The following is a 72,089-nucleotide window of genomic DNA, read 5'->3' as shown; positions in this document are numbered from 1 at the left end:
ACACAGACAACAAGAGCACAATATACAAACAAAAGACAAGGCAGTATATAGGAGGTCATATGAAAGAGCATAACAGATTGAGGGCAGGTTATATGGAATAATGTATAAGGCTGGAATAAGTGTATACTTAAGTGTCAAACTAGTAAAATGTCTTAATGGTGAACATATTTTTGGGGTTTTTTTTTTTACCCGATTTTCTCCCTAATTTAGTCGTTTCCAATTCCACCCGCTACTTAGAACTCCCCCAATCACACAATACTACCAATGCTAGGAGGGTGAAGTCTAGCACAGACTTCCCCCGAGAACCTGTGAAACCAGCCACCACTTCTTTTCGAACTGCCGCTCACGTGACGTCACGGGACAGCCGAATGCGCTCGGAGGAAAGCGCCAACCTCCAGATCTGTTATGTCAGCTAACAGACGCTTGCGCTGACTAGTATCACGCTGAGTGATGGGGGGGAGATGGGAGGCCATCCTACCCACCCAGAGAGAGCAAGGCCGATTGTGCTCTCTTGGTCTCCCGGCTACAGATGACTGTAGCATCGCCAGGGATAGAACTCATGATCTCATGACAGGGCCAACACTTAGACAGTTGCACCACTCAGGAGTGGTGTGTATAGCTTAACACAGATGTTAAGCCAATGGCTTTGACAAGATTATTAACCATGTCTGAATACCAAAACAGCAAAAAAAGAAGAGAATCTTTAAAGTGGGTGTGCCATAAATATTTTCATAGCAGGAATGCAGGTTTTATAAAATAATAAATCAACTGCTGTGACTGCACATTCTCTACATCCCCAGGTCCCAAGTGGACATTTCCCCTGCCTGCTTCAAGGGTTCAGGTTTCAAATCTGTTTCATCATCTGCAGCTGTACAAACTTTAGATTATAAATTTACTGGGCATGCTGCATGTTTTGTTAGCTAGTTACTTTAACAATGTTATATCTATACATTTAGCATGATTCACAAGTGAATTACTTAATTCATAAAAACACTGGCATAATTTGCTCATTCAGGTAACCTTGAATGCTTCAAACAGAAACAGCATGTCTGTCTATTATCTGCAAAGAAACGTGTAGCTGAATGCTAAACCAGTGTTCTCTGCTGATTTTATGCTAATGTGTGAAAGTAGCAGGATCCTGCTTTAGCCTGCTGCTTTCATTGTTGCATGCACTGTGGCACTGTGTTTTCTAAAGCATTGACATAAAAAGCATATACAATTTTTTTTTTATTTTTTATACACAATTGCTTTATCGCAATGGTAAGTGGTAAAACACTAGTGATAGAAGTCATACAAAATCTTTGCTGGCTTTGACAGATGATTTAAGGAGAGGCAGATGGCATATGTAATTGATTCCAGAGCAGTCAAGGGGTTTACAGTAAGACTGCAGTGTGTATTATATTTGTATCTTTATTGTACTATGACTGTATGACTATAAACACTTTGCAGAGGGCAATGATAGCTGTGATTGGAAATTGTTGTAGGACCACAAGGTAGGACCACAGAGAGTTAGAGAGCTGCAATGAAAATAAATGCAGATGAACAGCTGAACAAAGACATGATTAATGACTAGCCTTCAAAAAGAGGCTTCAAAATAAGTATGGATTTGGTAACAAAAAGGGGAGGTACATTTGTCATAGTGGTTGGGTAGCATAGTGAATACTACCATAGCGCAAGGATGATCTTGGGTGCAATTCTCTCTCATGGCATGTTTAGCTAGAGTCCTAATGCCTAGTACAAAACTTGCCTTTGTAAGTCTTTTGTGGATAATATGTGCTAATAAATATGTAAATGTGAAAATATTTTGGCAGTGTTTTGGCTTAAATGAAATGCGTACCAATGTGTTGTACCAATGTGCGGAGCAATAGTGGCTATGGGACTCGGCAAACCTGTATCCTTATCTATATCTTTATTCTTTGTTGAACATCCTCAGTTACTTGCTGCATTTCATTGATTAAACTGTAGAGCATGTGGCATTTTTCTGCAAGCTGTACATTTTCTGTATACACCGATCAGACAGTATGACCACCACCTTGTTTCTACACTCACTGTCCAATTTATCAGCTCCACTTACTGTATAGGTGCACTTTGTAGTTCTACAGTTACAGACTGTAGTCCATCTGTTTCTCTGATACTTTTACCCTGTTCTTCAGTTGTCAGGACCCCCATGGACCCTCACAGAGCAGGTACTATTTGGGTGGGGGGTCATTCTCAGCACTGCAGTAACACTGACTTGGTGGTGGTGTGTTAGTGTGTGTTGCGCTGTTCTGAGTGGATCAGACACAGTAGTGTCCACCCTATTAGACACTCCTACCTTGTCGGTCCACCTTGTAGATGTAAAGTCAGAGACGACAGCTCATCTGCTGCTGCGCAGTTTGTGTTGGTCATCCTCTAGTCCTTCATCAGTGGTCCCAAGACGCTGCCCACAGGACACTGTTGGCTGGATATTTTTGGTTGGTGGACTGTTCTCAGTCCTGCAGTGACATTGAGATGTTTAAAAACTCCAACAGTACTGCTGTGTCTGATCCACTCAAACCAGCACAACACACACTAACACAACACCACCACCACATCAGTGTTAGTGCAGTGCTAAGAATAATCCACCACCCAAATAGTACCTGCTCTGTGTTTTTTATATTGTAGGCCCAATGGCAAATTATATTTTGGTCCGTTTAATAGATGAATAAATGAAGTTTCCAAATAACTGTTTTGTCAGAAATTTATTGAGTCTCTTTTTAGGATAGGCAGTAATCAGGTTTTAAAATTATGATAGATGATATTATCAGTACTATTTGAAAATAAGCAACGAAGTGTAAGGACTTGTAAGAAAGAACCGTTTGCTGTTTTGCTTGCTTATGCTGTTTGTTTTGTCGTGGATGGTTGCTAGGTGAACTGGAGCTGCTGGTGTACTTCTGCAGTTTTAGTCTTGTCCTACTACAACACTAATGAATCACAAAGAGAATGAATAATAGGTAGATATCCGTTGCTGGCCATATAAAGTTTAGAGTGAGTTAGACAGATATAGAGGAGACCCCTCAGTGTCTTATTTAGTCCTCAGCCAATCTCCTAACAAACCCTTTACAACTATGCCAAATGTCCTTTATATATTTGTTCACCAAACAGTGTTCTGCTTGCAAGAAGATGTGCACACAAAGGGCACAAACAAACTATTATTAAGCTTTTGCCCATCCATTGATTTTGACACCATGGCTATGATGCTGACTACATGTAAAGGTCCACACTGTGCCTGGTATTTTGGTTTCTTGTCAAAAGAAGCAAATACAGAATGACAGCAGTGCTGTTTGTTCTGTGGCTCTCTTGATCCAAAGGGGTGTTGACACCTTAGTCAGGGAAACTCACTGTGTTACTGCTCTGGTTTGAGATTACCCAGCAATGAACTCTCTTCTGCAGCTAAAAAAAAACACCTGCAGAAAACTGTCAGTTTCTCTGCTTTAGTCATTATCCACTGCCCTGCATTATAGAAAATCAGGAAATGTTCGTGCTTTAAGAATGTGCTGGCAAGAATAAAAGTGTGAGAGAGACAAATGGGAAGATAGGATTAAAGAGGACTAAAATGAAGAAACATGCAGAAAATATATCAAATAAATGTTTTAAAAATGCTGCTGAAATTAAAGGGCAAAAGTGAAGTCAGCGCCGTGAATATTACATGCTTTGTTGTTTTTGCTGTGTTGGGGAGTTTTTACTTGCTGGTATCTGCACTGTGCTGCTCATTACAGACCGCAAAATTCCATGAAACAGCTTTGTGACATTTCTATTGTAAAAACTGTTATACAGATAAAACTGGGATGTGGTGGGCGTTTGTTGTGTCCATCAACCCAATACAGTCTGAACTGCTGCTTACACAACATGGACTGTTGGTCTTTATTACATCTTTCATTCATTACAATGAGCATTCAGAGCATTCTTTTTCCCCCAACCTCGTAAAACAAGTTATTTGCCAAGATATTTGGTGACAGTTTACATTTTTCATTTTGTACAACCCCATTTTCAAAAAAGTTGAGACGCACTGCAAAATGTAAAAATAGAATGCAATGATATGCAAATCATGATAAATACATAGTAGAAAGACAACATATAAAATGTTAAAACTGAGAATATTGTTTTTTGAAAAATAAATGCTCATTTTGAAATTAATACCAGCAACATGTTCCAAAAAAGTTGGCACAGGAGCGTGTGCACTGCTGTGTTACATCACCCCTTCTTTTAACAATATTCTGTAAGCTTTTGGAAACTAAGAAGACCAGTTGCTGTTAGTTTTGAAACCAAATGTATTTTCTGTTCTGGTTTGATGTAGGATTTTGGCTGCTGATGTAGGTTTAGCATGTGGACTCTTATACTATAAGGCCATCCATCATCCATCCATCATCGTTGACCGCTAGTCCAGACAGGGTCACGGTAGCAGTTGGAAGAGCAGAGAATCCCAGATGACCCTGTCCCCCGCAGCTTCCTCCAGCTCATTCCCAGGGACCCCAAGCCGCTCCCAGGCCAACTTGGAGACATAATCTCTCCAGCGGGTCCTAGGACGACCCCGGGGTCTTGTCCCGGTAGGCTGTGTCTGGAACACCCCCACCGGGAGGCGTCCAGGGGGCATCTGGATCAGATGCCCGAACCCCCTCAGCTGGCTCCTCTCAAGGCAGAGGAGTAGCGGCTCTACTCTGAGCTCCTCCCAGATGACCGAGCTCTTCACTCTATCGCATAGCATGTAGCCCACCACCCAACGAAGAAAGCTCATTTCCGCCGCTTGTATTCGCAATCTCGTTCTTTCGGTCATTACCCACAGCTCATGACCATAGGTGAGGGTTGGGATGTATATCGACCGGTAAACAGAGAGCTTCGCCTTTTGGCTCAACTACCTCTTCACCACTACAGTCCGGTACAGTGACCGCATTACTGCTGCCGCCTGTCCCAGCCTACAGCCGATCTCACGATCCCTCTTCCCGTCACTCGTGAACAAGACCCCAAGATACTTAAACTCCTCCACCTGGGGCAGGTCCTTTCCCCTTACCTGGAGTGGGCATGCCATCCTTTTCTGGGCCAAGACCATGGACTCAGATTTGGAGGTCCTGATCTGCATACCAACCGCTTCACACTCAGCTGCAAACCATCCAGCGAGCGCTGGAGGCATCCATGTGATTCCGCCAAAAGAACAACATCATCTGCAAATAGCAGAGATGCCACCCTCTGGCCTCCACACATAAAGCCCTCTTGACCCCGGCTACGCCCTGACACTCTGTCCATGAATATCACGAACAAGAGTGGAGACAGAGCACAACCCTGGTGGAGTCCAACGCTAACACTGAAAGAGTTTTACTTAATGCCGAGTATACGGACACAGCTCTCACTCTGGGAGACATTGGATAGCCCGGAGTAGTAGTAGTAGTAGCCCGGAGGACCTCCCACAAGATATCTCAAGGAACACAGTCATAAGCCTTCTCCAAGTCCACAAAACACATGTAGACTGGGTTGGCAAACTCCCATGCCCCCTCAACAATTTGTGAGAGGGTGAAAAGCTGATCCATTGTTCCACGGCCGGGACGGAATCCACATTGTTCCTCCTCAATCTGAGGTTCAACTATCAGTCAGAGTCTCCTTTTCAGCACCTTTGCATAGACTTTCCCAGGGAGGCTGAGCAATGTGATACCCTGATAATTGGCACACACCCTCCGGTCCCCCTTTTTAAAAATAGGGACCACCACCCCGGTCTGTCAGTCCAAGGGTACTGTTCCCGATGTCCATGCAATATTGCAGAGGCATGTTAGCCATGACAGCCCCACAATATACAGAGCCTTAAGCATTTCTGGATGAATCTCATCCACCCCCGGTGCCTTGCCACTGAGGAGCTTACCAACTACCTCAGTGACCTCCACCAGGGAGATGGAACTTAACACTCCAGAAGCCTCTGGCCCTGACTCCTGTGAGGGAGGCACGTCTCCCGGATTAAGAAGTTCCTCAAAGTGCTCCTTCCACCGACCGACAATATCCTCATTCGAAGTCAGATTTTCTCCACCCTTGCCGAATACAGCTTGGGTGCAGCCACCCCGACCCCTCCGGAGTCGCCGGACAGTTGTCCAGAACCTCTTTGAGGCTTAACGAAAGTCTTTTTCCAAGGCCTCACCAAACTCCTCCCATGCCCTGGATTTTGCTTCTGCCACCATTGCAGCTGTCACCTTTTTAGTCTGTCGGTACCTATCTGCTGAATCGGGTGTCCTTCGGGCCAACCAGTCCCTAAAGGCCTCTTTCTTCAGCTTGACGGCCTCCCTCACCACCGGTGTCCACCAGGAGGTTCTTGGGTTACCGCCCTGACAGGCACCCACAAGCTTTTGGCCACAGCTACACCTGGCAGCTTCCACAATGGAGGTTTTGAACAGGGTCCATTCAGAATCCATGTCCCCTACCTCCTCCGGGACGTGAGAAAAGCTTTCCCGGAGGTGGGAGTTGAAATCATTCACATTCGACAGTCGTTCCCAGCACACCCTCACTATTCGCTTGGGCCTACCGGATCTTACCATCAGTCTTCCCTGCCATCTGATCCAACTCACCACCAGATGGTGATAAGTTGACAGCTCAGCACCTCTCTCTTCACCCTAGTGTCCAGAACATATGGTCCCAAGTCAGATGAAACGACAACAAAATCGATCATTGACCATTGACCCAAGTAGCTCTGGTACCATGTACACTTATGAACATCCTTGTGTTCGAACTTGGTGTTCGTTATGGACAATCCATGCCTGGCACAGAAGTCCAATAACAATTCACCATTCGGGTTTAGAGGCCATAAGGCTATAAGGCCATGCTGTTGTAAAATTTGCAGGATGTGGTTTGACCTTGTCTTGAAGTAATACCCAAAGCCTTTCTCAAAAACGCCTGGATGGCAGCATATGTTGCCAAGCTGTATTTATTGTTTAGCATTAATGGTGCCTTCACAGATGTGCAAGCCACACGTCACACGATCAGAAATCACAATCTACTCTATATTTGGAATGACTGGTATAAATGGGCTTTAGGATCTTAATAGTTTAAATTGATTTGTAGCTCAAGCGCAGAACTAGATAAGAAATATTCAGACATACAGTTGAATGTGAATTGTCTGGGAACCCTTGGCCAAAAATACAACTTTAAAATAGTAATTGTAGCATGTGCAAAATGTGCACCTGTCGTGTTGTGTTGTAAAGTCTCAAAACCTAATTAAGTGGTTAGGCCTTAAATGGCTTATCATTACTTTAGTGTAGGAATTGTCATTAGCAATTGTCAGCTGATGACAGTTGTAGAGTGTAATAAATTTTATGACTCTTCAATCTTTGTGTAACACTAAATAACCATGGGTTTCTTCTACAGTCGTGGCCAAAAGTTTTGAGAATGGCACAAATTTTGGTTTTCACAAAGTTTGCTTTGAACCTTTTGTCAGATGTTTATATGGTATAATGAAGTACATTATAAGCATTCCATACAAGCGTTAACTTTTTATTGACAATTACATCCAGTTTAAGCAAAGACTTAATATTTACAGTATTGACCCTTCTTCTTTAAGACTTTTGCAATTCGCCTGGGCATGCTGGATATCAGCTTCTGGGCAAAATCTTGAATGATTGCAACTCGTTCTTGCCTAATCAGTGCTTGGAGTTGATCACAGTTTCTGGGTTTTTGTTTGTCCACCCTCTTTTTGAGGATTGACCACAGGTTCTCAATGGGATTGACCATGGACCAATGACCTGACCATGGACCCAAAATTTCAATGTTTTGTTCACCAAGCCATGTGATTATCACTTTTGCCTTGTGACATGGTGCTCCATCATGCTGGAAAAAGCATTGTTCATCATCAAATTGCTCCTGGGACGTTTGGAGAAGTTGCTCTTCACAAGTTGAACTTCACAAACTCATTAACAGGGCCAGCTCTGTCCTGGGAAGCCCCCTAGACCCAGTGGTGGGAGACAGGATAATATTAGCTAAGCTTGCATTCTTGCAGGGGAACAAATCCCACCCAACGCATGAGATTTTGACAGCACTGGGCAGCTCCATCAGTGATTGGCTGCTTCACTCCAAGTGTGTGAAGGAATGTTATAACAGGTCCTTTTTTCCTCTTGCTGTTAGACAGTACAACCAGCACAGCTCCCCACCCCCCATCTCAGAAATGAACTGGGAGTTTATCACCATACCTGTGTGAAATATAATCATACAGTGCCTCGTGTGTAATACTTGTAAATATCCTAATTAGTGTAAAGATTATTTTTTGTATTTGTTTATATTGTTAATTTTTGTGAAGAATAAAGTTTATATTTTAATGTTTAGTTTATCTTCAGTTTATATGTGTATATAGTCATAAGTAACAAACTGTAACCTTGTTAAGAAGGTTAATACCCTTTTTGTTAATTCTTATCACTTTTCTCGAGTGCCTTGCTATCCTTTGCTGCTATAGCACTTTATATTTCCCCTGTAGTGGGAGTAATGAAGGATTATCTTATCGTAAAAACACAGTATAAATGCTGACAATATTCCTTAACTTCAGATTTGAAAAGAAAAGCTCTGATTTACAGTTTGAACGGAGAAGAAATTTCTCTTGGCATTTCACCAGAGAAATGTGTCAGTACTATGCGCACAAACTCTGCATTAACTGCAAGACTAAAAGTGTATTCATAATGTTCTGGCATGTTCTGTTTTAATCTTCTGTTTCGTTGGGGCGTTAAGATATTTTATCCCCACATTCTTTCATCTGGTTTCACTGCTGTCACTGCATCTTCTGCTGTGGCTCCTTCGCTGTGTGGGTGTTTGTGCTGCATTCTCTGGCCTGCACTAAGAAGCTCTCCAGAATTGTTCTGGGAACACTTCAGGCACTGACTGCTTGTAGTGGCAACCAACATGGTAGGAAAGCACAGCCTATGTTCCGTAACGACACTGCTGTCTGGATGTGCTTGATCAACATATATCAGTTTTTGCTCAATGTTTTTTTTTTTATGTCTTTTCAAGTGCATAGTATTATAAATAGGATTAGGGTTCATTATTCTTAAACCCCTCTGCAACCCAGAAGGATAAGCAGCTTAGAAGGTGTGTGTGTGTGTGTGTGTGTGTGTGTGTGTGTGTGTGTGTGTGTGTGTGTATTCTTAAACCTTCGTTGGTGAATCCTTAACTGTTGTGACTAGTAGACAGGATACAAATGCAAACAGAAGGTTTGGACAGTATTCAAACTGCAAAAATTTGGACTTCCTCTTTACTTCTTCTGTTGTCCTTGTAATGACATTGATTTTTGCCTCCCTTTTACACCTTGTAGTAGCAGGTTTGTAATGTATTAACACTTCAACCTCTGTAAGAGGTTTTTGATTGTGTGAAATCATCACACCATCACACTCATGGTGGCATTTAGGTCCTTGGCAGTGTATGATTCATGGTTTCTATAGCAACCACATGGCACTTTTTTTTTTTTTCCTTTTTTTTTATTGCTTAGTTTGTGACCAAATGCTTTTGTAAGGTGCTGATTATGGCGGATCTGTGTCCTTAATCTGCTCACATTGTTGTGTGTTGTTTTTTTTTTTTGTTTTTTTTTAAATCTCTTAGGCTAAGAGGGTGCTTGTGTGACACACTGGTGGATAAGATATTTTATCAGATTCTTAGTTCATTTTAGAAACGTACAGCCTGATCCAAGTTTGATCCTTATTTTTTCTCATTGGGAGAGAGTGTACCAAAGTTATCATCGCCCTCTGTAGTATCAGCTGTTTTTGTTCTTCATGAAGGTTATGGTTTGGTGAAAGAGCATGCTTTATTTTACATTTAATTTCGGTCAACCCTTCATCAGCCTGACATTAGTTGGCTCCCACTTTTGAGATTCAATTTAAAGTAACAGACTAGAAGTAGAAATACAAACACTGTTCAAACACTGCTACGTTGCCATAACAACAAGCTTTCAAAGCTACTTCACTTTCTGAGAGAACAAACCATAGTAACTGCTAGACAGCTCAGGCTTGTCAGAGGTTTTATTTGAATTTGTGTGTACTACTTTTTTGCTGAACTCTGAAGGCTAATCATAATTCAGCTGTTTTCAGTGTGGGTGTTTTGAGTTTCGTGCCTTTCAGTTGTCGCCTCATGTTAATTTCAACTATGCGGTATCTTTAACACTAAATGTTCATTTAAATTGTTTCTCTACGTAGTTGCTGTCATTTACATATTGTAATAACAGCATTTAACTTGCTCATATTAATTCCTTTAATTCTTTGATGTAGTGGATTTGCAATATATGTTCAGGGTAGAAAAACACGTTTCAGTGGTTTTTACAAAAATGTGTAATTTAGGTTTGTAGGTTTACCTCCTGATGAATTCCCATTCTTATTTTATCAGTGACAGTGGAATAATGTTGTATGGTTTGGTGTGAGCTTAAACTGCTGTAACAGCAGTATGCAGTGCATGAATTTTCTTTTCTTAATTTAAATCTCAGATAATAAAAAAAAAATGTCTGCCAGTTTTGCACCATTCACTCTTCCTTGTAGCACTAATCCTGTTATTTTTCTCCCTTGTGAGAGGCACTGAGCTCAGCTGACTGGTTGAGTGTGTGAGAATGCTTAGCTTCTAGCACTGAGTGTTGGCTTCCTTCAGAGACATTGCTCACCATCATTAGAGACGAAAGCCAGTCTAGATGCCAGTATAGTCTTTTTGTCTTTTATCATTGCCTTACATTATCTTGAAATAACCTTTCATGTTGCCTTTTTCAGCCTGGGAGGATTGCATGCCTTGTGAAGAAAAGAGCTACAACTAGGACAGTTGGAATCTTTTGCGCTAGTGTATGCTTTGAGTGTTGTCGGAACACGCAGCCTTTCTCTGTTCTGTTATTTCCTTCCTCTCATTACCTTAGCTCAGATACAGTGGTGATACACTAAAGTGACATGTCCTGCCTTAAAGGGGCATCTCTGCCCAAACACGCAACAGGACTTGACTTTCTTTTTAATTATTTATTTTCTGTGGCTTCCTGAGAACCCTGGAGCTAAGTTAGGCCAGTGAAGTAGACGTTAGACATATGCAGCCAGTTGGATTCTGGGAAGCTTTTACAGACTGTGGAAGCTGGCGCACATTGTAATAAAATAAATAATGCAAAGTAAAATATATTGTTTTTATTAGAGTTCTTCTGCTTGTCCCTATAGGTAAATCACTTTTTGCTGCCATTCATGTTGACAAACAGCAAGCAGTTGTGTGTTTGGTACAGAAAAAAAACTGTGCTTTCTTACCTTTTCATTACAATTTGTGCTACAATGACATTTACCACAAACATGAAAAATGTCATTTGTTCTCTCCCCCACTCTCTCCCTTTCTCTGTCTCTTTAGCATCAAAATGGTGTTGATGTGGACAAGTGGAGACACCTTTAAGACAGGCTACTTTCTGCTCACTCAGGCTCCTATGCAGTTCTGGATCTGTGGTTTGCTGCAGGTGTTTGTGGATATTGCCATTCTGTCCCAGGTGTACTACTACAGCCGCTACCCCCAGAAACCTGTCTCACACACCACACACACCACCAGCGCCAAGGCACTCTGAAACATACACACAAGACACATGCATGGAGTTTGAGGAGACTGTTGCCTGATGGTGGACTTGAACTCTCATCCCTTTTTATATTCTGAACTGATGGATCCTTATTTAATATATTTTGTACAAGCTTATACAGAGATATACAAGGGATGATGTTTATGCTTCTATGTCTGCATGCACACAGCCTCAGTAAATGCAATATGATGTACATGCAGCTCTTCTGGTCAAAGTTGTGACCAAGGCCAACAGTTATTGAGGATGAAAATGTGTACCTTAGAGACTTAAGACTCAAAAAGGGCTAGTTTACTTTCACAAAAGCAGTAATATAGTTTCCAGCTGTTTTCACATGACCACTAACTTGTCGATATACCATCTGTATTTGTGTACCATGATAATGACATACCATATATTGTTTTCAGTTTTATCTTTATTTTAGCATTTTATTTGGATAGATAATAACGTGCCCCAGTTGCCAAGCCCCAGTTGCCAAGCAGTTGCCAAGTTTATTTTTTGCAATTTAATTTGTGCGTTGTGCTCTCACAATACTGAGACATGCCAGTTAACTCCAGTGTATGTAATTTACTGTGACCTTCAGATTGTTTTTGCAATAATAGTTTAAAATACACCAAAGTTAAATACATTGTAAAGTTTTTGGAAATTTGCTTCCTGTCTTAACAATTAAAATACCTTGTAAGGATCTCATTAACATAGTTTTAGGAGAAGAACATTACAGTGGCCGACAAGACCCTGTGCACAGTACAATTAAAAATATGTTGTAAATGCAGCAAACACTTTCCGTAATAAGACTGCACCTACACTACATTTCACAATCATGCAACAAATACAGAAAAACTTTCATCAAAATGACTACATTAGTGCTACATTTCACAAACAAGCTGCTAATGCAGAAAATGCATGCAACTTGAACAATGCAATGCCAGTTTTCTGTGTTTGCAGAGCATTTACATGTTTGTATAGCACTGTTGTCATTTTGATGAACGTGTTTTTGCAGTTAGTTTTCTATTTGCAGTTCATTGGGATTTCTTCGTCACGTTAGGTAAATGGAACAAAACAGTCTGGTTCAAAGCAATGTTGGTTTGTAATGCATTATTTTTTGCAAAAAGTAGCAGCTACTCAGGAAGCACAGGTTCCTTTATTAAGGTGAACTTCCTAAAATGTCATCTGATATCATGATATATTTGGAAAATATTGAATTTCATCAGTATTACACCTACACCTACACCCCTACCGCTAACATAACAATGAATGTATATTGTCTGTGATGACAATAATTCTACATTTAGTTTTGCTTAGAACACAAGATGTGTAAAAAATGTCCCCTTTATGGTGTCTTTTGTAACCATTTCAGTTGCGCGCTCTAAGGAGTGCATTATGCTATTTTATAGATGGAGAAAGTATGAAAAGAGAGAAAATAATTATTTGAATTATTGGGTGGTTGAATCAAGGTGTATTTTTGAGGCCAAAGGTAGTGTACTATGTGTACTATGTCTATGAACTATGTATTTACTTACTGAAGGTGCTATTTATAGTAGTATTTATAGTTAAGGATGTTGGTGATTAGTCACATTGTTTAAATTAGATCGAATGGATAGATTGCTACGGATGAGGAAAAAGTATTTAACTGGGTGTAGCTTAAGGCTCATAATGTCCTGAAAAGCCACTGATCTTTTCTTGAACGTGGGAAATTCAGATATCTGTTACCTCTTCAGTTAAAATCACAAGATTCTCAATTTGCATATTTTCCATTTTGGGGTATTTTGCTGAGCCATTGTTTGAATATGTTGTTTTTAGGTCAGACGATATTATTGTGAGTTGGTTTTAAATGGTCCCTCAGTGAAATGTGGTATCTCTACATTAGATGTGTAAACAGCTGGAAACAGATCATTTTTACATTGAACAGATTATTCAGCAAGATGTTTGGATATTTTTATCGAACTGGGCATGCTACAATGAACTGTATATAATATGTTCTTTTTTATGTGACATAAACATGGTTGCCTTAAGAACTTGTATAAATTTGCAGTCTGAACAGAAGGTTCTGCTTGCTCAACTCATCATTTTTATTTTTAGGATGTAAACTGTCAGTTTATTGGCCTTGTTGTCTACATTCATTAGCCATTTCAGAAAACACAAACACTATAGAGACACTTATACAACTATAGGTTTACAGTTACTGACATTAGCCCATCTGGAGCTGCATGATTTAGCCACTCACCACCTTGTCCATCAGTCTGTAGCTTATCTTTATTCATGAGCAGTGTATGTTAGTCATCCTCTAGCCCTTCATCAGTGGTTAGTTTCTGACCATAGGACCAATGTTGGCTGGATATGTTTGGTTGGTGGACTATTCTGGGCTGAGAATTGAATATTCTCAGCCCAGCAGACTCACTGAGGTTGTTACAGCAGGAAACATGTCACACTTTAAGTCATCTGTATAATTCACAGTTTTTGCCATTTGTTTTCTTTGTTACATATCCTGTGTTATTGCCAAAACAGGAATGATTCGACAGTGTGGTTACTCCTTCTCCTCCTTTTACCTTTTACATTCTTTCACAGATATGTTTTTTGTTTGTGTGTTGTTGTTGTTTTTGTGTTTGGAATTGCAACCATTTGTATAGATAATTCTTTTTTTAATAAAGTGGTGCAGAGGGTAATGCTGTTGCCTCACACCAAGTAGGGTTCAGTTCCCTGGCAGGAAGACAGTGGTCCTTTCTGTGTGGAGTTTCCATGTTGTCCCTGAGTCTGAGTTTACTCTGGGTGGTCTGGTTTCTTCCCACATTCCAAAGACAGTCAGGCCAGTTTGGAGATAAAATTGCCCATGGTGTGAATGTACTGTATATGTCCATGTCTGGACTGGTGACCTGTCCAGGGTGTTTTCTGCCTGCGCTGGGATGAGCTCCTGTGACCCAAGAGAATTAGTGGCTTAGATGTGGAGTGAATGTTTTTAATTAGCAATTTAATTAGCAATCAATTTTAGAATATGGTGTTTGTTGGCCTTTTTTTTTTTAACATTAATAAATGTTTGTTATAGTTAAACATGCATAAAAGTAACTCCATTTAACATGTTTGTTTATCATACACTGAACAAAAATATTAATGCTTTTTTTTTTTGCTCCCATTTTTCATGAGCTGAACTCAAAGATCTAAGACTTTTTCTCTGTACACAAAAGGCCTTTTTCTCTCAAATATTGTTCACAAATGTGTCTAAATCTGTGTTAGTGAGCACTTCTCCTCTGCTGAGAATCCGTTCACCTCACAGGTGTGGCATGTCAAGATGCTGATTAGACAGCAGGATTATTGCACAGGTGTGCTTTAGGCTGGCTACAATAAAAGGCCACTCTAAAATGTGCAGTTTTACTGTATTGGGGGGTCTGGGGTGGGGTCGGTAAAACCAGTCAGTATCTGGTGTGACCACCATTTGCCTCATGCAGTGCAACGCATCTCCTTTGCATAGAGTTTATCAGGTTGTTGATTGTGGCCTGTGGAATGTTGGTCCACTCCTCTTCAATGGCTGTGCGAAGTTGCTGGATATTGGCAGGAACTAGAAAACGCTGTCATATACATATCCAGAGCATCCCAAACATGCTTAATGCGTGACCTGTCGGTGAGGATGCTGGCCATTCAAAAACTGGGATGTTTTCAGCTTCCAGGAATTGGGTAAAGATCCTTGCAACATGGGGTCGTGCATTATCATGCTGCAACATGAGGTTATGGTCGTGGATGAATGGGACAACAATGGGCCTCAGGATCTCGTCACGGTATCTCTGTGCATTCAAAATGCCATCAATGAAATGCACTTGTATTCGTTGTCCATAACATACAGTATGCCTGCCCATAGCATAACCCCACCGCCACCATGGGCCACTCAATTCACAATGCTGACATCAGCAAACCACTCACCCATAGCAATAATCCTGCTGTCTAATCAGCATCTTGATATGCCACACCTGTGAGGTGGATGGATTATCTTGGCAAAGGAGAAGTGCTCACTAACTCAGATTTAGACACATTTGTGAACAATATCTGAGAGAAAAAGACTTTTTGTGTACAGAGGAAAAAGTCTTAGATCTTTGAGTTCAGCTCATGAAAAATGGGAGCAAAAACAAAAGTGCTGTGTTTATATTTTGGTTCAGTGTAATATTAGTAATTTGTCATCTGTATGTCTGTCCATACAAATCATGCATCTTCATTTTTGTTGATTTTTACTTGTCTACATCATTTGAATATGGCAGCTGTTAAATTGTGTAAAACCTTGATGATGGATGAGCCAGTAGAAATAAAAATATAAATAAATAAAATTTTACATTGACTTAAATGAAAAGTTTAAACATGTTTTGCCTTCTCTTGTAAAGTTGCCATTTTGAAGATTTTTTTTTTTTTGTTTGTTTTGTTTGTTTTTTTTTTGGGACAGTGATGATATGGTACTGTGTACTAATCGGAGAGCACCAGCTTACAGCCAGTTTGCATGATTACATCTGTATTGACAAACCTCAAACCTTTGGGCATGTTGGATTGTTTATTTGCTGCAAATGTAAGCACTTTATAGTAGAGCACCAATGTTTCTAAGCCATTTTGCCACATATATGGTGTAATAAAGAAATATACCTTATTGTCAGTCAACAAAGAAGAGAGGACAAATTTTTATTAGAGATTGCAGGCTGGCAGTTTATTTGGCATGAAAATAAGTGCAACAAGGGATTACAACACACAAATTGTTCCTTTTTAATTTGACCAAGAAAAAATAGTGCTGTGTGTAAAGACATTTTAATCATTTGAATCAAAAGGTATTTTAAACTGAAACTATTTTTTTCCTTTTCCGTGTTCTGTGACTCCTTGTAACTCCTCCACACATTTAAGGCCATACATAATCTTGCTCCCCCCCTTATCGGTCAAATCTTCTCCAAATCGCAACTTCTACCCGCTCGCTCAGATCCTCCTCTTCCATTCATCTCTCTGTACCTTCTGCTCGTCTGACTACCATGGGGCAGCCGCTCTGCTCCCACACTCTGGAACTCCCTCCCCCCTGACATCCGTAACATTGACTCTTTTCCTCTTTTCAAATCCAGTCTTAAAACTCACCTGTTCAAATTAGCCTACTCTCTCTGTTGACTTTTTTTATTTTTTTTTTATTTTTTATTATTACTAGCTTATCTTGTCATGCACTGCAGCTCTGTGACTATGTCTACAGGTCTCTGGAACTGTATGGAAAGGAATGGAAAAACTTTCTTCCAAAAAAAATATTTCCTCAGTTGGTGTTTTGAGGATGATTTTGGAGAGAGCTGCTTGACACACAGGTCCTAAAAACTGTCATGCATTCAGCTAGGCTGATATCTGGTGACTTTTTCATTGTTTTCATACTCATCAAACCATTCAGTGACCTCTCATGCCCTGCAAATACGGATAGTGCCATTGAAAGTTGGCTTCTATAATAAGACGGGGCCAGTCGTGGGCTGGAGGTTAGGGAACCAGCCTTGTGACTGGAAGGTCGCTGGTTTGATCCCCTTGGATGACCGTTCATGACTGAGGTGCCCTTGAGCAAGACACCTAACCCCTAATTGCTACCCGGGTGCTCTAAATAGGGCTGTGCATGTCTGTGGGTTTTTCACTGCACAGATGGGTTAAATGCAGAGGTTCATTTATTCATTCAAGAATAAAAACATTTCTCAAAAAAATAAAACAAAAAAAATACAAGTGATGAATTATAAAAGTAATCGTAAGTACCTTAATGTATTCTGTGTTAATCCCTTGTTTTTAACATTTCATTTTGCTCATTGTGGAAATTAGCTTTCACAATTCTTCAGTAAATTGGAGCTCTACATGATGATCTACAGCCTTGTTGCGACCAATCAAACAGGTGATCCGCTGTATCAAAGATCCCTTGAAGCAGTATGTTTTATGTTGCATACAACAGCCTACCATCACATCACTACATCCCTTCTACTTGTCAGACTAAATTTACACCATTGCTTAATTGAAATAATGATTGACAGCCAGTCACAACAGGCTCTAAGCATTACTTCCTCCATCCAATGAAAAACTACCATGAGAATGGTGGGGCATTGAATTTTTCACCTGATGAAAAGGTTTTGTTGGGGAACATGTAATTCTGGCATATCCTTATCAAAGTGTGATGTTCTTCCTTCATTACTGATGCTAAAAAGGTTTTGGATTAAACTATGTGGAATGTCAGTACTTACACGTTTGCTCTTAAGGTGTAAATTTGGTATGACAAGTAGAAGAGACCAGTGACCTAAAACAAGGTAAAAACATGCTGCTGCATTTAATTAGTATTTGTCACAGTGTCTAATGATTTGCATTTCAATATTAAAACACAACAAGAAATAATAGCACATATTGAATAACACTTTCAGTATAGTGATTGCTTATTGGCATTTTTTTCTGCCAGTTGTCGTTTCTGTTGCCGGTCACTAAAAATATTTATTATTAAGATTTAATAATGTTTTTAGCAAATTACCTCAAAAATGTTGAATGATCTATTTACAGCAGACATCAACAAATAATCATAGTATAGCCGATACGTGTTGAAAGTTTCATTTATAACAGAGGCAGAGCAGGCTAGTGTTTCTTTGCTTTTGTTGCATTAACTGCATATAAGAGGCTCCAGCACCCCCTGCAACCGAGGAGAATAAGAAGGTTAGGTTACTCATTCTAACTAAGCAAAATACCTCTTTGTTTTGGCTTTAATTGGACAGTATTCTTCATATCTCCATCCATACACATGAAGCAATGTGTCTGTTTTATAAACTAAGTAGTGCAGAATGTCTAAATAATGAAATGAATAAAGAATGAACTAAATAAAGAAATTACATAACATGAGGTGCATCGGGTGGCAGAATTTTTCTGACATGCCAATGTGCTTCCTCATTCTGTTCTCTCCCTTGAAGAAAATGGTAAAGGATGTCCATAGACCAGTGCCATCATTTTTTACATCACTCTTAAATTAGAATCAGAATCAGAGTACTTTATTGATCCCAGAGGGAAATTGCAGTTGTTAGAGTTGCTATCTTTTATTTCAAAGAAGAAACACTTTTAAAATTTAAGACAAAAAAGAGAAATTTGCAGTATGTACAAGTTTAAATTCTTACAAATACAGTAAAATGGCAGTGGCTGTGATAATAAATGAGACATACTGTATAAAACCTCTGTTATAGAGTTATAGAGTTTAATGGCAACAGGTAAGAATGACTTCATGTGGCACTCTGTGGTGCATTTTGAATGAGTCTTGCACTGAATGTGCATTCACACCTGTAATGATGGACTGATGAACCACAGCCCTACTATGTCCCTCCCTGTGTGGTTGTGGGTGGACTGTTCTTGCTGACACAGTCTGATCATGTAATGCATTGACACTATGCATGAGCTGTCATTAAATGTGTTTTCAAACCCAATTTTTACACATATTTACTGCTCTCTTTCCCATAGATCTAAACCCAGATATCATGTCCTTGAAACACTAGCCAGTTAAACAGCTTTCGCAACAGAAGCTCCTTACACCCATGCCCGAATAATGAATTCATTTCAAGGATTTAGTTTTGCCATCTTTATCCACAGTTGAGGTTAGCTGGTCAGCTGGGCAGCTGAAGCTTTATTCATGCCGCAGCGTAGGATGTTAATATCTTGAGTATATTGTTAAAAAAATGTTTAAAAAAAAAAAGATTTGTCAGTGCACTGTAGAAAAAAAATACTTCATGGCAACAAGTAATTTCATTGGATTTATTCAGCTCTAATAAATACTTTGAATTATACAGTGCAAAGTGCAAAATAAAAAGATTAGATGAAAAAAATGCAAAATTTTACATCCTTTCAAACCTCAGAAACATTTGAAATGAATCTCTTCCCTATTGCACTTACAGCGTGTTCCTCTACACATTATCTGCTGTACTGTTGTTTTTACTGCCAGTATAACAGATAAACTGGCCCTTTGAAAAAATATTTCACCCTTTGGAAATACTGATATGATTGTTGTCCTACTCCAGAGCCTGAAGAGTGTGTTGAAAGAATAAAAAATCCTGAGTCTACAGCATTTAGAAGCAAGTCATCAAATTTTGAGAAATCATCTTTAGCCAGAAAAGAGATCTTCGTGCTGTAACAGTAGATGCAAAATAGTATGATAGTCATCAAACAGAGAGCAAAGGTTTAAATAGCAGTGTTCACCATGCCATTGCTTTAAAAGTTGTGCTTTGCATTAGAGTATTAACTTATAACGGTACATGAGATTAGCTCCACTGTGTCCTTTCTAAACCTTCCTCTGTGCAGCATTTAACTCGGCTCATGACAGTGCACTCCAAAAATAGTGTGCCTATTTTTATTACGTATGAACAATAAGGAAACTTTAACATTAGGTTATTACTGGGCCTATGAGATTTTGAGTTTGGGATATCAGTCCTGGGCTCAGTGGCCCATGGAACAACCTATTTGTTGTACATCCCTTGAGCTGTGGCCATAAGTTTTACATGCAGTAAAAATTACAACTGGCCAAAATATTTGATTCGTATTTGTATCTTTGGAGGGCACTTTAAGCAGATGTGGTATGACAACACACCATTTTCTACATTTTATTTTTAAGTATTTTATCTTCTAATCTCTTGAGACTTTTGCATTGGCATGGGTTCAGTGCTCCTCCCTGTGGAGGGAACTGTCTGTGTCTTGTGAGTCTTCGCTGTTCTGGGACTTGGTGCTGTCCTGCAAATGGGGTTTGTGGAGTGTAGCACGGCTTTGCTCCTTCAGCTCCAGGTAGGAGCGGGAGAAGGTGTGGAATATAGATGTGACTGGGAACGCCATGAGCAAGATACCACTAAGGATGCTGCTCAGTGCCACAACCTGTCCCGGAATACTGCGTGGCACCATGTCACCATAGCCCACCGTTGTCATGGAAATGACAGCCCACCAGTAGCTGCCAGGAATGCTGGTGAACTCCTGCTTGGCACCCATCTCACTCTCAGCCAGGAAGACCAGTGGTGAGAACAGTGCCATGGCGACACACAGGAAAAGCAGCAGCAGGCCTAACTCACGTGTGCATCTGCGTATGGTCAGCCCCAGCGTCTGAAGGCCCAGAGAGTGACGAGCTAATCGCATCACATAGAAAATGCGCAGTGCTCGCAGGACTCGCAGGACCAAGCTTACCTTCTCCAGGTAGTTGTTTCCTGAGGTAGTGGGCCGGTCTCCCACCGACAGAGAGTCCAAAATCAGAGTGATGTAGTATGGCAAGATGGCAACCACGTCAATGATGTTGAGAGGGTAGCGCAGGAACATGCATTTCCTCTGTGTCTGAATGAAGCGCAATAAGAATTCTAAAGAGAACCATCCCACACACACCGTCTCAAGCACAAAGATATTGTAGCATCTCTGGGAGCACTCACCCTAGGAGAGAAAATAAGATAAGAGTCACTGCTATTTAGCCTACTGATGCAATGCTTTCCTTTTTCTATTCACAAGATCACTTTACTCCCAGATTCGTTGAGTTTAACATATATTGATTAAACAGAACAACAGACAGCAACATAACAGCAATATCTACCAAATCCAGCACAAAGATGTCCACAAAATCTGGGAATCAACTTTTGTTTGACTGCCAGAACCTAGCAGATTTTCTTGGATTCAACAAGTTGAATTCACCCACTGGGAAATTTTCATTCTTCAGTTCTCATCCAACAATACAATCATAAATTAAGTAATGTTCATTGCAAAGGACAGATTTCTGCAGGCCATGATTAAACATTAGGTACTCTGGAGAAAATCATCAGTTTCCTCCTCAGCTCATGTCACTCTCATGAATCTTATTACAAGCTTCACTCAGACATACATGCTTACTTTCCCTTAAAGTTTCATTAGGAACTATGGCAACTGCTTCAGATTTAGAAAATCTGCTCTAATTCATTCACCTCATAAACCCTAAATGATCCACTGCTTCCTCAGAAATAATAGTTTTACCAGGTTTAGAGTCTGTAAATATTTCAAGGTATTATTACATATGATCATTGCACTTTTGAGTCAGAGAAGGTAGACGTTTGTTCAGGTTTTTTCCAATAATGCAAAGTATATATTTATTTAACAATTCCAACTTGGTAACAAGTCATCCTTACTTTGCAGTGTCAGATTTACAGCATCTGCATCTTCAGCTGTTCAAGTCATATATTTCACTATATTTGCCATGGTTGTTTCTCATGAATGCTACAGTAAATCTCCTAACTATGCACAAAACCCAAAATATCTGTTACAGTCAGCCAAGTGAAGCAACCCAGCTCAACAAAGGAGCACTTCTGAGAGAACAGAGCATGACTGTGGTAAGTAAACATGGCTACAGGAAATGTAATTTACATAACACTAGACCACTACATGAAGCCACACTTGCTGGAAAGGATTAGGATTCTATCTGCAGTAGATATCAGACTCTGCATCTTGTTCGTATTGGTCTGTTTGCACACTGCTAAATCAGTTGTATTGTTTGCATTGTGTTTAGGGGGTGGGGAGGGGAGCGCAGATTCAGTAAGAGGAGAATATTTGCAAACCATTAGCTTTACTCTTGGCAATCAAGAGTATCATGTTGTCCTTTTGATGGCAAGATTTTTGGCTGAGTGCGTTCTTCAGTAACAGTGCATCTACACATTAACTGACTAGATCCAATTAAAAACAGACTATTACCCAGTTGAGTATACTCTCTTTGACCTCTTCTCAGAATGTCTGAGAATCTGGTTAAAACAAACAACATGGGTACTTGTGTGACTTAAGTTCAGTAATTACAGGGAAAAGCATAATTTACACTAGAAACTCACTAGAAACCTGTCCAACAGATGATTTTGGGTTCTACAGCTGTTGAACTAAACATTAACTAAAGACGGATTCATAGATTCATGTGAGATTGACATTGTGAGATTGCAGTGATTTTACAGTGGATGTGAATCGCCTGCCCCCCACTGTTTTAATTACTGCCATGAAGAGAAAAAAAAAAATCAGATGGGCTCCTAGGATCCTCATTCTTATTGAAGCCTGACACAATTGTAATTAAATTAAGCTGCTCATTTGTAGGCTCTATTTTGTAAATTCCTCTTAATCTCTTTAAAATGTAAATCAAGCAAAGTTGTATTTCTTAACCCAATGCAAATATAGATAGTGAAATTACCAGAACATTTACATACAATGTTCTCACCATGAATTGGGATTAGAAATCTTAAAGTGAAAGAAGTTTAACTAAGTAACTGTTTGAGTGCACAGTATAGCATATATCTAATTCACTTTTAACATGAAATATTTTAAAAACTATATAAGCAAAAAAAACACTGGACATATCCAATAACACACACATTTTACCATGAGATTTCAGACAATGCAATTATATATAATAATGTGTCCCGACAGCAAAGGAACATTCGAATGTCATATCATAGCATCATAGCATAGCACTGAATGTCAACGTCATGTTTGCCATCAAGTCAAAATATAAACCATGGACTCAGCACAAAATAGTTGAAGTTGTTCTACTGCGGTTTGGGACATTTGTTTAATAAAGTGTGTAACGGATTTTATCCCCATAACATCAGGAAGCAAATTAGTCTAAATAACATATCAAAATTGTATAAGATTCAAACTCTGGAGTTAGGCAGCTTGGTTGTATCTGCTAACTAATTATCATCTAAAGCAGAGTTCATTCAACTTAACTCCTAACAACACAGAAAGAGCACTGCCTTGTAAAAGGTGCTTTCACGTGAATTCACTTTCCTTATCTTTATGATCACAAAACACACTGAATTTCAGTCTTTTTGTCATGAACTGGAGGATTAGCTAATGAACTGGGCCAAACTGAGCTCCATGTTCAATCAACCTCAATACATTGAGGGATACCCTCATTTACAATGTAGCGGAGTAATACAAGAATCAGGGTTTGAGAAGTTGTACAGTAAAATAAATAAATCAATAAATCAAATGCTATAATTAGATAATAAAAATCATAAAAGTAAAAATTAATAATATGAAAGTACTAATAAACTGTTAAATCAAGAAACGTTTAAAATTACAATGTAAAACTTATCAAGTAACAGAGCAGATAAGGATAAGATAAATAAAAACATAAATTAATGAAATAAAAGAAATAGATGTAAGACAATAATTTGACAATAATAAAATAAATAAAATGAATACTAATAAAAGAAATAAAAAGAATGATGAAAATAAAGAGATAAAAGTACAAAAGTAAAAATGTCCAAGTAAAAACAATAGCTAAAACTAAAATTAAATAAAGCAGTTGCAGGCTGTATGGAGGTGGTTAGAGACTAAAAGTTTAAAATGTTCATGTGACACAAGAGAGCGAAGCTTTAGAGTTTCCTGTAATAAATTCCAGATCGCTGGTTCACTGTAGCTAAAAGCAGATTTTCCCAGCTCTTTAAGAGCTCTCAGTATCTGAAGGGATAGCCAATCACTGGAACGAGTCGGCATTGTTTTCATTATTTGCATTATGGCCAGTAAATGCTTTATAGATAAAAAAAAAGCAACAATTGTTTATCCTTTCAACCTCTTCATTTGCAGTTTGTTTTGCACAGTAATATCTGCCCATGGGGCAGTCATGGGCTGGAGGTTAGGGAATCAGCCTTGTGACCGGAAGGTCGCCAGTTCAATCCCCAAAGCCAACAGCACATGACTGAGGTGTCCTTGAGCAAGACACCTAACCCCCAACTGCTGCCCGGGTGCTGTGGATTTGGCTGCCCACCGCTCCGGGCAAGTGTGCTCACTGCCCCCTAGTGTATGTGGTGTTTCATTTCACGGATGGGTTAAATGCAGAGGTGAAATTTCCCTATTGTGGGACTAATAAGGGTCACTTAAACTTATTATTAAGCCTTTTGGTTTGGTCCAGTTCCCAACCATGTGCATCCTTCATAATTATCTTCCTCACAGACATGTGCCAGTCACATACATGACATTTGGCTGTACTGGGAGGAGTGTCGGTTGTACCAGGAGGGGTTTTGGTTGTCAGATGTGTCTTGGAGAGACGGATGCATTTACACCGCTATAACGTGGCTCATGTGCATCTCAGAACACCTTCTAAAATGGTTTGAGTGATTGGATTTATATCTGTTTTAAATGTGTCTTGAATGTGTTTTTATTTGGCTTGACCTTATCCAGACATAATCCTAATACACAAGATACATTATTCTGTTAGTCAAATCACAGATCCCATTTACATTTGGTCACTTTATTTGACTAGTATCTGAGTCTAATAAGATTTTAGCCATATTCGTTTACATTTGGTAGTCAAATGCATTTCCAGTTAGTCATACTGAAATCCTTCTGCTGTGGGGGGGGTATGCAAACCATGAGCATCCTCTGTGATGTCCTGATAATCCTGACACTCCAAATGCATGATGTGACCAGGTATAAATGGGGTCACAGACAAATTACATTGCTGGACTTCCTCAGGTAAAACAAATCCAACTCAAATTGTGCTTAAGAACATTATTACTCAATTATTTTTTATTTCAATGTCAGATGAAATATTCTTTGATGTAAATTTAAAATTCTTGTGTTAGAGAGGATGATGTTTGAATGTTCTGCAGTGTTAGACAGCAGCTTTTTATAGATAAATAAAAAGGTGCTTCAGAAAGAGACAGAGAGAGAGAAATGAGGGCTATTGCTACTACATTTAGCAGACAATATAAAAATATTAACAAACAACTCGGAAGTGTACTTGAGATTAATTCTTACAAACTCCAAACTATTGTATTACAGTAGCAATAATTTTGTCTCTCAGTGACAAATTCATAAAAATATACATGTTCTACATGCACATTGGACATACCAGAACACCATTCACAGCATACTGTAACATTAGACAGCAGCAAGACAGAGAGACATTGTCTTTGTTATAAGCCATGTTATGCCTGTTCCAAACCAGATGTTCTTATATTTATGAGAAGAATTGTTCTCTACTGATAGGTTTCTATAGTTCTGGACTATTGGTCAAATCTGTGTTCTGGACACCAAAACATACTGCTAAGTATGTAAGCATTCACTCACCCTTTCCTCTTCCTCTCTCAGGTCTGGCATGGTACTGACACAGAGGGTGACTGCTGTTATGGCCACAAACACTACAGACAGGCAGGCGAAGATCTTCCCTGGCAGCCCTGAGTGTGGGTTCTCAACCATGTTGCTTAGGTTGTGCATGCACCCAGCCGGACGGCCCTCTGGCCCCGGTGCCTCCTCACAGGATTGCAGTAACAACAGCTCGATTTCTTCTTCCTCCTGCTGCAAATGCTCTCGCTGGTCTTCCTGCCTGAGCCGCAGCTTCCTCAGGCAGCACCAATCTAGACTGGCCTCCTTCACACCCCAGTATAGCAACTCCTCCTGGAAGGATAGAGCACACATCTCTCGAAGGAGCCGCAGCTTTCCAGCTGCTAGGAAAGTCACAATGCAGCGGAAGGCATTTGGGCTGCGGTCAAAGAAAAACTCATTACAACATGCATCGTAGTCATCACACAAATCCAAGATTTCCTCAGCATTGCTGCAGCACCGTAGCTTCCCTAGACGTGTCAGGGGGAAGTCCTCAAGCGTCGACCATGGGATGCTATAACGGATACCACCTACATTAATAATGGCAGTGCTGTCAGTGAAGAAAGCTTCGTCTGTAATGGCTGTTCTACACTGAATCTCTTCCTCTTGCCCAGAAGGCCATGGCAGCTGTCTGGCACGTTTGTAGAAGACACCCTTCTTGGTACCAGTTTCTACAGGGCTCTTTAAAGGATTGAAGTGGAAGGTGGTAAACTGATGCTCGGTGCTGCCTGCAAGGAAGGCCACCTCCTGGTACATCTCTGGTCATTCACTGGCCAGGACCCACACTTCACTGGATCAAAGGTCAGAATTTACCAGGCCACTGTCACCCCTCCACTCTCTAGTGATTTCTGTGAGAGAGTAGAAAGGAAGTGTTGCAGATTGGAAATCTTGAACTGGTGGGAGGAACACACAAGCTTTAAGATTCATTCTTCATCATGAAATTTAAAATGAATAACATGAATATTAGCCTTTGACAGTTACCAGCTGGAGTTACTCCTCCAGTGCATGTTAACCGTTATATTCCTACATATATAAAAAAATTTACAAAAAATACATCACCATGTTAATAAAACCAATATTTGACTAGGAATATGGTCTTCCATTGTAGTATATATGTGTACACAAGAGGTCATTTGTTACAGTGATTTTATCATGGGTCAATAGGCAAGACACAAATCCTCATAAAAAATAACAAATGCAATAATGCAGAGTTCAATAAACAATGTATATTTATGTAAATAATCTGGAAACCTTTCCATTACATTCTGGCACTGAGCGTCCTACTTATAAATGCTGCACCATTTAAGGTGGAACAGGAAAATATGAACAAGTAGCTGGTGAAAAAGAAGCTGACCAGTTTTTGCTTGAGAATAATATTAACTTAATATTGTTGTTTCACAGAACCAATAGAACAGAACTGAACCAATAAAATAGTATCGTTTTGTTACATTTGCCAATGTTTGTGATAGCTAATCACAACTGTTTCACCATTTAAGGTGGAACAAGAAGCTGGTGAAACTTCAGCCTCGTAGTTTTAGTGCTGGTATTATTTTTTTTATCCTACCTGCAGGTTTTATATAAAGGGCATATAAATATGATATATGATAGCACATTTTGACAAATTAGCATTTGTCAAAGGTTTTTTTTTGGCAAAGTGACGTGAAATTGATATGCAGTAGCATTAGCTTGCAGTAATAGTATTATGATTTTTTAACAACTTCAAAATTCAGACAAAAATGTACACAGGACGAAATATATCAGGTTCTGATTTTTATTTATCACAGGGCTGAACATTTTTCGAAAAAGCCCATTGATTTTGGCCATAGAGAATTCGAGCTTGGATCCTGAGTTCCAAATGTGGGCATAACACGAACTGCACTTGTCTACAGAGCCGCCCCCGCTGTTTTCTGTTTCTAACAACGCATTCATTCAGCAGTCACTGCTATTCAGTCAAGGATGTATCTAAAAGTTCTGATGTATCCAGAAAGCTTAGATTGATGTTTTTCTCACAGAATTGGTCAGACCCATCAAAACCTGATTGGTAGGACCCTCTGTCAATTCGTAATTATACTGATAGTTAATGTGTTAGAACTTCTCTTAACCTTTAGGCTAAACTTTAAGTCATAGGAGAGGTTAGCTAAATGTACCTAGATACCACAGAGAAAAAGAGTTCCTTATTCTTGGCAAATATTCCGCTGGGTGCTTGAAGAATTTACCCTCTTTTGTTTCCCCGGTGTGTAAATGTATTTCCATGAACGGAATGAGAGCAAATTAGACGAAGTCGGAAATTTTAAGTTACAATGTAGTTATCTGTTCTTCATATGATACTCACCGAAACACGATAGACCTTTCCCTTCTGTTGAAAGCTTGCTTTGACAAGCACTACAGGCTTACCTGCACTCAGGCTAATTGAGTACATACTCAGCACAATATTACTGCTTACCCCCCTTAAAAGCAGATTTAGGCTCCAAAGAGGCAACAGGCCTTGAGGCTTGGTTTTTGGTGAATTCATTAAAAGTCAGGATGGCATACTTCGAGCCATTATCGTCTTTGGGACGACAAATTATTCAATCTTAGTTGTCCGTTTCCCCCTTTGGCTCTCAGTGCCAGATATAGTGGCAGATCAAACTAAACCATTATGACAAGTGTGTTTGGAGTGCTTGATTTTAATAAAACCTTTATCCATTACAGACTGGGGGTGACTGACTTGTCTTGACCCTCTATTATCTGAATCTGGTTAGGCAACCTTAATAATGTGAGCTATATTTTTCTCAGCATGCCAAGTCTTTAAAATATAGCTATTTTTAGCTATGGCCTACAGTATCTGTTTCACTCTCTTCACTTCTTCATTTTTACTTCCTTATCATTCATTTCAGAATATCTTCTTATTTTTTCATTTTCTTCAGTTTATCTCTTCATACCTTTTGTCCATTATTAACTCACCAAGTAACACAAAAATGACTTCAAAAGTTTACTTTTTTAATTTGCTGACTGCAACCACAACAGGTTTAATCGAATTTGTATATAGAATATTTTTCAATGGCTTTGAAAATGGCATCAGTCAGATTTTTGAATTCTAATTCATTTGTTGTATAATCTGACTGCCTCACACACACACACACACACACACACACACACACACACACACACACACATATACATACATACATGCATACATATATACATATATATATTTTTTTTTCCTAAGCTGCTTATCCTTCTGGGTCACAGGGGGGAGCTGGAGCCCATCTCAGCAGTCTTGGGCGGAAGGTAGGATACACCCTGGATTTCATGGTTTCATGCCTCATAACAAATGAATTCCGCATCAATGTGTGAAATCATTAAAAAGCATTTAGCTGTTCATGGATGAAATTGTAACTATAATGTTGCTTGCATGGCCCACTAGTCAGACACTACTACAGAGGTAAACATCAGAAAACAATGCTTAACAAATGCGCATAAGAACTTGTTTTTTCTTAAACCAAGGGGTTGACAATATTTTCAAATACTGTTCAACCTGGCAGCCTCCAAAATATTACTGTATTTACTAAAGGGTTCACTTTACTTTCTTGCTACTTTGCAACAAACAGCGTAAATATTAAATTAGTTGAATGTTTTACAAGCCTCAAATGTCTGTATTTTTGGTAGATCCCTCATAAATACTGTAAAACAGTGTTATGTATATGAATGAACATTGAACAATATAAATATTATTTATTTATATTCGGTTCATGCAGATAAATGGCAATGGGTGAGCGTGTAAATGAGATACTTTCCTTTAAACAATGGTTCTGTAGCTTCGTTGATGTGAAATAACTGCAAGCCAATTAAATATTTTATGCAAAATATGGTGCGTGAACAAATTTAGAGTTCTATAGAATTTTGAGCAATATAATTCAATAACTTGATAAGCAAGCTCTTCATGATGTGAACATTTGTACATTTCTGTGTGTATGAATGGTTAAGGTTATATGACAAAAACTATAAAGTTAACTGCAGTATACAGTTTGGGCAACAAAGTTCTTGTCCTTATTCAGCAGCCCAGTATGTGTACATATGAATGTAAAATATGTTTTGCAATAACAGCAAACACACTACATTTCTTGGCAGAAGACCCTTACAGGAAATATATTATAAATATATTAGACCCTTACAGTCACATAAATTACATGAGAAGTGTGCAAAAACTACAGTGATTACATGATTTTTACCTGCAGACATTTTCATGTGATTGCATTTAATCATATTTTTTCACAAACACCTTTTGTGAAAAAAAGTAAACAACTTTTTTCAATTTTAAAATGTGAACTGTGCAAAAACATTTTTCCAGATGTGAAATGTGTCTGACTTTTAGATAAGATGAATTGTTTATTTTGATCATTATTTTTATTAAATGTTCATTATGTTCACTGTGTTTTATCATATTGTGTTGTTGCTTTTTAATAAAGGTAAGTACACCATATAAAGTCCACACTATGTGTTACAGGGATTTTACCCTCCCTTAAAGAAAGAAAAACATAAAAAATGTTTGCATATGAAAAAAATATGTGATCTTGCGTCGTCTCAGGGCGTGAAATATTACATGACCACATATTCACATTTATGTCATGTGCATTTGTGATCATGTGGTTTTTAGACGCTTCAAATGTAAAATATGTGTGATGTTCTTAGTAACCCATGGATTTTATTCATGGTGAAATTACAGTGTCACAATGCCTCTTATGGCTTATTGCTTTATTCTAAACGCAAAAAAAGCAAAGAAAACTCAAGTCATGAGTTTGCTTTGCCTTTTCAATGCAAAACCTGACTTGGGGCCCCTTCCCCTAAACCACACATCTTCATTCATTCATGTCGTCATTGACATAATGGTAACCCAGTAGTTCTTTAATTATATATTAAAAACTTATTGAATCTTACCTTAGGAATTTAGCTTTTTTTTACATAGACAGTGGGACACAGGTAATCTAAGGCAGGTCTTTTTACTTGGAGAAACTTCATTCTGCAGCTAGATAGAAAGAGCTGATGATAAGCTCTGTTCCAATTCAGTCCAACTCCCTATGGTCAGCTACATAATTACTGGCACTTCTGAATCATATAAAATATAATAATGTAATGATTTATGTACATATAATGATTTAAGTGTTCCTCAAAATTGTTTGGGGAAATTTATCTAATAGAAATCGGTTTTGTTATTATTTTTATTTTATTTTAGCCTTTTAAAAACAAATCTATTGACACCCATAAAAATTATTTTAAACCCAAGCAATGTTCATCTTTGGGGAAAAATATATTTCTTTTTATAACTCCTAGTCTCCAGGAGCTACATTCTTGCAGTGACCATTTCTCCTTCCTTGGTATATAAAAGTAAAGTGACACACGCCACATCCTTTTGTTATCTATCAACATGGGTAAAACTGAAGAGCTGGCAACCCAAAGAAACAGAAGATTGTAGACCTGCGCATATTTGGAAATGGTTATACAAACTTAGCAGTCATTTGAAATGACCGTTATGCACAGCCAAGGTGGCAATATATATATGAAGTCAGTCAGCAGTTTGGAATAACTAGTGTTTGTTCATGCAGGTGAGGTTTGTGCAAACCTCCCCCTTTGCGTAACTGTATATATATATATTTTGTTGTTGTTCTTTTTTACTTTTACTTAATAGCATAACTAGCCAGCTAACAGCAGTGATTCATAGGGCTTAATGTTAGTATAGTTACCCACAGTCCTGGGGTAGTTAATAAAAAAAATCCATTACAAGTTACTTCTTTACTAATTAATACTAATTCATAATAGTTAATCAATGCTAATTAATACTAGTTAATCCTTTACCATTACTCATTTAAAAAAAAGGGCCTTCCCCAAATGGTTCAATGCAACCCATTCTAACTCCAGTGTTTGTTTATTGACAACTCAGTAATTAAGAGTGGTGTCCCAACACCTCAACTCAGTAATTAGGAGGGGTGCCTCAATACGTTTGTCAATATAATGTATTACCTTCTGGTTATTTGGTGCTTTATATCAATAGGCCACAGGAGTACCAGTCTCTCAGCATCTGCTCAAAGTCAGTGTTTGATGTTTGAGGGAATGAAAGCAGGTAATTTAGGAGAAATATCCAGTCATGTCGTACTTTCAAAACTAAAATCTAATCTAAAAGGAAATGAGAATGGAAAGATATCTAATATGCTACATATGTAAAGATAGATGCTATATACACTTCTTGCTGAAAGATACAGGCTTACATAACCAGCAAATAGACTTCAATGTTGCAGTAATAAAGCTGCTGCATTGCTGGAATACCTATTGCATCCATCCGTGAAATGTTCTCTTGGTTTAAAAAGTGAGAGGCAATGCAGTACAGATATGCATTCAGTGAGGAAAGTAACTGAAAATGTGTCTTCAAACAGTGAATATGGTTTGAGCTATGCCTCTGGGAGGTGATCTACACCATGAAATTGATTCTTCTGAAGTGGTGTGCTCTTATAAAGCAGCCTCCTCACCTGGTTGGAATCTCTATAGATACAGATTTTGAACATAAGACAAGATAATGCAGTCTAAAGCAATCACAAGTAAATGCTCACAAAGGTGCGTGCTGTGCAGGACCATCTAAGAAAATCACACGCATATAAAAGTAATCTTCAACTGACCTGGATGTGTTTTATTTTTAAATTGGTTAGGACTAAAGCTCTAATGATGAGTGTAATTAAAGTCTGTGCAGTTCTGTGAACTGGACCAGTCATTTATTTTATTAAGGTTATAAGAAACAGAACTTTAAGGGTGTTTTGCAGTTTCTCTGCATGTTAACAGACATGAAACACGCACCTATGTATATACCCCTAACTCTCGTGCCAGACACACGTGCTTTCTACGACTTCCTCACAAGCTGTATTTCTGCAAATAGCAAATAATGTATTTATGCATTTCTCTTTAGTTCGTATTATGATGGGCATATTATTAATACCACTTCAAGACTAGGTGCTGTTTTTTGTTTATAGTGGGGAAAAGCAGATCTCAGGAAAGGCTATTATAAGCTGAAGAGCACAGCTAGACTGAACTGCCTAGTTGTGTGTGTTAAAATAAAATCGCCGGTTCGACTTCGTGTAAAAGGGGTTGCCAGAACTGGCAACATTAACGCTTCAAAGCAGACTCTTTTAATGAAATCACATCCAATAAAACTGCATGACGATATTTACAAGTCAATTCTGCGTGGCTTGTAAAATTGGTGCATGTGTAAGTCAGTCTGTGTGCTGCCGTCAGCGTCTTTAGAATGGGATCAGCCTGGAAGTTCTCTGGAATTCTGCTTTGTGACAACATCAGTCCCAAAAAGCGCTACAAATAAATTTGATGTGATTTGAAAGTTTAAACGCCTTTACACGCGCATCTGTTTCAGGATCCCTCTGGGTCGTCATCGTAGTGTTTGAAAAAGACCATAAAGTCATGAACAGCGCGTGTCGTTTACCAGACGCTTTATGCTGGAAGTTCAGACGACCACCTAAATGCAAGATGGAGCCAAAGCCCCGACTGTGAAAACCAGCACGGTTATACAACCGACTCACCCGATGTGTGTGAAATAAATCCAGTCATGTAGTCGCCTCTTCCATTTGCCATGCGGTAAAAAGTCCCTGTTGCACTGCATCGTCAGTGCTCGAGCGAAATTACGCCGAGTGTGATTTTCCAGACCCGTCCCATCCGCGTGTAGCAAGTTTCACCGCGACCTGAAGTTGAATACCTGGAACATCGCCAGAGGAAACTCACAGCAAGCTCACTCCATACGAGTTTAAAGGAAACAGGTCTTTTCCACACAAGCGCTCACAGCCGCAACGCGTGGCACAGGAATTCCCCGTATTTTTAAAGGTTATTTCATGCAGCAGCGCAACGACGGCAGGGATAATATGGGAGCTGCCGTTTTTCCCGCCCCTAAATAAGCCACCGCACAGCAAGCAGCCTCAGCGGCGTCCGTGTTTGAAGTGTTGACGCGCAAAGACGCCCCTTTAGCGAAGGGAACGCATCAGCGAGCAATTCGTTGGGGGTAAAAATTCTGCACGACGGCGTTTTTGTAGTCATGTTGGGTAATAATGTGCGTGCGTTTTGAAGAACTAGGACCTAGATAGCGCCTTCTTTTGACGTCTGAGTGAGCTTAAAGGCTAAAAAACATCATAAAATGTAGCATCATCTTTACCTCAGTGTGTTTCATGGGTAGGATTTTATACAATAGCTTAGCTGCCATGTTTGTGACATATTGGAGTATGAATAGACATAAATGTATTAACGCTTTGCGCATTAATACATAATAATAATAATAATGTAGTCTTCATAAAGGCTCATAAATTAGCTCACAGATGTACTAACAGGCTACATGTCAGTCCTCTTCACTACTGGACCACGAATTTTGCTTAGTGAAATAAACTGTAGAACACAAAAATAGACGTAAAAGAAAGGACTGTATGACCACTGGGGGGAGCCAGAGTAGCAGATTCTTGCGGCTGTGGTGGGACATAGGAAGTGACCTTTGTCTTGAAATGACAGTTGTTGTGATTTTCCTTCTTCAGTTGCTAGATGCACTTCCCAAAACTCCAAAATCAGTCAGTCATCAAGAGCAGATCTTCGGTATCTTTAGTTGGGTAACTGGGCCTGTCACAGTTATTACGTAATCGCCTGATTACAATTATTTCATCTTACCACATTTATTTTACGCCATCATTAAATTTCACAATCATACTGATGTTGGCTTGAGCCACATAAATGCAAATAAAACAAATCACTTCTTTCTTCTTTTCCTTTTCTAACTTTTCTAACAGTTCTAACGTTTGTGTGCTATAAAATGTTCAGGGGGACTATCAAATTGTTCATTCGATAGCTAGTGTAGCTAACCAGGACAAATGTTTTTCACTTATATTTTCACAGTCTCCAGAGATAAATGTGAGCTTTGGCTGACTGTGTAACTGTAGACACTTGTTACACAGAACATATTGCAGCATATCCCTTGTTAGCTGCAAAGAAAAGATGACTAATAAGCCAGTCTAGTTGTTTTCTGATTTGTACTTTATTTGCCGCAAAATGAACAAGATCATCAGCTACAATTTCATGATCATGACAGGCACTTAGCGAACATATTCCATTGCAGTTCTTTTGCTGCATTAACTCCACATACACTGCTCCAATTCCTTTATGTTTATTTACCTTTAAATTTAAATAGAAAGTTAAGTTATGAAAAGATACAAATACGCAGCTATTCCCCGGGACTATGAATGTAGTCTACCTTTAACATTCATTGAAGATACACAATTAGTGACCTTAAGACCACTGTTGTAGGGTCTAGGGTACATCTACTTTGTTTGTACCATTATTGTAGCCATTTTTTATGATAATATGGGAAAATGAAAATGATCTGTTACAAATTTATGGGATAATCTAATGACAGTCATTCCTCTGGAAATGAAAGGTGACAGATGAATAAAAAAGTGAACATTTATATACATATACAACTGTATATTGCCAAAAATTTTTAAATTGCCAGTTTTTTATTTTTGCTAGGGATGGCTGGTCCATTTGAGAAAATTAAGCACTGCGTGATAAAAATAAAATGGAGAAAAATCATAATTGGAACTAATAATATCAAAATGCCTTTGGAGAGGCCAAAAACTTTCTTTACTTCAAATGTAAGTTAATGTAAAGAGTTTTTCTAAGCATTTCTGGACCATGTCTATCTATTGGTCCGGTCATCGTGAAATTTTTACAGATTGTAATGGACAGCTCAAAGAAAAAATTGGGAAAAACTGGAGATGCGTGTTTTTCAGTGACAACATTTTTGGAACATCTAACCCTACTGTAAAAATGCATTAAGCATGCTGGTACAATTGCTTAAATGGAAAAAAAGATGAAATCAGTTGTATAATCTACATGTAGTAGTACATTTGAAGACTTTGACAGGACAGTTGACTTCACCTTAGGTCCTCCTCTGTCTGAGCAATGCATAAAAATATTAATAATATGACATGGCTCTCAACCAATCAATTATCATCAACTTTCTGTAAGTATTGTACTGTAAGTATTTCCTTTATCAAGCAAAGGAAAACATTTTCAACAAAGCTGCTGTAGGCAATAAATAAGTCCAATAAAATCCCAATGTTGAAATTCATTAACTGAATTAAGAATAATAAAGAACACTTAAATCAAACACTAACACTAGAGTATTACTTATTAAATAATGTATTACATTCAAAAGAATTTTCTTTTTTAAGTTCAGAAAAATACAAATTTTAACCCCTTGAATGGCCAGGGCCCATCAGCAGGCCCAAAGTTTAATTACACATTTCTATAATCAAAAAAAGCTCCCTGTACTTACTGATTTTGAAGGGTTAATTTTGATTTAGTAATGTAGATGGTCCTTTCCAGCATCTTTAGTGCTTTTATTGGTTTGGGTTAGCCCTTGTTTTTCATTTTTTTCAAATTGTTTTTTAGATAAAGTAAATTTAGGGTTATAACGATTTATCTTAATGCTAAAGGTTAGGCTTGTAAACAGTTGGTTGTGGATTGTAATGTCCTAGTCTCCTGCTAGGTCACCCCCATCCACCAGAGGGAGATAAAGAACTGAACTCACCACCCAGGATGTATGTGCCTGCCAGGTCTGTGCTCAAAACAGGCAGGTCAGCTTCACCCCTCCCCATACCATCTTGGCCATGGTTGCATCTTATTGCACTGGGCTTTCCGCATCCCAGGGCAACACAGTCATCATGGTTGTAGTCGACTGGTTTTGTAGGGCTTCCATAGATCTAGGAGATGGCCACACTGCTACTGCAGAATGTGGCAAGGGTCCGTGAGTTTCCTGGCAGACTTAGTGCCGACCTATAACCCAATTAAATACCCAGTTCTGGAAGGCATTCTGTCAACTGCTAGGGGCCTCCATAAGCTTATCCTTGGGCTTCCAACCTTAGTACAATGGGCAGACTGAGAGGGTTAACCAGGAGATCGAGCAGATGTTCAGGTGCCATTTGGAACTAAAGGTTTAATTTCACACTTTGTCTGAACTTTGTTTTATTATTTTAAAGCAGCTGTACTGTCTCAAAACATTTCCTTTCATAATACGTTTCTATTTTTTTCTATAATCAGTGTCTAAATACTCACTGGGTATACTGCTGTTACTTTTAGCACCAAGTTAGATACAGGTGGTTGTATTATATTTATTAGTTATATTGGCACTACTGTAAACTTAACTGGTGAGAACCATACCCACGAGCTCAGGTTAAATATTCATCTACCCCCTCTGTGGTAAAAGAGGGCTACATATGTTTTACCCCCTACACCACTTTCAAGAATCTTGTAAAATAGACTGTTGTGCCAAATAGTATTTCATTTTGATTTACGCATAGATCAATTAGGGTGTAGGGTGTAAATACAATCTCATGTGCAGTGATTTGGTATGAATCCAATTTGACTTTTACTCAAGTCACTGTGCTTCTTTGGGAAGTCTATAAGTCTGGAATTAGTAATGCTGCAGAGCACCTGCCACAGATTACTGTTACAGCAGATGCCTCAGTAGTTTTTAGGGTCAAATTTATCTCCACTTTTGTAGATGGGCATTATAAGACCTCGACTCCAGATGTCTCTCAGAATCATGTTGAAAGTTTTGAGAATGGCCAATTGGAATTTTCTGCTTGGGTTAATAATTTAATTTGTTGCCGTCAGGGCCACTTGCTTTTTTAGGTTTCAGATTAGATATTTCATTTCTAAGTTCCTGCTTGTTTTAAATAACAAATTCCTCTGATTTTGGTTTATTTAGGGTGTTCTAGTGTTCCCCAAAAAATTGTATTTATGGACTCATCAATAATGTCAGTTGTGCATGTGTGTGTTGTGCTTTTTTGATTCTGAGTGTATGTTTGTAAAGTCTTGAAGTCTCACAGTATTGAAGGCATAAATCTGCATTATTTGGGTCTCTGTGTTTTTGATTTGATGATTTCCTTAATTCTTTCATAATTTTCTGACATTTGATATCAAACTACTTGTCATTAATAGTTTTTTTGGGTTTGTTCCTGGATTGTTTTAATTTACTTATTTGAGAGGTTTTAATAAAAATGTGATTGATATTGTTAGGAAAGTTAAAAGCTAGGGGCAGATACTGACTTTCATGTTGGAACCACCTCAACGTATGCCTTTATTAATTGTGATTTGCCTCAGCCAGAAGGAGGAGACCAACAGCAGGAAAACAGGGTTTTGGTTGGAATGGCAAGTGGTGGACCCATAGGCGTCTCTTTCTCTCTCTCTCTCTCATGCTCTTGCTCCCCTTTTTGGACTCATATAGCATATATTTTGGATTTTTGTCAGAGCACCCAATTATAAACCAGCCATTAGGGGTGTACTTTGTGTACTTCTGGTGCCGGTCCCAAGCCCGGATAAATGGTGAGGGTTGCGTCAGGAAGGGCATCCGGCGTAAAACTTGTGCCAAAGCTATCATGCGGATCACAGATATGATTGCCACACCGGATCGGTCGAGGCCCGGGTTCACAACGACCACCTCTGGTGCTGTTGACCAGCAGGATGCCGGTGGAAATTGGACTACTGTAGGTCGAAGACCATCAAAGAGGAGAGGAGGAAGGCGGGTTAGAAAGCAGTGAGAGAGAAGGAAAGGCAGGAGTGTGGAGGTTAGAGTAGGGACTCTGAACATGGGGACAATGACTGGTAAAGGCAGAGAGCTTGCAGACATGATGGAGAGAAGGAAGGTAGATATTCTGTGTGTCCAGGAGACCAGATGGAAAGGAAGCAAGGCCAGGAACATTGGAGGTGTATTCAAACTGTTCTATCATGGTGTAGAGAGGAAGAGAAATGGAGTAGGGATAATCCTAAAGGAACAGCTCATGAAAAGTGTTCTGGATGTAAAGAAAGTGTCAGACAGGATCATGAGCCTGAAGTTGGAGGTTGATGATGTAATTTTGAATGTGGTCAGTTCATATGCACCACAGGTTGGTTGTCGGTTAGAGGAGAAAGAGGAATTTTGGAGTAAGATGTATGCAGTGGTAGATGGTGTCCCTAGAGAGGAGAGATTAGTGATGGTGCAGACTTCAATGGACATGTTGGTGAAGGGAACAGAGGGGATGAAGAGGTGCTGGGTATGTATGGTGTGAAAGACAGAAATGCGGAAGGTCATATGGTTGTAGATTTTGCAAAGAGAATGGAAATAGCTGTGGTGAACACATTTTCAGAAGAGGGAAGAACACAGGGTGACATACAAGAGTGGAGGGAGGTGCACACAGGTGGATTATATCCTTAGCAGGAGATGCCACCTAAAGGAGATTGGAGATTGTAAAGTTGTACCAGGGGAAAGTGTAGCAAGGCAGCATAGGGTGGTTGTCTGTAGAATGAGATTAGAAACAAAGAAGAGGAAGAGAGTGAAGACAGCCAAAGATTAGATGGTGGAAGCTGAAGGAGGAGGATGGTTGCAGGCAGTTCAGGGAAAAATTGCAACAGGCCCTTGGGGGCAGTGAGGAGCTACCTGAGGACTGGGAAACTACAGCTGGTGAGAGAAACTGGCAAAAATGTGTTGGGTGTTTCATCTGGTCAGAGGAAAGAAGACAAGGAAAGTTGGTGGTGGAATGAGGAAGTCCAGGAGAGTATTCAGAAAAAGAAGGCAGGTAAGAAAAAGTGGGATAACCAAAGAGATGAAGGAAGTAGGCAGGAGTACTGTGAGGCTAGTCGCATAGCGAAAAGAATGGTGGCATAAGGAATGAAGAAAACGAGAGAGAGACGAGGACAACGGGGGGAGAGATAGTGGATCAGGAAGTGCAAAGAATTAGTAAGGTGGAAGTGAGGGCAGCTTTAAAAAGGATGAAGAATGGAAAGGCAGTTGGTCCAGATGACATACCTGTGGAGGTATGGAGATGTTTAGGAGAGAAGGCAGTGGACTTTTTAACCAGGTTTTTTAACAAAATCCTGGAGAGTGAGAGGATGCCTGATGAGTGGAGAAGTAGTGTACTGGTCCCCATTTTTAAGAACAAGGATGATGTGCAGAGCTGCAGTAACTACAGAGGTATAAAGTTGATGAGCCACACCATGAATGTATGGGAAAGAGTTGTTGAAGCAAGGCTAAGGCGAGAGGTTCAGATCAGTGAGCAGCAGTTTGGTTTCATGCCCAGAAAGAGTAACACAGATGCAATTTTTGCATTGAGAGTGTTGGTAGAGAAGTACAGAGAAGGTCAGAAGGAGCTACATTGTGTCTTTGTGGATCTAGAGAAGGCATATGATAGGGTGCCAAGAGAGGAACTGTGGTACTGTATGAGGAAGTCAGGTGTAGCTGAAAAGTATGTTATGGTGGTGCAGGACATGTATGACGATAGTGAGACAGTGGTGAGGTGTGCAGTTGGAGTGACAGATGGTTTCAAGGTGAAGGTGGGGTTACATCAGGGATCAGCTTTGAGCCCCTTCTTGTTTGCAATGGTGATGGAAAGGTTGACAGATGAGGTCAGGCAGGAGGCTCCATGGACCATGATGTTTGCAGATGACATTGTAATCTGTGGTGAGAGTAGAGAGCAGGTGGAAGAGAATCTGGAGAGGTGGAGGTTTGCACTGGAGAGGAGAGGAATGAAGGTCAGTAGAGATAAGATGGAATACATGTGTGTGAATGAGAGGGAGGCAGGTGGAAAGGTGAAGATGCAAGGAGTAGAGGTCGGAAATGTGGACTTCAAATATCTTGGGACAACCATCCAGAGCAATGGACAGTGTAGAAAAGAGGTGAAGAAGAGAGTGCAGGCAGGATGGAGTAGGTGGAGATGGGTGTCAGGGCTGATGTGTGACAGAAAGATAGCAGCAAGAGTGAAAGGGAAGGTTTACAAGACAATAGTGCGTCCTGCTATGATGTATGGTTTGGAGACTGTGGCTCTGTCTAAAAGACAGGAGGCTGAGCTGGAGGTGGCGGAGATGAAGATGCTGGGGTTTTTCGTTGGGAGTGACAAGGCTGGACAAGATTAGAAATGAGCAAATCAGAGGGACAGTGAAGGTGGAGCAGTTTGGAGATAAAGCCAAAGAGGCCAGGTTGAGATGGTTTGGACATGCGTTGAGGAGGAATAGTGGATATATTGGTCAAAGAATGTTGGAGATGGAGCTGCCGGGTAAAAGGAGAAGAGGTAGACCTCAGAGAAGGTTTATGGATGTAGTGAAGGCGGACATGGAGATGGTTGGTGTAAAAGTAGAGGAGGCAGTGGATAGGGCAAGATGGAGGCAGCTGTGGCGACCCCTAAAGGGAGCAGCCGAAAGAAGAAGAAGACCCATTCCACTGACTGATGAAACCTGAACGCTATCATGAACCTGGCTTGAGCTGGTCTACCATGGGCTCAAGGCTTGGGCTGACCCCAGCCCCTTTCCAGGTGACTCATAGGCATACACTTTTACTTAGGCTTAGGTTTCATACTAAATCACAACATGTAGGTATAGTGGGCCTTGGTTACAGTCAGGACTAGAATATATAAATTAGACCCTAGACAATTTCTTTCAGACTTAGTAGTTCTTGAGCTTGTACCATTATTTCTAACTGCAATATTGATGCCTTCTGAGTGTGTGCAGTGCTGTCCTTTTAATGAACATAGTAATTTGGCACACAGCTCTGAATATAGGGTCAGACAGAGAGGTTAGAGGTTTAACAGTGAACGCACTGAGAGAGAAAGGGTCTAAATCTGTTGTCATATAATCTACTGTACTTTACAAGAGGCGAGCAGAAGGTTAATTTCCCTAAAGAGTCCTCTCGTAATGTACCATTGACAATGTACAGACCCAGATTCTGACAGAGCTGCAGGAGGTCCTTTCTGTTTCTGTTTACCTGTGAATCAGAGTTGTATCAGGGGAGATTAGTAATGTTTCTTGGGTATTATATTTCTCAGTATTGAAGTCAGGTAGAGATCCAGTGTGAGCGTTCAGGTCCCTACAGACCAGCACACTTCCCTGGGCCTGGAAGCTGCTGATTTGAATGTGGTGACTGGGGAAAATGTCATCATAATAAGGGGATTCACTGGGAGGGATGTAGATTGTAAATAGAAAATTGTCTTTTGGACTGTTTATGATTTATTTCTTTTTTTCTAATTTTAGAGGGTTTATGAATTGTGATAGCTCTGATTAATACCAAATTACAATTCCACCTGAATCTACCTTCTTTAATATGAGTGTTTAACAGAGGGGGGTAATGATTTTGTTATAGTTTGTGGGACAGTGAGTGATGGGGTCATTTACACCAGGTTTCCTGGAGAATTATGTCAATATCCTTTGTGTTTATGAATTTTGTTTTTGCTTTTGTATCCAAATAGTGATGATTTTATGCCCTGAATATTCCATAAAGAAATAGATAAAGGTTTCATTATTCAAATGTGTATGAGACATAGAGAGAGAATACAAATAGCTTTAAACAGTGGTGGGCAGTAACTGTAAATGTAATTCATTACTCTACTTAAGTAGTTTTTTTGTGTATCTGTACTTTACCATTTTACCAAAGTTTTCCCCATTTTGGGTGACTATTTTCACTGCACTACATTTCCAAGTGAAATATCTAACTTTTTACTCCACTACATTATGTGAAATCTCTCACTCCTTCTGACTTGTGTATAAAAAAAAAAAAAAAAAAAGTTACATGTCAAGACGATATAAGCATGAAGCAAGAGCACCAATCAGGGCAAAGCGCACACTGTATTTAGAGTTTATTTTGACCTGTTGGTCATACCGACCCAGTGCAGCACCCATCAACGTCAGAGCAGCAGCATTAAATTTTGGGGCTGTTTATTCAACATAAATGATGAACTAACCTAACTGTAAATAGACCACAATATAGAAATATGTATGCATATGCAGTTGTGACTGACGTCTGTCTTTTTTCATTTGTTTTTGCTACTTTGTTTATGAACAGAGACATACAGATGCACTATAGTGAAGGTGTAACACGACAGAATGACAGATGCTAGCAGATAAAAGGTGAATGAGAGGATTTACTTGTGCAAACAGAATCCACAATCGTAGTCAGGTCACAGGCAATGGTCAAATCCAGAAAAGACAGGATACACAAACACAAACATAACCAGGCAAAAAGTCCAAAAGGGATCAGGCAAAAGGTAGGTCAAAAACAAGGCAAAACAGAACTGGAATAAACAGTCAGGAATAATGCTCAGTAGCTCTGTGAAAGAAGCAATACCTCACAATGAGACTATCTACAAGCCTGGGCTTTAAACTAAACTAATCAGGAACTGGAGCGCTCATTGGAGTGTGAGAGTGAGGCTGGATTCATATGATCTCCCAGGGGATTCTGGGTGGTTGAGTCCAAAGACAGTCAACACTGCTCCTCAGGGCCATATCCCTCCCAATCCATGAGGTACTGGAGTACACCTCCACGTCACCAGGAGTCCAGCACCCTACAGACAGTAAACGCAGGTGTTCCATCTATCTCCTCCAGATGGGATGGTGTGATGTCCAGTGTAGCCTCGTCCTAGGGTCTTGAAATAACAGGTTTTAGTAAAGAGACATGAAGAGAATGTGAGACTCTAAACCTGGGGGGCAAATCCAGTTTAAGTCACTTCATACATTTCTTGAAGTATTTTGGAAGGACCAATGAATAGGGAGTGATTTTATACTTCCCTCAGAAGCTCTGAACTTCCTGGTTCACGGCTCCAGGCTGATAGATGGGAGTTTCACCTCTATGGCAGTCAGCTTTCTTCTTGTTTTTTCTTAGTACTTCCACACTTCGCTGGTGGGTTTCCTCTGAAACGCTTTTGCTTTTCTACATCCAGGCATCAATAGTTGGGGCATTAGTGATGGCACCTGTAACCCACCGGTAACCCAGGGCACACGCAATAGCGCAGGGTTTTGCGCTATTTTCAACCATAAATGAAACTTAAACCAGTCTGAGGTGTTGTTTAAGCAAGAGAGTCTGAGGAATATTCCCAGGTCTTGGTTCATTCACTCACTTTGTCCATTCAATTGTGGATAATATCCAGATGTCAGACTGATTGACACTCCAACGAGCTCAAAACGTGTGGACCAAACTTGTGAAGTGAACTGGGGACCTCTACAAAATATCTTCTTGGTTGCCAAAAAAATGAAAAACCTGATTAAATAGAGCCTCTGCGGTTTGGAAAGCCATGGGGATATTAGCAAATGGGATAAATCTGACATTTCTTGAAAATCATTCTGTGATGGTGAGGATAGTGGTGTAGCGCTGTGATTCGGGTAGTTCCATCACATTATCTATGGTGATGTGGGACCACAATCAAGCTTGGACTGGTAACGGTACCAGTTTGCCTGCAGGCAAAGTCTTAGGCATCTTGCATTGAGAGCAAATGGTACATGAAGCAACAAATGAATTAACATCACTGTTCATGGTCTCCCACCGGTACCTATTGGGTGTCAAGTAACTTTCTCTTACTTGACTCTGATTAAACAGAGGTCCTACTGCTTGGTCCAAAAGCAGCTAGAAACAAACTGTCTAACTTAACACTTAAACTTAACAATTTCTCAGTTGCAGCAAGCTCATCTGTTAAAAATCTTCGTGTCATGATAGACCCTGATCTGTCCTTCGACGCACAGGTAACTAATATCACTAAAACAGCCTTCCTACATCTCTGCAATATTGTTATTGTAAATGCATTATCTGTACAGGATGCAGAACAGCTAGTTCATGCATTTATTACCTCTAGGCTAGATTACTGTATTGCCCTGCTGTCTGGATGTCCCAACAAAAGCCTCAATAAGCTTCAGTTAGTCCAAAATGCTGCAGCCAGAGTCCTCACAAGAACCAGAAAGTTTGACCATATTAGCCCAGTTTAATCAACCCTAAACTGGCTACCAGTTAAATTTTGCATTGATTATAAAATTCTATTACTGACCTATAAAGCTCTAAATGGACTCGCTCCTCAGTACCTGAGTGAACTTCTCTCCTACTAGACCATCTAGTCTACTTAGATCACAAGAGTACCGGTGCTGGCTGGTACCTAGAATTAATAAAGTTACATCAGGGGGGAGAACTCTCATACAAAGCCCCCCCCCCAGCTTTGATCTATTATCAATTATCAATTATCTTCAAATAATCTTGAAATAATCTATATCTTGAATAATCTTCAGTCTCAGTTTTTAAGTCTAGGCTTAAAAACTTACTTGTACATTCAAGCCTTTGGAAATTTGTTTTTACTGTCAGATCTAGACCTGCTGGAGTCTCTATTGCTCTGTTAACACTAATCTGTGATCAGTCACTCTTTACAGAACTGACCTTTTCTTTACTTTCTTTGCTGAATTGAACATCTGCCCATCCTGTGCGTCTGATGCTGTTGCCACTTCTGCCTTGATCGGGTGCCACTGCTCGCCAGCCTTCTGGCCCGGTTTGACCACCACTGAGCTTCTTGCTCTACAAGGCTGTGCAATCCTCACCCTCAGATGCTGCCACTGCATAATCATAAACTAGTCAAATTAACCACTTTTTTCCCCACTTTGTACTATAATACTTTATACTAAGAATGTTTGCTATCTGGTGTCAACCAGAGGAGGATGCGTTCCCCTTCGGAGTCTTGGTTCCTCTCAAGGTTTCTTCCTCTTTTAGGGAGTTTTTCCCTTACCACCGGCTTGCTCATGGGGGCTTGGTCCCAGATTTTCTCTTTTCTTTCTTTCTGTAATACTGATTGTTCTGTAAAGCTGCTTTGTGACAACACCTATTGTAAAAAGCGCTATATAGCTGTTCGGGAGTAATTCAGGTTTTCACAAGGTGCTTTTCATAATTGTCAGTTTGTTTCTTACTACGATTATTCAACAGATGATGAAGCCGGACAGCGTAATTAGTTGGTCTAAGGAAAGGTCATCTCTGCACGCCAGTTCTGTTAGAATGTCTGCATTAAGCCACTGGCAAGTAGTGCTACTTCTTTCCATCCACTAATAGAAGCTAGCATGCGGAATTCCAAAGCATGTTCTACTACTGAGAACTACTTCATCTACTACTGAAAGCATGTTCTACTACTGGCCTTGATTTAGCTTGGTTAGCACCGCACCGCTGACTTTTCCTTCATGGGGGTGATCAAGTACTGTTTTGAATTCCTTTAGGAACTGGCTAAATGACAGATTCTGAACGTGTGACCAGTTTGTAGCGGCCCATTCCAAGGCTTTATCTGAGATCACAAATTTTGGCCTGGTCGGAGCTAGCGGGTGAATTGTCAAAAAAGATGGCGCACTGAAGCAAAAAACCGCAACACTGGTCAGTGTTGCCATCAAATTACCTGGTTTACTGACTGGAAAAACAGCACTCGAGTTCATAGTTGTACTTGAGGGATTAACAGGACTAGCCACTGGCTCTGCGGTGTTGAGGCTCTGAAGTTGGGTGGTGAGATCCTTCACACTATTAACCAGGAGTGCTAGCTGGGTTTGTTGTTCCGCCTGTTGGTGAGCTAAGGACTCCAGAGAATGAGTTACTCCTAATAAACAGTCAGAAATAATACTCAATAGCTCTGTGAAAAGAAGCAATACTGTTGAGACTAGCTACAAACCCTGGCTTTAAACTAAACTAATCAGAGAAGAACAGGTGTAACTGATCAGTACTCTGGAGAACTGGAGTGCTGATTGGAGCATGAGATTGAGGTTGGAGTCACGTGATCTCCCAGGGGATTCTGGGAGATTGAGTCCAAAGAGAGTTCAGCTCTAAAGGGAGTCATGACAAAAGGAAAACTCATTTGTGAACCTGTGTTTAAAGCAAGTTTTTATTAAACTTAATCTTGGAATAAAGTTGCAAATAATAAATAAGTCTTAAACTGTTGCAAATAAATAAATCTTAAACTCAAACTTTGCTTGTTTGCAGATTTCAGAACCACTCCGTTCTACCTAATGGAAATTGTTTGCAGTGTTTTGTGCTTATAATAATTTTAATAGACATCAGTGTCAGACTAATTAATGGCATTCTATTAAAAGATTGGTCTACCAAGAGTGACACTGGAGTATTTTCACCTGAAATGAGTTAATGAAGCAAGAGTCTTGTTATAAAAATGGCAATAGTACATGAGAGCCATACGAAATCTTTTAGTACTTTTACTTTTACTGGAGTAATATTTTACCTTGAATATCTCTGCTTTAACTCAAGTACATGATTTGTGTACTTCGTCCACCACTGGCTTTAAAAGAGACAAACTTATATCAATGAAAGAAAAACTGTGTATAGATTAACAGACCATTTACAAGATATTTGAGTACAATTGTATATAGTGTGTATGCCATTTATTGACTTATGAATTATGAACGTCGCTTAGCTTAGCAGTCTGTTGCATATGAGGCTGAGTAGTTGTTTGATTTTGCCCAGGTCTGTAGCGCTAGTGGGGACTGGAGTTTTTACTGCAGAGGTGTAGGTCTGCTGTAGGAGCTGCCTGCTGGGACTGCGCGCTGGTTTTCAGTGTACTGGGCTGGGCACTGGTGGTGGGCACAGTTTGCTGGTGGTTGGTGAGCATGGCGTTGGGCTGAGTCTGGGGTATCTGTGTGGTAGGGGTAGGGTGGTTCAGTGTATTACTTTGGGTGTAGAGTAGCTATGCTGCTGGGACTGAGATAGGGGATGGTAGTGAATGCCTAGGTGCATGTTGATCTCACTAGGTGGGGTGCATACAATGGTCTGGCTGCATGTAGGCTGGGTGGTCTGGGTGGAGGGGAAGGCCTGAGTGGCGGTCTGAGCTACTCTCCTTACACAGTCTGCCACTCTTTTCTGCTGTGCCCTCAAGTCATTAGTGCCAGTGTGAATGATTATGTGGTTTGGTTCATCAGAGATATGTGTATGTGTAAGAAGGTGAAGAGTGTCATCGGTGCAGGGACACCAAACTTTAGCTACTTTGCTTCTTGGGAAGAGCTGCTCTGCATTTAAGAATTTTTCATTTGAGTCTTTCAGAATAATGATGTCAGCATCACAAGGGATATTTGTGTATGTGTTTGTTTTATCTTATGGTCTGGAAATTTTTGTTGTTGGCTGTCTGTCAGAGTGGTCAGGGAGGGGGCTAGACAGAGTGTGCTGGAGCTCAGGCTGGTAAAAGTAAGACTTAGATTTGGCAGGGTGGGATTCAAGCTTGTCAGAGTGTGGCTGTGACTGCCTGGGGTATAGCTGGCAGGTTTTGAGGCTCTGTGCTGCAAATTAACAAACATGCTACAAAATCACAAAATATCTCCATCAAAATTAGAGCACATGCTACAAATACACTGCAAATTCAAGGACACTACACAAATTAAGAAAACACTTTAATCAAAATGACAACACACACTAAATTTAACAAAAGTGCTGCAAATTCAGAGATGTGATGTAAACACAGAAAACAAATGCAACTTCTGCAGTGCCTCAAATCCAATCACAGCACCACCGGCTGTATTGCCCTTTCTGTGGCTTCAGACTGGAGGAAATGGCCAAATTTTCCAGTTCTTGTGGGCATGATGTGCAATTTTAAAAGAGGCCAAATCGCGATGCCTGAATCTGCAGATGACGGCTATGGACCATCTCAAAGCACAGGTTGACATTTAATAACTAGCTAATAAATAAATTGCAGTCCTGTTTTGTGCAATATAACTGTGTGACCTAGTGATGTAACTTACACAGGAACACTTTTTCAGACACTTAAGAAACGTTTGAAAATGTATCTCTTTAACTTAGCATTCAATTAAAGTTCTATGTCTCTGGTATTTCTTCTGAACTTGATCTGATGTTGTCTTGTCTGTTACTGTAAAACAATCACCTGTCTGAGCTGCCACTGTTATGAAGAGTCCTGTTGTAATTGTTAGGATTTTTCTTCTTCTTCTTCTTTTTCTGCCTTATATCGAATCGTGCAGACCAAACCGTAAGTCGTACAGACATGAAACTTGGTTTATTAGTAGTAGTTCCTCCTACTACTCAGGTGCTTGAGCTCAGCCCAATAGGCCTAATGGTGGTGCTAAAGTAAAGGTCCATATATTTAGGGCCGACAGTTTGTATGTCATAGAAACAAAATTCTTTCTTCTCCTGATTATTTATTTATTTATTTATTCATTTTTGCCTGTCTTGTCTGGCAGATTTGCAATCAGAATTATGGTCAGACTGCATTACTGTGCCAAACAAATTTACTTTTCCAAAATGAGCACTATAGATTATAGGCTCATCTTATCATTGTTTCTTTCTTTCTTTCTTTTTTAATTATTTAATTTCATTTTGTTTATACATTTGTGATATTTTAATGACTGTAAATGTGTTAACATCATGCCAGACTTGACAGGCCAGGGGAATCTGTAAAGAAGGGAGAGGAGAGATAAGGGGGGGGGGAGTAAAAAAGGGAAATAACAAAAGGGCAGAAAGAACACAGCATAAATGACTCGGCGATGGTTCACCAACAGCTGCTCCTGAGAAAAGAGAAGAAAGTGTACCTGAGATGTACAGCACTTGGAAAGACTGCACAAATGACTGTGATGTATGTGTATGTGGGTGTGTGTGTGTGTGTTTGTGAGTGCAGTACAGTATAAATTTGTCACAAGATGCACTCAATATCGAGGGCAGAAAGCTGTGGCAACATCCCCCCCAGAGGCCAGAGGGAGGCAGAGAAAGACCAGGGAATCCCGCCCGCCGCGGCCCACCCAGGAGCAGTGGAGACCCTGGGCCGCACCTCCCAGTGACCTCTGCATGCCCACCCCAGCAGAAGGGAGAGGGAGCGCAGGTCCAGGGGAACCAGAGGAACCAGAGCCGCCCCCAGGATGCCCCCCCATCACGAGCCAGCAGCAAAGACCCAGCGCCTCATACGCCTGAGAGCCACCCAGCAGGGCCCCATCCCCGCCGAGGGGCCCTGAGCCACCCCGGAACCCAACCACCCAGGGGAGCGGGCCAACCGTCACGCCGGAGCACTAGGCCAGGCCCTGAAACCCCAAGGCGCCCCCCATCCGGGGGGGGAAGTAGCAACCACAGGGGAGCAGCCGGGAGAGGACCGGGGACAGCAATCCCACGACCCAGAACCAGCTGTCCTCACACACACTCAACCTCATATATGCATCCTCGCCCATATATACACCCACATACCTTCACCCCCATATATTCATCCACCCCTATATATACACCTACGCACACATACCCCCACACATATATACACTCCTACATACATACATACACACACATATATACATATCACTCCAATATGTACACACACACACCCATATATACACCACCCCCCCACCACCCCCCTAGATGAGGTGGGGGCGACTGGAAAGCCCATCCAGTACCGGCTTGTATATGGATGCATACATGGGACGAACGTGCACATGTGCGGGAGGGCGCACACACGGGAGGAACATGCACGGCTGCACACGAGCCCGAGGGCGCACACAAGGGAAGAATGCGCGCGGGCGCACAGACGCCCACACCCACCCAAACATACAATGTCGCACGACCGGCACCGCCGTACAGGCCACCCTCCGCGGCGGGGGGCGGCGGGGGCCCGGGCAGCAACCCCAGGATGCCAGGACGCCCCCAGCCCAGCCCCCGCACCGGCGTCCAACCCCCCGCCCTGGCAGGGAGCAGGAAACGGGTGAGGGATGACCTTCCCACCCTTCCACCCCCAGTGAAGTGTTGAGTGCAGGAGTTGGTGTATATGAATGTGGGGTAGTGTGTGATACTATGGTGTAGTTAAAATTGGGGGGACAGGTGTGGGGGCAAACATGGGCAGAGCCCCGGGCCACTGGTCTGCGGTGTCCGTCTACACCGTCCCCTCAAAAGCCCTAAATGTCTAAAGTTTCACTGCCCCCCCGCTCGAGGCAGGCTGAGGTCGGCCCGGGGAGGCCACGGAGACACCCCACGTCGCCACCCCGCCCAAGCCCAGACCACCACCACTCCGCCCAAGCCCAGACCCCCACCACCCCCACCGCAGAGAGCAGCCCGCCCAGCAACACCAACCACACAACACCACATGCCCGTGCGAACGCGGACGTCCGCACATCCACACACACACACACTGATTAGTTATGTCATGGCCCTCAAAACAGCTATTTTGGCCATAAAATCTCAATAGATTTTAAGATAATCTTTTATCAATAGATTACCAAGAAGCTGAACTTTATTATTCACTTTAATAAACACTGTATAGTGTGATTTTCAATACTGTGTAGCGTCCAGCAGCTCATACTGCAAAAATACAGCTCTAAGGCTTTGACCTATATAGGCATGTACACTAGGGGGGTCCTGAGTGATCTTGAGTTTGGTGCAATTGCATTGCTAGGTGGTGCAATAAGCAAAAATGTGTTTTACAACTAAAGATTGCCAAAAATGTGTTTTGCAACCAAGGATTGTCTGAATGACATGAAACATGGTATTTTTCATGGTATTTTTAGGCAGTGCCTAGTGCCAAACAAATGCTCTAAAGCTGCTTGATAAAATGATGAGATATTTTGAGGTTTCAGAAAGGAAAGTTTCTCTACGATTTAAAACTGAAATGGAGTTTCTAGGTGAAAGTTTAAGGATTTTAAAGCAGATTCCCTACGTGACAGCTGTGTCTGTGAGACTGAGTGGCCTGCTGTGATGTCATTGATGTTGTTACGTGTTGGGCCTGAAAAGGGGGGGGGCTTTTCTGGCTGGTGTTATTTTCTTTCTCTTTACTAGTCTCTGTCCCTTTTCGTGCTTGCTCGCTGGTATGTCCCTCGTTTGTTCCTTATCTACAGGTTGGCTGCAGTGTCAATCATCGTCAGAGGACCCGTCCCCCACTGCGGCCAATCATCATCCAGAATTCAGGACCTGGAGGAGGGACTTGGAATTTAAAAGAAGACCGGCAAAGCTCGAGGAGTTTGGCGTTACCCCTGGAGTCTAAGCTGTTCCGTGTTCACGGGACTGTGTGGTGTGTCGGGTTATTGATGTGGCCTAGTGCAAGCTTAAGTTCCTGGCACTGATAGTCTGGTTTTTTTGTATTATAACTCTCTCTCTCTCTCTCTCTCTCGCTGCTGCTGCTGCTGCTGTGTTCTCTTGGGGTTCTGGACAGGGTAGAGGGGCGCGCTCATACATATTACGTCACGTAGCGGCCCTATGTATAGACACCCTAGGTAAGGGGCGGCGCCAACCCGTGTATTTCGGTTTTGTGTTGGGGAGACTAGTGCAGTCAGTGTTTTGTTTTTCAATAGGCAACGAACTAGGGTAGCTTTATTTTTCATTGGTTTTGATTATTTCTTTCCTTTGGCGCCGTCCGGGTCCAGAAGTCCATTTAGTGTTTATTTTGAAATATAAATATTGTACACATTGTAAATATTGGTGGCTGTTTGGTTTGAGGGGAGGATTTCGCTCACTTGTCCCCGGTGCAGTGTGAAATAAACAGCACGTAAGACGCTGAACGTGTTGTGTCTTGGTCCTTCCCGGTTCGTGTTACAAACATCACATCAAAACCATATGTTACTGGCCCCTTTTCCCCTAGGCTTAACTATGGGGTCGTAACAATGTCAGTTAGAATTTGAAGTTCTGAACATTCCGCCATTCATTCTTATGGGAGGTTTTTAATATTTAAACTTAATTTTATTAAAAACTACCAATCCGATCAACTCCAAAAATAAATAGCACAAGTCACAGTGCCGAGATCTTCGAAACACAGTTTGAACAGAGTCTGTACATTAAGTGGTTCGAGCTGTATTAATCACAGAATAGTGTGGAAGAAGAATAAGAAGTATGAGCGATAACAATAGAGTGCTTTTTCAAGCACTCTAAAAACTGATGACTGAACTAGGAAGCTCTCACGGTTAATTTGAAAGTCAATATACTGCTAAAACTAGGCAAAGTTCAGCTGGTCAGTGTACTTTCACATGTTAGTTGTAGAATTGAGCTCATGTGAACTAATCCAGTTTGCATTTGGTTTGAGCAAGTTTTCGTCGTTTACCAGCCTTACCATTTGTTTACATTTACAGTTAGCTCCGTATATGGACAATTGCTATGTTAATTGCTATGCACAGGCTCCGACGGGTTTTAGTGGAATTGGAATTGAAGTGAAAGGGCCGTTTTCTGTTTTCTCTGCCACCATGTACTCAAGCAACATAACAGGCCTGCAATGACTCTTTTCCTTTAGCATAAGTTGAGTGAGTTCAGTATCTAGCCATATTTCTGCAAGTATTTTCTTTAGGAGTGATGATAATGCTTATTAGCCATTGTTTTTTACATGTGAAATCTGTTTATATGGTAACAAAAGTGTGGTAAAGAAAAGAAAAAAACACAAGTCAAGTGTTTCTTTCATTTTAGCAAATTTGTTCTTCCTTTTTTTAATCATTTCTGGTGATATGTCATTATGATAACTGGTCTTTGAGGGGGTAAATACTACACTATTAGTGTTGCTTGTATTTGTTCTTGGTAGCATAACCTCCACAATACTAATGGATTTTTTTTTCTTCTTCATGTGAAGACAAGCAAAGCATACATAGAATCATAACAGCTGAGGGAAAGTTTGGTAAACTCAGAAGTCAGAACTTATCTGTTAATAAAAGTTATACCTCAGGGCAGGTATAAAGGGTAGGGGCACAAAAAATTGAGGCACCACTGGGATCCTCTCTGTTAGGTGAGAAAGCGAGAGAATTGTGAAAACTTTAAGTAATTCCATTCAAATTCATGTTGAATTAGAAGAATGACCCTTGTATGTCAGCCTCACTTATGAGCTTGGTGTAGCAATGAACGAGTTGATCCAGAGCATGCAATATTGCTGACTGGAGTGCCTGCAGACGCTGATATAACAAATATTGAAGACATGATACAAACAATTAAAATATTTGGCAGAGGGTAACAAAGAGCCATGGAAGATTGTTGGAGCCAAAGAAGTTGAGTCAGCTCCTTCCGGGTTTGTGGCTAAACTCTTAAAGTTCCTGGAGGATGAGGGAAAGTCTGTGACCGATGTTCATGCACTACTTCCTCCACCTTCTCCCAGTGTGAGTTCTTCAGGGTCTATTATTAATGCCCTGGGTGGGTTATTGAGGAAAAAAAAAACAGTAAAACCTCACAGTGACAACAATGCTTACAGGTGTCTGCGCATCTACTCAGGTAGTGTTCCTACTCCACATGGAGAGGAGACAATGGAAAATTTGATTGAATAAGCTCAATTGATGATTACTGAATGTGACTGCTCTGACAAAGAAAACACAGAGAAGGATTGTAGAAAGTCTCAAAAGGCACTTTTGAGGAATATTTAAATATTAAATATTTAAATATATAAGGAATATTTAAAGCTGTTCGAATTTCTAGTCTCAAAAGTGACATGAGGGGTTAATTCAACATATCACAAACAAATACCAAAAGAAAATACACAATTCTTTAATTAACAAATGAGAGAAAACAAAATAATCATAAAGAAAAAAAGAAATTGTTTCATTGTTGAAAACCACTGAGCCCCTGATAAGGCATCTAAAGTCTCCTCAATCCGAGGCAGTGGAAATGCATCCTTCCTAGTTTTATTGTTAAGCTGATGGTAATCAACGCTCATACAGAGACTACCATCTTTTTTCTTAACCAGGACAATAGGTGAAGCATACGGACTTCAACTTTCCTGAATAACCTGGTTCTCAAGCAGCTGTAGGATATGAGCCTCGAAGGAATCATAATCCGATGGGGGAATATGTCTTTACCGCTGTCTTATTGGTACGTCGTCCAACAAGGGAATATCATGGGAAATTAACCCAGTACATCCAATATCCCCCTCAAATGAGGAGAACACTGCAGCATGCTTTCTAAGAAGTGACCGCATCCTCCCCTGGTCTACTGGGGAAAGAAAGGACAGGTCTAAAGCCTCAATCTGTTCTAAAATTGGACTGGACTGAGCTATATGAGCCTGAACTTGGGCAACCATCATAGCAGGTTCACTCACCTCCTCTGTGACCCCAGCAGGCAGACTAACAACCTGCACCCTGGTCAACACCCCTAAGGGACAATGTGGGGGCAGAGCAACAGTGGTACAACCCACATTTACTACTGGCACATATACTGTTCCTTGAACTACTTTGACTAGAGAGACAGCAACTAACAAGCCATCAGGTAAAACACCCAAAGTGTCAGAAGGTTCCACTAAGACCCCTGTAGCGCACTCACCAAGCTGGCTAGAGCTTGTAGCCGCGACCATCTTTAACATACCTGCTAGTATATGGATATGCCTCCGTCCCCTAACTTTAGCTACCCCGGTTGCTAAAGTAGAGGATCCATCTGAAGCCTGATGACAGTAATGCAGGGCTTGCTGCCAGGGTGGTGATGCATGAACAACTGGAGGAAGATCAAACAAGGCAGGGCCATGCTGGCAAAAGAGTTCCTGAAAACACTCCCGAATCACATTCATGCCCAACACACCAGGAACTACTAATGGTGTACTAAGCCCTGGAGGATCCTTAACTACCAACCAACCCCTGTTAGGGATAGACTTCCCAAGCAACTCTACAGTTAACTCCACATAGCCCACATAAGGTATTTCTAAGCTGTTAGCTGCACGAAGCTGCAACCACCGGCAAGAATGCAGTTCGCATTGAATGTGTTGATTTAAAGAAACTTTCAGCTATAGTGGAAACCATCGACCCAGTATCAAGCAAACAATTAACCACCACTCCTCCCAATTGGATGGCTACTTTTGGGCACTGCCCAACTATAAAACGGAATAGAAGACTGATGCCTAGGATGCTGTGGGATCGAGCCAATACTGTCCCCTCCCAATGTGTGACTCTGCACACTGGTGGGAGCTAGTTTTCCGCCGGCTGAGAGTTAAAGGCCACACGGCTCAGAAAAGAAGCTCCTGCTGGGCGCGCTGGAACACGTTCATTATCACAATCCCTAGCATAGTGTCCTGATTTTTGACACCGCCTACAAATGAGAAGCAAAGCATGTAATCTAGCAATACACTGGGTTAACCGATTAATCTGTTCTTGCTGTTTAAGTAGCCCTTAATTCTGTCATCTCAGAAGCTTTAGGATTATCTACAGAACGCTGACCCCCATAAGACTCCCTGGCCCCATAAGACTTTTTAACCGCCATGACAGGGAGGGGAGGGGGAGCTGCTCCTCAACTACGGTGGCTGCCCAAGCCCAAAAATGAAAGCTCTGTGACAGCTCTGCCTGTTACACAGAGTAGTATAGAGAGGTGGTTTATAACCACAATTGAGAGACCGAGCACATGGGGAACAACTAATAAGAGGAGCTGTAGAATCTGAAATGATGCCGCTCAAGCTAAGACGAAGGCATTGCTAAGGCAATCCTCCTCCTTTTCTGAACCTCTTTTCTGAATTTCATGAGCAGGAAGAGAATGAAGCAGCAAGGCATAAGCTGGATGTTACAGTGAAACCAGTGCATCTTCAGATTGATCCTGAGATTGAGATTCAAGAAATGAAAGCTGAGCTTAAAGAGTTAAATAGCAAATTCAGAGAAGTGTTACATCAGACAGAACAAGCACCACTGAAAGTTACTGACTTAAAAGAGAAGCCAATCAAGAACAGTTCAGACGCTCACAAAGATTCCGAAGTACAAGCCTTAAGGAACCAAGTACAACAGTTGCAACATCAGATAAGTCATGTTTGTGGAACACCCCTTTTCTGTAAGGGAGAACAATCCACCAAATACCACCACCAGTGCTCCAGGGCTAGCTGGACCTTCTAAGAGTAAATATGATTACTTCTGATATCGGTGTGGTGAGGACGGACATATCTCCACTCACTGCAAAGCTCCAGAAAACACTGCTCAGGTGGCACAGAAGCTAATACGCTCATTATGAAAGGCCAAAGGGGTCAAAAGTGAACCAAGCCATCATGCATCAGATGGGAGAGGAAAGCAACGTAAAACAAATGCAAGCCTTTTCCAATGCTTGAACACAATCTGTAAAGAGAATGGTGGTCATAATCTAGCACTCTCCCTGAGAGTCCAGCCTATACACTCCAAGGGTGATTTCACAAAGGGACAATCAGAAGAAAAACTGCCTGATGAGCCAGTAAGAGAAATCAAATGGGTTGGCCCAGGTTCTGAAGGTGAGAGATATGCTGTCTGTAAAGTTTAATGTAGAAGACCCTTGAATAATGACATCTTACTGGTAGAAACCCTGCTGATTTCCACACTTCAAGAAGTCAAGTCAAGAGGCTTTTATTGTCATTCCATCTATGTACAAGTATGCTGTCTGTAAAGTTTAATGTAGAAGACCCTTGAATAATGACATCTTACTGGTAGAAACCCTGCTGATTTCCACACTTCAAGAAGTCAAGTCAAGAGGCTTTTATTGTCATTCCATCTATGTACAAGTACACAGTGGAGTGAAATTACATTACTCCAGGAACAACACGGTGCAACAAGGAACAAAAAGTACAAAGTGTGAACGTGCAGACATAGTGTGAACACAAGAGTTAAACTAGAAACAATAAATACGATAAATAAAACAGACATTAGACACAGTAAACAGACATGACAGTATAACATTCATTCTGGACATGAGGTAGTGGAATCCTGACTAACTGAGGTCTCTTAGATAGTGTGGAATTATTAGCCTTAGTATTGTTCATATTACTTTTTAAGATGTATTATGTCTTGCATTGAAAGCTTAATGGTTATATTGTACAATTCTAAGAGCTAAGAGTCAGCACATAAGGCTGTGTGCTGACTAATGTTGGAATACACAAGGATGTCAGATAACAGGAAATACCTCGAAGCTAATAGTAGTAGACACTGGGATTAGCACACCACACATGTGGTTCATCTGGTCAGATAAGCAGAGCCATTGTCTGGAAAACGGGGGGAGTTGGTAAACACAGGGAATACCTTAAGCTGACCTTGCAGACGCACTCACGTCTCGAGCGCATCCTTAAACTTTTATGATGTGGATTAGTGAGATGGCCTAACGCACACATTGGACGCTGGGGTAAGGAAGGAGCGGTCATGCGACTATAAAAAGGGAGTCAGATGAGAAGGGGTCAGAGCTTACTTGGGAGATACATGATGCATGTTCTCTGTTTGTAACCTCTCCAGAATTCTGTAATAAAACCGTTTGTTTCACTTCAGTCTGATCTACTCGTCTCATTTATTTTGCATCAACGAACACGCAGGACTGGTTTCGTCCACAATTTGGTGACCCCGACGTGATGCAAAGGAGACCATTGGAAAAACAGGCTTGATCTTTCTCCTCCATTACTCATCACAGGCGCGCCATTTACTCAGGTTGGCAGAAACCTATTTAAATAAATTCTGCATATTGACAACTGCTAAATTATGGATGGGTAAAAGAGGTTGGATCAGGTGATTAAATTTAAAGGACTGAATTGGAACAAACATAAGGTAAAAATATACTGAGTGATTAATAAGGTATTGGGTCTGTGGTTTTTTGCCGGGAATTGGTGAACCCCTCCCGTCATCTGACGAGTGAATGGGATAAGGACTGGGTTGAAAGTCCCTGGGATTGGCTCTCCCTAAAACAGGGTTGGAGTCCCTGAGGTTCAAGTCCTCTAAAGTACCAGGTTGGAGACCCTGAGGTTCAAGTCCTCTAAAAGTATCAGGTTGGAGTCCTTGAGGTTTGAGTCCTCTAAAGTACCGGGTTGGAGTCCCTGAGGGTGGTCCTCTAAAGTACCGGGTTGGAGTCCCTGAGGGTGGTCCTCTAAAGCGCCCATTCGTGATAAGTTTGAAGTTCCTCACATGCAGCAAACCTAACGGTGACAACTGAGCATTGTGAGTTGAGCAAGTAAAACTTCGAAGACATCTTGGTGAGTACCAGTTTTTGATCAACATGGCTGAATACAGTAAAAGAGATTTAGAAAAGAATTGGATAATACAGTTGGAGTGGGGAATTGGCAATGGAAAACATTGGAGAGACAGATAATCATTTTGGCTAAAGCGGTTTATGACTTAGAGATAGACCCAAAAAAAAAAAAGTGGAAAAAAGTGAAGGCAGAAACGGAGAAACTGTTGAGAAAATGGATGTTGGATAAAGAACTGTCTCCCCATGACCAGATTTCCTTGGGACAGGCGTTAAATGATTTTACAGCTAGAGCAATAAAGGAATTAGACAAGGCTAAGGCAGAACATGAAAAGGCAGGAATGTTTAAGAAGGGAAAAGCCAGGAAGAGGTTATCAGATGCAGAACAGGAAATAGCTAAGGTCAGAAGGTTGAAGTGCACATATAATGGCAACCTGGATAGAATGGTAAGTATCCCCAAGTATCCCCACCCTCCTATGATAACCTAACGCCAGGCATTTTGACACGGACACCTGAGCTAGAGTAGGCGTTCATTGAACTAAAGCAGGAACTAGTGCATGCGGCTGACCTTGCTAGACCAGACTACACCATGAAAGGAGACAGGTTATCTCACCAGTGCAGGCAAACCCATAAAACACAAGGAAGAGTTCTTAGCACTAGAGAAAGCGATACAACTACCAAAACAGGTTGCCATCATAAAGTGCAAGGGACATCAGAAAGGGGACTCATTGGTGGAAAGAGGTAATGAGGCAGCAGACAAGGCAGCAAAGGAAGCAGCAGGTTATAAAAGAACGAAGTTGGCAGATGGTGTTGAAGGAAGGTGAACCATGGGAACCAATTCCGACAGGAGAAAAGCTCAGGCAAGTGCAGGACCAGGCTAGCCCAGAAGAAAAGTCTATGTGGCTGCATAAAGGTGGTAGAAAGAGTGAATTAGTCTGGGATGGTCCCACTGGACTTTGGTAAAAGCAGGGCTGGGAGAAGCTCATGGGTAGGCACAAGTAGGAAAGGTACAGATGAGGGAAAACTTGAAAGGATGGTGGCATCCATTTCTAACCGCTATGATAGCCACACATGTAAAAGAATGTGAAGTTTGTAATGTAAATAATGTGGCAAAAAACTTGCAAACCAGGGGTAGGAAAATTCCCTAAGGCATTCAGATAGATTATACAGATATGATTCAGACAGTCAGGAAGTACAGGTATCTGTTAATGTTCATGGACGTATTTTTGGATTGGGTGGAAGCGTTCCCCACTATGAGGAAAGATAGCAAATCAGTCCGTAAAATGTTGATCAATCACTGGATTCCCCAACACGTGTTTCCCAAAAGAATTCACTCAGATAATGGTACTCACTTAATAAGTAACGCCTTGGCATGGGTAGAACAAGTACTAGGCCTATAGCTTCTTAAATGGTAAGATATCTGTAGATTAGTCACTGTGTGAAAATTGGCTTTGAGAAATAGTCGGATTTGGCTTGATAAAATTTGGGGAACACCCCGGGCCCAGGGAATTTGGTAGATAAAGTTAAAGAAAAGTGAATGGTGGCAAAAGCATGCTATAGTAATGTATGAATGAGTCGACTTTAAGGAAAATGCTGAGCTCGTTCTGTGTGTGTTGTATAGTTTTTCGTTCTTAGAGAAAAAAGGAAGAGAAAGGGGGATTGGTCTCTCTCTCTTTTTCTCTCTCCCTCTCTGTGCGTTGTGTGTGTGTGTGTACACGAAGCTGGACTTCGTCTGTGTGTCAGCCCCTCCTTTTCTGAGTAAGAAATGTGTGTGTGTGCAGATTTGGGTCTGTGTGTGTGTCTGAGCGCCACCCCTCCCTCTTCTCTTTCTGGGGGTGAAGCGTTTATGTTCTCTGACCTGCTGTGTGTCTATAGAGTAACTTTATGAGAGTTGAGGATTGACAAGGAATGATATTTGCTTTACTTAGTTAAAACTTAAGGAGCCTTTGTAGGGGACTTTGCTGAAAAATTAAAATAAATAAATAAATAGATTTATGAGCGTCTTATATGGAGGACAATTAAACTTAAAATCACTAGTTAAAGTAAGTAATGTTTATAAAATTTGAATATTATTAATGTGAGGAGGAAAAGTCGTATAGATGATGAGTCCTATGTTTTGTTTTACCTTTATATGGTTATAAACAACAATGAGTCTTCTTTGGGAGACAAAAGAGGACCTTTGATTATATCGTGGACATCTAAGAGTTAAGTAAAATCTATGAACCTCTTTTCAGAGACGTCGATAATATATATATATATAAATGAGATGAGCTCCCAAGAAAGGACAGAATAGTTGAGGAAGTAAATAACCAGTGTGCTGACAGATAAGTGTATAAATGTGTGCATTGTTAAAAGAATGGATTGGGATTAACTCTTTGTTGTGTCATATTCACTTTTGTTTGAATGAGCAGGAGAGAGCCAGATGACTGTGGGCGGAGAACCAGTGCATTACCTAACCTGAGCTCCATTGAAGACATCTGTGGGTGACAAAGAGGCTACTGTTTTATCCACAAACTCTTTCACAAACTTAGAAATTAGTATTTAGATGTAAGTGCATTTAATTCTAGCTAGCACTGTTTATAAATCTTCAGTGTGTGTTCATTTATTGATGAATAAAGAAATTTGTAATTAACAGTAAGGGTTAATAAGGGAACTGTTAAAAAGACAAAAAAGCAAACTAAGGTGTCAAATGTAATTACTCCGGTTGATGTTGTGCGGAAGAGTTTATGGTGGGAACACAGCCTGCCATAGGAGGTATCAGGAGACTTTTAGCTAATCTCCTAGGGATTCCAGCTATGGACGAGATTCTACAGAAAGCTGGACTAAATTGATATGTGGGGACTGCTGTGAATGATCCAGAGCTGTTTTCTGCAGTTTGAGGTCGAATGTAGAGAGCATTGAGTGATACATTTCCGACAAATGCACATCCTGATAATATTCTGATTGAGCCACTCGGACTGAAAGAAAACCCGAGAGCTTATGTTTCAAGAGCCCTTCAAGTGTGGAGAAAAGTTACAGGAAATGATCCAGATTTGAATCAGATGGAACAGTCCATTTTGCGAGCCAAAATACAGAAGAGGTTGCCCCTACCAGTGACGAGCAAACTGGCAGAGGTGGTTGGCCTTGGAAGTATGGCAAAAGGTGTGAATACAGATCATATAGCCAACCAGGTGGGGATGACAAGAAGAAGGAGAAGAAGCAGGCTTTGGTCAAATAGAGTCAGTCTCTGCTAAATCAGCTATCATCACAACAATAGCTGAGTCAGGTTCAGCTCTAACTATCTCAGCTATCATTGATACCTCCAGCTGTTGCATGCTCTGATGAAGCACATGGGTTAGCTTATCATGCAAGAGGGGAAGTTAGAAGTGAAATCACAAAGGCGTCTGGGTTCTGGGCACCATACTTACTTGAGCAGATTGATTATGTCATAGGCAGGTGCACAATCTGTTGGAGAAATAATGTTCAGAAGGGTATGATAGTTCCTCCTGGTCACATTCCGACTCCAAGGGGTCCTATGCATGAGTTGTTGTGGATTTTTGTTGGCATCATAAAACCATTTGAAGGGAAAAGATATTTATTAGTGGTAGTAGCTTTATCAGTACCTAAATTTTGTGTAAAGAAGTCATAGGTAGATAGGGACTTCCAGATCTCCTCAGATAATGGGAAAGAGTTTGTGGATAAGATAGTAAGAATGATTTTGCAAAATTGGGGATTAGACAACGTCTTGGAGCAGTTTACCATCCATAAAGTCAAGGGAATTGTGAAAAAATGAATGCTAGTTTGAAAAATCGCATTGCCAAAATCTGTCAGCAGACAGGTTTAAATTGGGTAGCAGCACTCCCATTAACATTAATGATGAAGACGAGGATGAGGTGGAAGAAGGTGAACTGGTGGATGAATATTCTTTTTGAATATTTAATCATTTTATATTCATTCTTAGTGGATCTGGCATTATCTTATGGAGTTGTGATTCGCATATGATGTGTCTGTTGTTTTTCCCAAGGACTCGCTGTTGTTTTCTTTCCCTTTTAGAAAGAAAGGGGGGAGGTTTAGTGTTTGGAGATCGGGATGCGTCGAAGGGGTGCACACCTTCATGGATGGACGATAAAAAAGGACTGAGAGACTCTGAACAAGAAGGTCTACACCCAACACCATCAACACCACTTGGGAGTCGACCTGTGGAAGAATTTCAGTCTGATACATTGATGTGTTTATATGTCTTTGCTTGAGTACGTTGGGACCTCAGATGTGTTTTCTTTTCTTTTCTTTTCACGAATTAGGGAAATGGGTTTTAGGTTTGTTATCGGGTCCGATAGGTCGACTAGCCCGCTAACGAACATTATTTTAATTTGTTTATTTTTGGGGTTCCATATGTATTAGCTTAAGTCACCTTCATACATATTGAATTTTTCTTTTAACGTTGGACTGGAGTTCCATAAAGGAGGTTGCTTGTGGCAGGAGAACCGTGAGAGAATTTTTCCTGTCCAAATTGTTTGATGGATATTTCAGGAAAGTTGGCTGCCTGACAGGTTTTTTCGCTCTCACACTCCAGACAATGTCCAGTTGTTAAGCAAATGTAATGTGTTATATGTGTAGTCGCACTCATGTTCATCTTTTGTTTTTTGAGGCCCTGTATAGCCACGAAGGGGGGAATATGAGGTGTATAGACGATCAACTACGAACAAAGACCGTTGTATTAGTAGATATGGGGGAATACAATTAGACTACACCTTAGGCAGCTCCACAGCATGGATATTTGATTTGTCATTCACTGCGCAGGTCAGAACTCAACATATAGAGGTTACGATGTTATGTCTGAATGTTGACCTTTCGGGTGAAAGGTCAAAAGGGGGAATTGTGGAATTATTAGCCTTAGTATTGTTCATATTACTTTTTAAGATGTATTATGTCTTGCATTGAAAGCTTAATGGTTATATTGTACAATTCTAAGAGCTAAGAGTCAGCACATAAGGCTGTGTGCTGACTAATGTTGGAATACACAAGGATGTCAGATAACAGGAAATACCTCGAAGCTAATAGTAGTAGACACTGGGATTAGCACACCACACATGTGGTTCATCTGGTCAGATAAGCAGAGCCATTGTCTGGAAAACGGGGGGAGTTGGTAAACACAGGGAATACCTTAAGCTGACCTTGCAGACGCACTCACGTCTCGAGCGCATCCTTAAACTTTTATGATGTGGATTAGTGAGATGGCCTAACGCACACATTGGACGCTGGGGTAAGGAAGGAGCGGTCATGCGACTATAAAAAGGGAGTCAGATGAGAAGGGGTCAGAGCTTACTTGGGAGATACATGATGCATGTTCTCTGTTTGTAACCTCTCCAGAATTCTGTAATAAAACCGTTTGTTTCACTTCAGTCTGATCTACTCGTCTCATTTATTTTGCATCAACGAACACGCAGGACTGGTTTCGTCCACAATAGGAAATCCAGGATCTAGTTACAGAGGGAAATGTTCAGGCCCAGCAGGCTCAGTTTTCCAATCAGCTGCTGAGGAATGATGGTGTTGAATGCTGAACTAAAGTCTATGAACAGCATTCTGACGTAGGTGTCTTGTAAAGAAAAATAGCAAAAAAGTACCGTTTTGCTATTCCTGAAGTGGCTGCTCCAGCTACTTGCCACGCGGCCGGACACTGTCACTTCCTGCTGGAGTGCATTACACTCGTTGTGCTGCCATCTTTAGACATTAAAGAGGATAACATCAGGATCCTAATTCGAAATTAAACTCTCAAAGATCACCTATCGTCATTGCATGAAAAAGACATGGGAAAGTGCACATGTGCATTGACTATCACACCCTCAACAAGAGGACAATACCAAATCAATACATCTCTTCCCAGATTGATAATGCATTGGACTGTCTTGCTGGAAGTAAATGGTTCTCTGTACTCAATCTATGGAGTGGGTATTGCTAGATTGCAATGGCTGAAGAGGACAAGGAAAAGACCCCTTTCATATGCCCACTTGGATTGGACAGTTAGTTACAGTAGAGAGGCACTCCTGGAGATCAGTAAAGTTTGTCATGAACTTACCTTTAGTCTTTCAGACATTAACTTTCTTTTGCACTCATACTCCACCAGCACCAACTCAGCGTGAGATCAGAGAGTGCTGTGCTCGTATTCTCACAGAAACATGGCTTTCGGACAGCGCGCCAGACTCTGCCATCCAGTTAGAAACACACTCTGTCCACCATGGGGACCACACGGCAATGAACAAAAGGTGGTGTTTGGATCTAAAAACTCTTGAAAAACATTGTTCAGCTGACTTAGAACTGCTGCTGGTGAAGTCCAGATACCCTAACCCTTCTATCTGCCGCTGTTTTACTCTGGCTGTTTACATCCTGACGCCACAGCACTAGGGCTGCTGCATGACGCCATTAGTAAACAGGAGACTGCACACCCGGACACAGCGTTCATTGTTGCTGTCAACTTCAATCACTGTGACCTGAGGACTGTCCTCCCCAAGTATCATCAGCACATGAGCTTTCCGACAAGGGAGAGTAACACCCTTGCCAAGTCTACAGCAGTGTGAGGGGGCCCTACAGGGCTGTGCCTTGGCCGCACTTCGGACAGTCCGACCACATCTCCATGTTCCTCTACCCAGCATACAGACAACTCCTCAAGCAAGCACTTCTAGTGAGTAAAACTGTCAACGTGTGGGATGAAGAAACTGACCTAGCAGGACAGTTTTGACAGTACAAACTGGGATGTGTTCAGATTTGCTGCTATGAGAGAGGACCGTACTGTTGATCTAGAGGACTATGCTTCTGGGGTAACGGGCTACATCAGCAGCTGCATTGAAAGCATTGTTCCTACAAAGCGCTGCAGAAAATACCCCAACCAGAAACCCCGGATAAATGGTGAAGTTTGATCCTTGCTACATGCTCACAATGCTGCATCTGTCCCTCGCTTTTGTGCTTTTGTGCCATCCTGCTTCAAGATCACCACCATCGTGCCCCTCCCAAAGAAAAGCATTGTAACCTAACTAAATGACCATCGCCCTGTTGCACTCACCCGATTGCGATGAAGTCGGAACCAGTCCACAGACGACGCAATGAACACTGCCCTCCACACAGCCCTCACACACCTGGAGTGAATGGACACACATGTCAGAATGCTCTTCATTGACTACAGCTCAGCATTTAACACAGTCATCCCATATAAACTCTCAGAAAAGCTCTTCGCCCTCAGGCTGACACCCACCCTCTGCAACTGGGGGCTGAACTTTCTAATACACAGACCCTATTCATTCAGAGTCAGCAGCCACACATCCAGTACAAGAACAGTGAGCACAGGGGTCCTCCAGGGCTGTGTGCTGAGCCCCCTTCTGTACACGCTCTTCACGTATGACTGCGTGGCCTCCCAGAACAACACCAACATCATCAATTTTGCTGATGAAACTACAGTCATTGGACTGATCACTGGTGGGGATGAGACAGCATACAGGAAGGAGGTGGCTGAGCTGGGGGTCTGATGTCATGACAACAATCTTTCCTTGGATGCAGACAAGACCAAGGAAACGATTGTTGATCCAAGGAGGTAGCCAGAGCTGCACACACCCCTGTACATAGGTGAGACTGAGGTGGAGAAGATGAAAACCTTCAAATTCCTTGGCATCTACATCAGTGAGGATCTCACCTGGTCTCACAACACACACCTCATCATTAGGAAGTCCCAGCAGTGACTGTACTTTCTGAGAAGGCTAAGGAAATTTGGCATGCCAGCCAAAATTCTCAGCACCTTGTACAAGAGTACGATTGAGTGTTTTTACCAGCTCCATCATGGTCTGTTATGGAAACTGCACTGCTCAGGACAGAAAGGCTCTCCAGCGTGTGATCAAAACTGCACAGTCTATCTCAGGAGCAGCCCTCCCCTCACTACATGACATTTAACACAGCAGGGTCATCAGGAGGATCAGGAGGGCCCATAACATAAACAGGGACTGTACACACCCCCAGCACAGACTCTTCACACTCCTACCTTCAGACAGATGCTACAGGGGTGTCCAGGATTACAAGTCCAGGATTACAAGACTGACGAACAGTTTCTATTCACAGGGCATCAGGCTTGTGAATACCTCACTCACTACCTCTTACTCCCTCACATTCTGAACCGTTCTTAACTTTGGCCAACCTTGCACTCAATAGCTGCAGCTTACATACACTGTACCGCTGTTTTCAGAATACTGCTGTTTACATCTATTACTTACACAGAACACTACTGTTTATATCTATTACTTGCAACATGCACTTTATGAGCAGCTTCCCTACATACAGGGCAGCACGATGGTGCGGTGGGTAATGCTGTCACCTCACAGATAGGAGGGCCTGGGTTCAATTCCCCAGCCGGGTGACCGGCGTCCTCTCTGTGTGGAATTTGCATGTTGCATCTGTGTGGGTTTCCTCCCACAGTCCGAAGACATGTAGTTAGGCCAACTGGACATGCTACATTGCCCCTAGGTGTGATTGTGTATGTCTGCCCTGCAATGGACTGGTGACCTGTCTGGGGTGTATCCTGCCTTCTGTCCAATGACTGCTGGGATAGGCTCCTTTTTTGGGGTTCTGCTGCTATTAATGCCATTTCATAGAGAATTATTCAGCTATTGTCAGACCTCTAACTGACCTTACCAAAGGTTACCTTCCTGCCAAGGGAAACTGCCAGAATGTGAGGGGCAAAAAGAAGCTGTACTTCAAGGAGTTAGATCCTTTTGTATAGTGATGGGACCAGGCATGCACTGAGGACTGAATCATGATGCTTACTTTTGCTGACCCAGGAAAACCATATATACTTCATGTGGATGCAAGCTTAAATGGCCTAGGTGCTGTTCTCTGTCAGGAACATTGAGGGCCTGAGACCGGTTGCCTTTGCAAGTTGTAAACAGCCGAAACAGTATTAACCCATCCACTAGTTATCGTTTCTTGTACTTAAATGGGCCGTTGTGGATAAATTTCATGACTATCTCTATAGTGCAAAGTTTGTGGTAAGGACTGACAATAATCCACTCACCTATGTACTGACAAGTGCCAAGCTGAATTACCTGTTACCGCTGCCACCTTTTTTGCCTGTCAGTACCTATCTGCCGAGTTGGGAGCCCTTTGAGCCATCCAGTCCTTAAAGGCGTCTTTCTTCAGTTTGACGGCCTCCCTCACCACTAGTATCCACTGACGGGCACCCACAAGCTTTTGGCCACAGTTAAGCCTGGCAGCTTCCACAATCTCTCTCTCTCTGTCTCTCTCTCTCTCTAGCTATATGCACATGTTCAACTTTGTATGAAATTTCACACACACACACCTCTCACTATGAATATTAATTACACCACATAGGGCCCCGTATACTATAATAATAATAATTATTATTATTATTATTATTATGTCTTCATTTATGTTCCATCTTGGAAATCCCTGGCCCCAACATTCAAACATAACAACACCAAAATATAAATCTAGAATCCCAAATCATGACTTATATATACATATAAATGTAACAGCACACACATATACACAGCCCAACAATAAAACACAGATACATCATATTACATTTAACTTCCTTATATGTCACAGCTAAAATTTGTTACTTGGAATGTTCGTGGTACTGGATCTCAGGAAAAAAAAATTAAGATACATAACAGCCTTGGAAAGATTAAATGCAGATATATACTTATTACAGGAAACTCACCTAACAGAAAGAGAACAATTTGAAATCACACCATTTTAGCCATATACACTGCTCAAAAAAATAAAGGGAACACTTAAACAACACAATATAACTCCAAGTAAATCAAACTTCTGTGAAATCAAACTGTCCACTTAGGAACCAACACTGGTTGACAATCAATTTCACATGCTGTTGTGCAAATGGAATAGACAACAGGTGGAAATTATTGGCAATTAGCAAGACACACTCAATAAAGGAGTGGTTCTGTGGGGACCTCAGACCACTTCTCAGTACCTATGCTTTCTGGCTGATGTTTTGGTCACTTTTGAATGTTGGTGGTGCTTTCACACTCGTGGTAGCATGAGACGGACTCTACAACCCACACAAGTGGCTCAGGTAGTGCAGCTCATCCAGGATGGCACATCAATGCGAGCTGTGGCAAGAAGGTTTGCTGTGTCTGTCAGCGTAGTGTCCAAAGGCTGGAGGCGCTACCAGGAGACAGGCCAGTACACCAGGAGACGTGGAAGAGGCCGTAGGAAGGCAACAACCCAGCAGCCGGACCGCTACCTCTGCCTTTGTGCAAGGTGGAACAGGAGGAGCACTGCCAGAGCCCTGCAAAATGACCTCCAGCAGGTCACAAATGTGCATGTGTCTGCACAAACAGTTAGAAACCGACTCCATGAGGATGGTATGAGGGCCCGACGTCCACAGATGGGGGTTGTGCTCACAACCCAACACTGTGCAGGACGCTTGGCTCATTTTGACTTGTTTTAAGGACATCACATCAAAGTTGGATCAGCATGTACTGTGTTTTTCCACTTTAATTTTGTGTGTGACTCCAAATCCAGGCCTCTGTTGGTTAATAAATTTGATTTCCATTGATGATTTTGTTGTCAGCACATTCAACTTTGTACAGAACAAAGTATTCAATGAGTATTTCATTCATTCAGATCTAGGATGTGTTATTTGAGGGTTCCCTTTATTTTTTTTGAGCAGTGTATTTACAGCCGAGAAGTAAGTTTTTAAGTAAAAAAAATTTTTACACACAATTCCACTATCGCTGACCCTGAAGGTTGATTCATTATAATAAATATTACTGTTAACAACAATACAATGGCCATTGCAAATATCTAAAGCCCTAATACTGATAATCCCACCTCTTTTCAAAAATGTTTTTGAACAACTCTCAAATCTTTCAGACTCTATAATTGGGGGAGATTTTAACACAGTCAATGGTCAAAGCTTAGACAGAACAACCAACCCTAGAATCATTCGTAATTGGAAATCTAAATAAAACAGTTCATGAGCGATTTTGGTCTTGCTGATGGTTGGCGACTAGAACACCCCAACACAAAAGAATTCACATTCTACCCACCAGCCCATTTTTCCCACCAGCCCATTATTCATATTCATGTATAGATCACTTTCTAATAAGCAACTCACTCAATCAGAATATCAAGCATACACAAATCCACCCCATTACAATAAGCGACCACGCCCCTGTTTCAATCATCTGGTAAGAAAAACAACATAAACCAGTCCTAAGGTGGCATTTTAATACATCTTTGCTTAATGATTCTGAATTTTCAACCTACATCAAAAGAGAATGTGCATCCTCTCTAGAAGTAAATGACTCCCCAGAAATCCAGTCTTCAATATTATGGGAAACTGGAAAGACAGTATTAAGAGGGAAAATAATATCATATTCCACATATAAGGAAAAGAAGAAAATATAAAAAACAATATTAGAGCAAAAAATTAAAGAATTAGAAAATACAATAGTAAATAAACTCACAGAAGAAATACGTAAATAAGGAATTATAAATTCAGGCTGAATGAACTGATAAATGAGAGAATCAAATGTTTACTACAAAGACTAAGGACATGAAAACTATTAAATTTAGTAATAAATCTAGCAAATTCTTATCAAATGTCATTAAAAGAAATGGAGAAAAACCAATAATTCTAGCCATTAAGGACCCAACAGGAAAGATTATGCAGACCCCAGATGAAATTAATAAAATGTTCTATAATTATTATGAGAAGCTTTATTTATCAGACCAAAACAGGAAGATATAAATACTTTTCTCAAAAATATTAAACTACCAAAGCTAACAGGAACAAAAGCAGTCACTAGAAGAACCAACATCAATAGAAGAATTTTACAAAACCAAATGCCTAACAATAAAGGACTGGGTCCAGGTGGTTTCCCAGTGTTTCATAAACATTTTTGGAATACACCGCTAGAGACACTTTCTATTCCATTAAACACTAATTTATTACATTTGCATTCAAAATTCAATCTGCTAGCAATTCCTTTTTCTTTCTTTCTTTCTTTTTTTTTTTAAAACACGTTTTTTTCTATGCTCCTGAACACTGGATACAATGTCCTGCATTTCTTTATCATGATCTGGTGGCATTTCATATGTTACAAAGTGATCAACAAATGCTACAACTTCATCATCTTCTGCTTTATCAATCTGAGGGGCATTTTCCACCCAGAACAGTGCATATTAGGTGATCTATGCAGCTGAAATTCCACTCTGTAGAAGTAACCAACAGTTGTACCAATTGGTAGTGCTTCAGACATAATTACATCTTTTAGAAAACAATGGAATCAATGGTCAAATGTTCTCACAGCTGTCACAGGGTTATCTTTTGACATGGCACATAGTTCTGGCCAGTCTAGGTCATCAACTGATAATTCTTTACCTTGTAAGACTGTGTTCATCGGTTCAGGCCTACATAGTTCAGCTGAGGAATATGAGCAAAACCATATGCAACTGTCTCACCATTGCAAGCATGTCTTTCTGAACACCTTGCCAGAAACAGGGGTGCCTCTTATGGGTTTCAGAAATTTGTAGCCCTCATCAAAATGTATTTTTTTTGCAGTGACTCCATGTTTGTTAACATTTCATAGTTAATGTCAGTTTTGTTGCAAATATTATGTCCTTTTCTTAATGCAATAGACACATTTGACACAATTTGATTAAGCTCAGACAAATTTTGGGAATAAAATATACAATCCAAGTTTTTGGCAAATCGTCCCTCTACACTGAATATTCTTGTATTGAAATATTTTTGTATATGTCAGTTTTTCTGGTCTCTTATCATGAAGAATAACAATACTTGTTATGCTGTCAAAGTGCTGGTCTAGTATCTCTTACACTATATCAACAGGTTTTAGGCACATATCCATGAACATACCATGAACCATACCATGTTGCTTTCTGTCATGCAGAGTTCTCATCTTCTTATCAATGTTCTCATCTTCAAATGTGTCAGTATTGTCATCATTAAAACATTCCTCATGTGCTTCATCATGCTTCTGTTCCTCAGTTTTAAACAGTGGATTAACCCAATCATTATTAAACTGCACATCACTTTAGAATTTATTATGATCTCTGAGGTACATCAATGCATTTTTTTATTTTTTCTGGATGGACAAAATCAAATTCATGGTGACCCTTGTATGTTCATTTCTTCTTTATAGGAAATCTCAATCTCGAATCATGAGATCAAGATTTCCTGATCTTGGTAAAAGTTACATCTGTAATGCTAGATGGTAGACAGGACCATGAACATCATTTTGTGAGACAATTCTCATAAATGGAATACGCATCCCAATCAAATGTTGTTCTAGTGAATTTAATCTCTAACTAAGGAGGAATTTGCTCCAGTGAAAGATTTTTTGTTTGTTTGTAACACTGTCTTCTGGCATTTTGCCATCAAGAATCTTTCTGTGACGTGTATCAAATCCACAGTGAACCAACAGGACCACTTTTATCAGTGTAGCTAGAACTGCACGCATCACTGCATGTGTGTAAATACACTATATTGCCAAAAGTATTCACTCACCCATCCAAACCATTGAATTCAGGTGTTCCAATCACTTCCATGACAAGTGTATAAAACCAAGCCCCTAGGCCTGCAGACTGCTTCTACAAACATCAGTGAAAGAATGGGTCACTCTCAGGAGCTCAGTGAATTCCAGCGTGGTACCGTGATAAGATGCTACCTGTACAACAAGTCCAGTCATGAAATTTCCTTGCTGCAGAGTCAATCGTTACAGACCTCCAAACGTCATGTGGCCTTCAGATTAACTGAAGAACTGTGCGTAGAGGATGGGATGGAATGGAATGGGTTTCCATGGCCGAGCAGCTGAATCCAAGCCTTACATC

General features: G+C 40.8%; 2 protein-coding genes and 1 long non-coding RNA gene across 5 annotated transcripts in view; 1 reads left to right on the top strand and 2 right to left on the bottom strand.

Annotated features, from left to right (window-relative positions):
* Nucleotides 1-14,573, top strand: part of slc66a2 (solute carrier family 66 member 2) — a 41,691-nt gene extending 27,118 nt beyond the window's left edge. For both annotated transcript variants that reach the window (XM_017723159.2, XM_017723158.2), the window contains one exon: nt 11,323-14,573. In XM_017723159.2, the coding sequence (XP_017578648.1) occupies nt 11,323-11,530 (208 nt within the window). In that variant the 3' untranslated portion in view covers nt 11,531-14,573. The remainder of the gene's footprint in view (nt 1-11,322) is intronic.
* A 1,460-nt stretch (nt 14,574-16,033) lies between these two features.
* kcng2 (potassium voltage-gated channel, subfamily G, member 2) lies at nt 16,034-33,589 on the bottom strand. Of its 2 annotated transcripts, none has more exons than XM_017723156.2 (3): nt 33,160-33,589; nt 25,571-26,496; nt 16,034-20,926 (listed from the first exon to the last, which is right to left on the bottom strand). In XM_017723156.2, the coding sequence occupies exons 2-3, from the start codon at nt 26,357-26,359 to the stop codon at nt 20,177-20,179; spliced, it is 1,539 nt and encodes a 512-aa protein (XP_017578645.1). In that variant the 5' UTR covers nt 26,360-26,496; nt 33,160-33,589; the 3' UTR covers nt 16,034-20,176. The 2 variants fall into 2 exon arrangements, with proteins under 2 accessions (XP_017578645.1, XP_017578644.1); XM_017723155.2 differs by having other exon boundaries at nt 16,035-20,926; nt 25,571-26,451; nt 33,160-33,588.
* An 8,949-nt stretch (nt 33,590-42,538) lies between these two features.
* On the bottom strand, nt 42,539-46,221 carry LOC119263208. Its single transcript, XR_005130190.1, has 2 exons — nt 45,823-46,221; nt 42,539-43,059 (listed from the first exon to the last, which is right to left on the bottom strand). It is a non-coding gene; the product is annotated as an uncharacterized LOC119263208 (long non-coding RNA).
* Between the last annotated feature and the right edge of the window lie 25,868 nt (nt 46,222-72,089).

The sequence above is a fragment of the Pygocentrus nattereri genome, chromosome 1, assembly GCF_015220715.1.
Source record: "Pygocentrus nattereri isolate fPygNat1 chromosome 1, fPygNat1.pri, whole genome shotgun sequence".
In the NCBI taxonomy this organism is placed as follows: domain Eukaryota; kingdom Metazoa; phylum Chordata; class Actinopteri; order Characiformes; family Serrasalmidae; genus Pygocentrus; species Pygocentrus nattereri.
The sequence above is the reverse complement of the archived record's forward strand: the minus strand, read 5'-3'. Positions and strand labels throughout refer to the sequence as shown.

Bases quoted from the DNA above. Each gene is read 5' to 3' on its own strand.
- kcng2 (XM_017723156.2), bottom strand. From the start codon at position 26,359: ATGTACCAGGAGGTGGCCTTCCTTGCAGGCAGCACCGAGCATCAGTTT. The intron at 20,927-25,570 runs GTGAGTGAATGC...TTTCTCTCCTAG, and splicing joins TGAGAGAGGAAGAGGAAAGG to GGTGAGTGCTCCCAGAGATG.